Below are 72,089 nucleotides of genomic sequence, written 5' to 3'. Positions count from 1 at the left end.
TGTAAATCAATTTTTCCAATACCTTTCTTCGGTGATTCTTGAAATGGACTCATAATACATCCAGAACTAGCTCTTCCTGTTCCCAAATCAGCTTACTAAGTTCCAGATGTCAGAGCCATCACTTATCAGGGTAAGGCAGTTACAAATTGAGGTGTCTGAACAAGAATGTTAGTGGAAAGCAGATTGGCAGAAAAGGACCTGGGGGTCCTGGTGGACAGGGGGCCATACCTGGAGTGCTGTGTCCTGTTCTGGGCTCCCCAGTACAAAAGAGACATGGACATACTGGGTAGAGTCCAGCAAAGGACCACTAAGATGATTAAAAGACTGGAGCATCTCTCCTATGAGAAAAGGCTGAGAGAGCTGGGACTGCTTAGCCTGGAGAAGAGAACTCTCAGAGGGATCTCATCAAAGTCTATAAACACCTGAAGGCAGGGTGCAAAGAATAGGGAGTCAGGCTCTTTTCAGTGATGTCTGATGACAAGACCAGAGGCAATGGGCACAAACTGAAACACAGGAGGTTCGCTCTGAACATCAGGAAACATTTTTTGACTGTGAGGGTGACCAAGCACGGGCACAGGTTGCCCAGGGAAGTTTTGGAGTCTCCCTCCTTAGAGAGATCCAAAAACCATCTAGATGCAGTCCTGGGCAACTTGCTGTAGGTGGCTCTGCTTGGGCAGGGAGGTTGGACAAGACGACCTTCAGAGGTTCCTTCCAACCTCAACTATTCCATGGTTCTGTGATGTCTAGGAATGCCAAACTTTAAGCAAAGACTAATATACAGAGACTATCACTCCTTCTTTGCCTCTCAGGGGGCTCTTTCCATCCTGCTCCCAAGTGGGGTATTCACAAAAAACCTTGCCCTTACTCAGGACTGTGATTCCACAGGTAATAAATGGAGTTAAGTTCAGGAATGGGCATGCAATCCTTTTTTTAAGATGACAGTGCTTTGGCATACTGTAGACTTGTTATCTGATATCTGATAATTGTGCATTGTCTGCCATAGTCCCTTTTGCAATGTGTACTGTCATCCTTATTGCATATGGATATGTTGCATCCATATGTTGCATAAGCATATGTATGGGGTCTCTTCTGCAAGAAGGGTAGAACCTCTGGGATTTGTTTAAACCAACAGATTCAGAAACAGCTTGATGAGAAGCCTTAGTACTACCAAACTGCTATTACATCTCTCTGAAGGCCATATTGCTTTTGTCTTGCCTGACAAACACTTCAGAATAGGTTTGTGCTTAGCAGTGATGGTGTAACATGGCAGCAGTGAGGCTGTAACATGGCTACATCATATTTTATGACTTTAGGGGAGGTGTTTAATTGATAAATAAATTGTTCATAAATTTTCAGTTTTATTGTAGCTACTACCAACACCATTCAGGTGTGTAGATCATCCAGATTCCCTCAGCTGCTTATCTTTAATTTCCTTCAGGACATTGAGCATCCACTGCATTGTAAGTCTGCATCTCAGCTATGTTCAGCAAATCTTTCTTTACTGTGAGGGTGTTTAAATCAGTGGAGTCCAATAAATCTTCACAACTATTAAAATTATCTTCCATCCAAATGAGCACAGATAGTAATCAAGCTGTTGTTGCCTCTTGTTTAATGAAACCTTGTTTGGAAAATTGCCCCTTTAAAGGGTAGTAGTTCATTTTACAAGTCTGTGTACTGCTTTTCCTTTGGAACACTCTTTTTGATCTCTTAAGAACCAATGTTTCTAACAGTTTCCATCCAGTTGTTGTTCGGAGAAGTGTTCTGTTTGTTTGGTCTTAAACCTAATGAGCCAAGTTTTTCATGCTGTAATATAATAACTCTAGAAACATTTGCTACAAACTGACTTTTGCTGAGCACACAGTGATGTAAAAGGTGCTTAATGTCATGTTTTATATCTAGTGCCTTTATGGCCTATGCTTTTTTATGGTATGCAACGTTTACTGTTCCATTTTTCTACTTCAATATCCAGCAAAGAAATTAACTGAAAATATTACAGACATGCTGTAGCTGATGAAAACAATAAAACAGTGAACTGTGTAAGTAATGTCTCAGCTGTGAAGAGCTATTTTTAGTTGTAACTTTTGAAGAAGGTTTTGTTTGTTTATTCATTTTAAATTGAAGAACCACTAGTATATGCAGACGAAACATCTATGTTGATCATTAAAATGCATCAAGAAATATAAAAGCACGTTTATGCACTAATGCACTCCATGCAAAAGCTTCACCTTCATAGTACTGTATGTACCATGTAATCAGGCTTTTCTGAAATTTCTGCTCTTCTGTTTCCATTCTGTTCTGCCCTTCTGCCTCATTCACAGGAAGGAAAAACTGCTTTACAGCAGATAACAACACAGACCAGCTTAAAGTAAATTAATATAGAAACACCAGTGTTTAAAACCATCATTTCTTCACACAGGAAAAGAAACAAGATGTTATGCATTTATATCTAGAAAATTATCAGGTTTTAGTTGAAGTTACACTATAGGTATCAAATCTTAATGACTTCTTGTATTTACTGGCTTCCTTAAAATCCACTATGATAATTTCATTTTTAGAAAATTCCTTAACAAAATGAAGCTTACATGAGTTAACTATCTATCTATCTGTTTGTCATCTGTTTCCCAATATTTTTTTAAATGATTGACCAATTTCTGCCAAATTTAAGAAGAGTGGAACTCTCAAAGATAATTTATCTTCTGTTTCATCAATTTGGTAGCTGGAAAGGAAAGGCTGGCCCATACACTTACAGTCTGAGAAAGGCTTCAGCTCATTAATTTTCTATTCTGTTTGGCCTGATACCAGCCAAAAAATAAATGGATCAACATATACCACTTCTTATGTAACTGGTAATTAATGGGTGAATGAGGGAGTCTGAGGTATCTTGAGAACAGAGTGTGCAAGGTCAGAGGGAAAAAATGTAGGGAAGTGTGGGAAACACTGAAAAGGAAAATACAGATATAGGACATATGTCAGGGGAGCTGAATTTGTTCTGTCATTGGAGCATAGTGCAGAAAGCTATAAGAAATCAAGCTGCACTATTTTCACTGCTCAGAAAACAATTTCATCACTCTTGTTATAGATAAATGTTAAACTACTCATTCTGTTGCTTGTCTGATTTGCCAGTCTACAGCTGACCTCTGCCAATGTATCAATGTGTGCCTTGTTTCATCCTGTATTTATATTGATTTTCACTCACAGCAAGCCCTGCTCATTGCTAAGTTCCCTATAAAGCCTATGCCCTTTTCTTAACTCTCCACTCAAATGTAACTGAAGGCATGCACTACCATGGAATGAAGAATAATTGACATTACGTTGCATCCTAGAAAATAAGAGGTATTTTGATTTTGCTTGTTTCAGTTTTGATTATAAGCTCTTATAGTAAGGACAATAATTTACTGTTTGTTTATATGGCACTAAGCTATTGGAGGCATTACCACTCTACATTGTTAAGTGATAGCAACAGTTATCTCTCATTAAAAGGGAATGAACATGAAAACACTGTCATAAGTTGTATTCAAACTACTATAAAATATAACAATATTTTTTAAAAGTTTTTTGGAGAATGCCTGCCCAATGGCACTGATCACTTGTAAGTTTTCATTACCCATTCATTACATTAGACTCTTTGCAAATAGTATTGTTTAACCAACAAAAGAATCAGTATTCAGGATTTTAAGCTTCATTATATACCCACTGTGACATGTGCATGTTAAAGAAAAGAGTAATTTATCTAATGACATGATAGAAACTTACCAACCTATAGTTAAATCATAAATGCCTGTTTCTGTATGAATATATAGGCTTGACTACTTCACTTGTTATATCATTACTAATTCCCAGATTTCAATGCATGCAAACTTTTTTGTGTGTTTTTGAGTCTTCTTAATGCAATGAGTCCATTACTATTTTTTTATTTCAGGCTGCTGACAACGCTGCTGCAGGACTATAGCAGTGACTGTATAGCTGCAGTAGATACGTCAGAGCAATTATCTCACAACTTTCCTTTAGATCTCCTATCACTTTAGGACATTAGGTGTAGACATGGTGATGAAAATATCTTTGTCCAGCTCAGCAACATGCTGTGAGAGGCAGCTTATGGAATAAGATACTGAAAAAGACAGCAGCATGAGAAGGTGTAAAAATATTACATGAGGGACAGAAAGAAAATCTCTCTGATATTAAAGCAGTATAAAAGGGTGAGGCCTGATTTTCTTTGCTGTCCTGCTGTAAATCAGGAATAATTCTTTCAAAGCAGTGAAGTTAACATTAGTTTATCTGAGAAGATATTCAAGGTTTTATTTTTCAAACATATCTACCCTTTTTTCTAGGAAAATAAAACATGGCACAGTTATGTGATGAGGCAGAAGGTAGTTCTGGAAGCCTAGACATCAAAATTAATTCTTCTTTAAATTTTGACCTTAATGGTAATGCATTTAATAAGTAATTTGCTTGTGAAACTTGCAGGTCAGTGTACAGTGTGTACACTGAATTCAGTTTATCTTTTACTCTTTTCTTTAAGAAAGCAAGAAACTGTGTATTTGACATGGAGAGGAACTTAATACATAATATGAATACCATGGTATTTCAGGAACTGAGACACATGAGCTGAAAAGATGACTACTAACTAAAGTAGGATTCTATTTGTCTTTTTCATAACTGTGTTGAGAACAAATATATTTGACTAAGTTGAACTGAAATATAGTGATTTTTCTGCATAGAAATACAATAAGGTGTGAGCAATTCAATCAAAAATTGAAACTGATCAAGCAACCCATTCACAGTGCTATCGATACATGAAACCTACTAGAAATTCTGAAACCTCAGACCTCACATGTATGAGACCTAAAACAGAAACCCATCAGAAACAGCTATATCTGCTTCACTGGTCATGGAACAATTTCTGCCATGCCATAAGTACAATTAAAGGTTTTATTCTTTTTTATTTTCTTGCTTCTTTTATAATAGTGGTGCAGGGATAAATATCTGTCACAAAACTGAGGGATTCTGTTGGGCAACTGTCTGTGATTTGCAGCTGACAATTTCACCTATTTTTAAAAATATTCAGAAAACCAAACTGGTTAAAATGCAAAACCCCCCCAAAAAAAACAAAAAGAAAGAATGAGGGTAAAAAATCAAGTATATTTGAAATTATTAAGTAAGAAACACAAACCACAGATTACCCTCTGTGATAGAGGAGCCAATGAGGAGAGGTGCCATGCTGGACCTTGTTCTCACCAACGAGGAGGGGCTGGTGGGGAATGTGAAGCTCAAGGGCAGCAGCCTTTGCTGCAGTGACCATGAAATGGTGGAGTTGAAGATCCTTAGGGCAGCAAGGAAGGCGCACAGCAAGCTCATTACCCTGGATTTCAGGAAAGCAGACTTCGGCCTCTTCAGGGATCTGCTTGGTAGAGTACAATGGGATAAAGCCCTGGAGGGAAGAGGGGCCCAAGAAAACGGGTTAATATTCAAGGATCACTGCCTCCAAGCTCAGGAACAATGCATCCCAACAAAGAGGAAGTCAGGCAAAAAAGCCAGGAGGCTTGCATGGATGAACAAGGAGCTCCTGGACAAACTCAAACACAAAAAGGAAGCTTACAGAGGGTGGAAGCAAGGACAGGTCGTCTGGGAGGAATACAGAGAAATTGAGCAGCCAGGGATCAGGTTAGGAAAGCTAAAGCCCTGATAGAATTAAATCTGACTAGGCACATCAAGGGCAAGAAGAAAAGCTTCTATAAGTATGTCAGTGATAAAAGGAAGACTAGGGAAAATGTGGGCCTTCCCTGGAGGGAAGTGGGAGACCTAGTTATCTGGGACATGGAGAAGGCTGAGGTACTCAATGACTTTTTTGCCTCAGTCTTCCCTGGCAAGTGCTCAAGCCACACCGCCCAAGTCACAGAAGGCAAAGGCAGGGACTAGGAAAATGAAGAACTGCCCACTGTAGGAGAAGATCATGTTCAAGACCATCTAAGGAACCTGAAGGTGCACAAGTCCATGGGACCTGATGAGGTGCATCCAAGGGTCCTGAGGGAACTGGTGGATGAAGTTGCTAAGCCACTTTCTATCATATATGAGAAGTCGTGTCAGTCCGGTGAAGTTCCCACTGACTGGAAAAGGGGAAACATAACCCCCATTTTTAAAAAGGGAAAAAAAGGAAGACCTGGGAAACTACAAGCCAGTTAGTCTCACCTCTGTGCCTGGCAAGGTCATGGAGCAGATCCTCCTGGAAACTATTCTAAGGCACATGGAAAATAAGGAGGTGATTGGTGACAGCCAACATGGATTCACTAAGGGCAAATTGTGCCTGACAAATCTGGTAGCCTTCTACGACGGGGTTACAGCATCGGTGGATAAGCGAAGAGCAACTATCGTCATCTACCTGGACTTGTGCAAAGCATTTGACACTGTCTCGCACGACATCCTTGTCTCTAAATTGGAGAGACATATATTTGATGGATGGACCACTTGGTGCATAAGGAATTGTCTGGGTGGTTGCACTCAAAGAGTCGCAGTCAACAGCTCGATGTCCAAGTGGAGACCAGTAATGAGTGGCGTTTCCTCAGGGGTTGGTGTTGGGACCAGCGCTGTTTAACATCTTTGTTGGCGACATGGACAGTGGGATTGAGTGCACTGTCCGCCAGTTTGCCAACAACACCAAGCTGTGTGGTGTGGTCAACACACTGGAGGGAATGGGTGCCATCTAGAGGGACCTTGACAGGCTTGAGAGGTGGGCCCGTGCGAACCTCATTAAGTTCAACAAGGTCAAGTGCAAGGTCCTGTACATGGGTTGGGGCAATCCCAAGCACAAGTACAGGCTGGGCAAAGAATGGATTGAGAGCAGCCCTGAGGAAAAGGACTTGGGGTGTTGGTTGATGAGAAGCTCAACGTGACCTGGCAATATGTGCCTGCAGCCCAGAAAGCCAACTGTATCCTGGGCTGCATCAAAAGAAGTGTGACCAGCAGGTTGAGGGAGGTGATTCTCCCCCTCTACTCTGCTCTCATGAGACCCCACCTGGAGTACTGTGTTCATCTCTGGGGCCCCCAACATAAAAAGGACATGGACCTGTTGGAGTGAGTCCAGACGAGAGCCATGAAGATGATCAGAGGGCTGGAGCACCTCTTCTGTGAAGACAGACTGAGAGAGTTGGGGTTGTTCAACCTAGAGAAGAGAAGGCTCCGGGGAGACCTTATAGAAGCCTTCCAGTATCTGAAGGGGGCCTATGAGAAAGCTGGAGAGGCACTTTTTACAAGGGCATGTAGTGATAGGACAAGGGGTAATGGCTTTAAACTGAAAGAGGGTAGATTTAGATTAGATCTAAGGAATAAATTCTTTGCTGTGAGGGTGGTGAGGCACTGGAACAGGTTGCCCAGAGATGTTGTGGATGCCCCATCCCTTGAATTGTTCAAGACAAAGTTGGATGGAGCTTTGAGCAGCCTGGTCTAGTGGAAGATGTCCCTGCCCATGGCAGGGGAGTTGGATCTAGCTGATTTTTAAGGTCCCTTCCAACCCAAACTATTCTATGATTCTATGATTCTATGATTTGTATCTGACATGCTTAGTGTTGAAAATTGTTCCAGGTTCCACCATTCAATTATCATCCTATTTGTAATACACTTTCTGAGAAAACCCTCCTGTCCTCATTGGAAAAATATAATAATAGATCTAAAACCTGCTTATCAGTATGAACTGCTTGATGTCTCAGTATCAAACAGCATAAATTCTAGAAATTTGGTGTTTTGCAATGTTCTGGCCTTTTTTTAACTATTTTTTACTATTTTTTACCAGGTTTGAATGTTAGCTAAAGCAGTCATTGACACATGTTCTTACTGAGCTGATGTTGCTGCAACAAATAAACTTGGCATGATTTTCCCATTAATGCAGTTGTAATTTGCAAATTTACTTTTAACAAGATCTATATATTCCTTCTGGGCTTTTTTTTTTTTTTAAATAATTCAGTAAAAAAAGTTTGTTCTCTCAAAGTTATGACAGCCACATAAAAGAGTTGTTGCATGCTGTCTTTGGGAAGGCCTGGGGACTTTGGAGCTTGTAGTCTGAGTCTTCTTTCTGTTACTTGTATAAGGCACTTACTCATATGTTTACGTGAAAATTTGAGATTGACTCCTTTAAAAACAAAAGGAAAAGATGAATGAACAGGACAGGACTGACTCAGACTCAAACCCAGCTGTACAGGCAGTGTGAACAACTTAGACTCAAACTTAGACTAATAGTGTGGTAAGATGAATGAAGTCTAATACCACATCTAATAAAGACTGTTCAGATGTATGCCATGTTCTTAAGCACCTTCCTGGGAGTCAGTGTGCAAAGTGGAGTTTTTAGACAATAATGTCCTTCTGGAACATACAACCAAAGTAGATGTCTTTAACTCATTATTCGTTTTTCTTGTTTATGTGTTCCTCATAAGCTTAAACTGCATTACAGCTGTCTGGTTTTTAAAGGAAAATTCATGCTAGCAGTACAGAAGCAGAGCAGCAATGGGTAATAAATGCCTGCGGAGCACTATCTATTTACCTATGCATCAGTTATTCCTGTCTGATGTAAAGAAGGAAAACTTCTGAAAGGCTAAAAATATGAAAAACAGAATGTCAATCTCATAGCTTTAAACATTGCATTTGATGCTAACTAATAATCTATCAAGGAATAATTGATCTACAAACCGGGTTTTCAGGCATTTTGCCCCTGTGGGCTAACTAGCACCCAACCAAGATCAAAAGTGCCTTTGAAATCCTATGTTCAGAGACAAGGCAAAAATGTATCAGATGATCTAGGGCACAATACCTAGCACACAGAGAAAAAAGATTAGTACATTTGTCCCCAGATGGTGCACCAGATCAAGTGATACACTGCTGAAATGCTGATGTAACCTTGGACTGAAATGATAATAACTTCTGTAAGACTTTTAATAATGTAAGATCAACATGATCATAAACACTAGGTACGTAGCAGATGACCAATCATCTAGCCAAGAAAGGATAGAGTCCTGTCTTAGAAGTGTAAACATTTTTATACTATGCTATGTCATGTCACATCATGTCACGAACTGAACTAATAACCTTTAGTTTCCCAAGCATGATGAGGATGACTATTAGACTTTTTGGTATTTTTCTATGGAAAGAGGCTGTAGCTACCCAAGAAAGGATTTATGCATGCACTGTGCCATTTCAGCAGAATGCTGGCAAATGAGTTTTAAAACTCCTCACTTAACCCCCTGTTTGAGATATCTGGGATGTCTAACAGGTATGCTTCTAGGTGCTTAACAGTCTAACTCAAAATAGTGTCAATTTTTTTGCATAATAGCTTATCCGTCAGGAAGCAGAAGACTTGTATTCAAGGTCCATCTCAGGAACAAGGGGCTTGAACTCTCATCTGCCACACTCCAAGAAAATAACTCTAAGCACAACAAGTATTTGGATAGCAGGTTTTCCATTCTCCTTTAGAAACTAGGACATTCTTTGTTAAGTCTGTCAAGTTCCTCAGTTTAGAGGACCTATATCTCATTGGAATATTCTAAAAAAGAAAGATGACTTGTTTTGTACTGATAACTGTATTTTGAGGAAAATGGCTCTGGACACATTCTGCCTTCTGGAAAGGAAGAATCTAGCACCAATTATGAACATGTGAGAGAAAAGAGATGCAGGCTATTCCAAATAGCAATCTTCTCCACACTTCCTCTACTTTTGTTACTATGCATAATAGAATTCAACATTCACTCAACACGAGTATCATCTTGGCAAACTAGTACTTAGGGCACTCACCCAGAATAGCTGAGACCTGAGCATCTTGTGCTCTTAATGTATTTTATCTGATGCTTGTTTAATACAAAATTGTAAATGCACATGAAGTCTCATAAACACAGACACGTTCTTGCTCTGCCTTTCTGGCTAAATGAGTTTTTAAGCCATTTGCATTTGCAGTTGATTTTTTCAGCCTGACCTAACTTAACAGTACTGGTGGACTGGGGGACAAGGACACAATTATGCAGGTTATTTGACATCATATTAGATTTTTCAGGGGCCTGTTCTGGATAATAAATGAATCTTAAAAACAAAGAAAAAAACCACCCACACAAAATATTTTTCAAAGAATTGAAATAACTCAAAACTAAGAACCTAGTCAACTTTTCTGCCTAATTCCTAAGCACTTAAATATTTCTAACTTCATAAGAATGAAATTACCTATATAAACCTGCATTTCATCATGATGAAATTTCATATAGATATGTAATATATATTTTATTACTTATATATACTGCTTAGTACACATAAAAAATGAACTAGAGAAGTTTTCTGTCAAGAGGGACCTTTTGCTAGTTATTCTGTCTTGGCGTCTCTAGCTACATTATAAACTACATTTTTTCTAAGGAGAGTAACTTTTGAAATAAAATTATTATTGTCCAAAGCCTCTAAAATACTGATAATTTAACAGTTAGCATAGGATTTAATGATTGTCTGACAAAAACCTCAGACCATTCCAGAGTTTTTCATAAAACCTAAGACAAATTAAACAAATTTTAGGACTGGTGCTGTACTGCAGTTTCAGTTACATGTTCTCCAAAAGCAGACAACAGAGAAAATGAGCCATATAATAACTTGTTTGTGTGGTTTTTGGTGATTGGTAGCTAAGGGATATTATTCTGCTTCCATTTATCAGATATCATAGTACTGACAACCACTCTTCTCTAGCTTTGACCAGAAGCAGATTTCACTAACAGAGCCAAACTGCAAGATTCATCAGGCTTCACATTTTAAAAGCGTTAGGTCATGAAAGTCTATAAAATTATTTTAATAATCAAGTTCATAGAATGCCGTTGGAAAGATGTGATTTGATTAGTCAACACTTAGTGTGCGGGTTAAATTAATGATTAACATTACATAAAATTTGCTGAATATGTTAACTTTCCAGTTGTGATTGGTATTAATGAAAATTAAGAACCCTACTGACTATAAATCAAAATTACCATACAGGAAAACAACTACTCTGCTATTTTTTGAGGGATTTAACTACATTTTTATGGAAAACTGTTCCATATTAGAAACATGACTGCATAGTATGATAAGAAAGATTGTAAAATTGCATAGCAGTGGCTTATAACAGTTTTCAAAATTACTTGTCCTTATCCAAAGTCAAAAACATAATGTGATATATAGGATGCATAGGAAATACTATGATTTGCCTTATACCATTTTTTATACATTTAATTTTAAGTAATGTGGGTTATAGTGTTAATAAAATAGTAAACAATGTCTCTTAAATAGGATAAAACTTTTCTTTACCCTGTGTGTGTAAAAAGATTACACTGATTGAGTTCTGAAAAGCATAAGGCTTACAGAAGAATTGGAAAAAAAAAATTACAGAAGATATTTTAATTACAGAGACTATTAATGTCAGTAAATTCAGGTATTTGTCAGATTTCAATTTACAGTTGTTCAAAATTATTGACTTTGTCAATCCTAACATTTGTTCTAGTTGTTTGACATTTGTCAGAATAAGGCAATGCTGCAAATCTGGCCTCATCCTTATGGTGTGTCAAGCAAGGACATTACCTCATAGACGTGTCATAATGATGAATTAATTAAAGCTGGGGAAGTGCTCGTCTTATGCTAATGAACTCTACTGGCAAAGCTAAAAATAAGTAACTTCAAAAATAGCCATGGAAACCTTTAGAGTGGCAATTATTTAATTACAGAGCACTTTTAAAGAAATGAACGATAACTCAAGTGAATATAGTTCTTTTTTCCAGTTATGCAACTTCACAACAGCAGCTAAAAAAACAGCAAAGTGTAGAACTTCAGGTGACATAGATCAAGGCAGCTCCATGGAGTTCAGTTCAATGATAACTCTTTGTGATAATTATGAATTAAGCTTTAAATATTTAGTTACTATAACTGCATTTGACATCTGAGATGTCATTCAGCTCCCTCTTAAATTTATCATTAAAAATAGTATAAAGGTATCATGTACTAAGCTCTTAATATATTGTTACACATAGAAGTCCTGACTGTACCTACAGAAAAGTCCCAGTAGCGTTGAAAATGTGTGATATATTAATTAAAGTATAATGCTCAGATGTTATGATAATCCATTCTTAATGGGTTGTTGATGATTTTTTACACTGTTCATTTCTGTTTGCTACAGCAGGGATGTAGAGGGATCAAAATGGAACCCCACAGTGTCTTTACACTAAAAATATTTAGGCCAGACTGAAAGAAAAAACTTTGTTGTATTTAACCACTTCAGTTCAGCTTTTGTGATTGGAAAGACACCTGCTAAATGGCTACCTAAATTTAGTAGGTTCTTCCTTTTTTGATCTGAAATTTTCCTCCAGAGCTTTTGTAGTAATAGATATAACTTTCCTGATGTGAGCAGTCAGTTTATTTACTCTCCAAATAAGACCCACTGGAATTAGAAAATAGGCTAAGATCTTCATGTCCTGAGGGACACAGTTGACAAGTAATGCTCTAAAAACACTCTGCATATACAGACTTCACTGAGATGCCAAAAGCAAACCAAGAAAAAGCACAGGAATCTAAGCCTCTTTCATTTAAAAGCGCAAGAGGTAGGGATGTTTTCCTTTTATATAATATCCTACCAGACAGACAGCTTGAGTAGGTTTAGGCATACATCAGCCCACCATGATTCAAACATGCTTTCAATGCTCAAGCAAATGACCCAGCCACCAGGTTAGAAGCTAAATGAAGTGTTGCAGGTGTTCAGTTCCAGTGAAAATGGGCCACTGTGTAGCAGTAAATAAAAGACATGGACAAAATACAAAGAAAAAACTCTCATATACCATGCCTAGATATCCACAATTATCATGCTGGTTTTTGCATAAAATTTTACTATGAGCTTTTAATACAGTTGAAAGTGATGTTTTTGTATTGCAGCAGTATTTTCCTCTATCGCTGGACTATAAAAACCAGAGGTATCAAAAGGAACAAGGCAGATAATAAATTCAAAAGTTAAAGCTCAGACGACTGAGCCTTTTATGCAACTCCAGCCAAACCAACACACCTCTACACACTGGGAAAATAGTAATTGCACAGAATATAAATATAATCAAAACAAAGAGTATTGAAAACCTTCAAGATGCTAAACCAGTTGTTATAAATATCTAAATTCTTTGAACTATTAGTGAATTTTGGGATTCCATTCTGGAGACAAAAGAGGATTTATGTTTTGTACCTTTCAGTTGCTAAGCCCTAGGATAGTCCTACAGTAGATTCCCGGGCTACCAGTATCAAAATGACGGTGAGTTAAACTGTCTGTGATAGAAATCATGAGTCCCTGAGACTGATTAGGAAACATCACTTAAAATCAATGTACTGAACTCAGAGCTTTTACTACAGTTTTTAGAATACATGCCAGAGGAGAAAGAAGATAGGGTATTCTGGGCTGACTTTCACTAATTTTGCCTGTTGACATCCTGTCTTTTTGGGACAGCTGTGTTTTCTTGGTGTCAGCCAGCAAGCAGTGTAGAATTGATAACACACATAACTCTGAATAGGGGATATCTTATTTTCAATATTTTTTCAAAAATATCTTAACATGAAACAGAAATTATTTTAAGTTGGCAACCTAGCTAGTGGACTATTCTTCTCTCAACCACACTACCCATATAGTTAATATAGCATCATAAAAGAGGGATCCCAGGAGTTTCAATAGTATTACATGTTTCCATTACTGTAGGAGCAGGCTCAAGCCAATCTGCTGCTTTTTGGTGGGGATTTTTTGTATTTTTTTTGTTTTGTTTTCCCCATTGTCATCTCTTTTCAGCAGTCCAAAATTGTTAAAGAGTCTCCAGCATCTAGATTAATCTGTTTTATCTACCTTCACAAGACATAAGCGTAACTGTTCCTAGCTAAATGTTACTGTAAGATGTGCAAATATAACAAAGGTGAAATTCTCATAAGCAAGTGTAAAGACAAGGTTATTAGATTTGTGACCACATTCTTCACCAGTGAATTTAGCCCAGTATTTTGACAATAAGGAACCATGGATCAGTGCTGCTAAGTGCTGCTTAAAGATAAATCTCTTGGTTTCTTTGTTGGTATTATAGTTGTAGTAATGAAACATATTTGGAGTCATCATCTGTAGCTAAAACTATGTTTATATTTGTTGTTTAATGATTTTTTCTTTCTTTTATGCCTAACATTTAGGGTCTGATTATGGCTAGAGAAATATTGTATATCCTTATTTTCCACAAAGCAAAGAAATATTCCATGCAGTTGTAAGGATATGCGTGATGTTCATCTTCTTTGATGATATGACATTGTTTCAAATGAATTCTGCCAAATATTGTAACTGGGACCAGAGCTGTACAGTGTCCTGAAGTCAAAATTTTAGATTAAAGAAATATCTCAGCCTATTTAGCCTCCCCTGTTAGAGTGTAAAAGAAAGCTGAATAAAGTATTATCTCTTCCAAGGAAGAAAAACAAAAATTAAAGAAGAGTTTAGTACCTTTTCAACAAACCCAGGACCATGATGAGGCAGTCATACCTATGACTTCTTCCCTGGTCATACTTTAACAATTCTTAACACGAAGTAGTGATTCTAAATCCTCAGAGCCCTCATTCCACTTCTAAGGGTATTTTTGTTTCTTTCAGTAATCACAGAAGCTGTCTTAGCTGTTTCTGCCCCTTGTTTCTCTTTTTCATTTTTTAAATTCAATGCTACAACTCTGGCATAACAGCAGAACAATAACAGAGTACGAATTTTACCAAAATGGACATGTTTGCTAGGAGAGTTTCTTAAAAGGGTGTAATTGCCTGGTATTCCCTAGAAACAAAGCAACATCAAGTCCAGCAGGAAACCATATTTAACTGGTCATTTTCAGAATTTGGCACCATCACAAAACCAAAATATGGGCTTAATCTGTGCAAGAAGATCTGATTGGATTTCATTGCTTTGTCTTCCTTTTTTTCCCCTCTCTAATTTCTTTCACACTATTTCTGCCATTTCTGGAGGTGGCTAGGCTAACTTTTGGCACTTTTACAAAGCTATATTAAGAAACCAGAACCACAGCTGAAGCAATCAATATTTGTTTCTAGCTCAATACCACGTGACCTGTTTCCACAGACATATTTGCAAAGCAGAAAAGTACTTCTGCATTTTACTCCCTGCCTCTGTGTTTTGTTTTGTTCTGTTCTGTTTTGGTTTGGTTTGGTTTGGTTCCCTTCAAGTTTCCCTGGCAGTATTTTCAATGACAATTTTAAGATAAATTTGCAAGATTAGAGGCGCTATGTGGCTGTCAGTCAATGGCAAAAGTAAACTTTTAAGGAGTTTTTTGTAATTTAGTTTATTCTTTCAAGCTATGGAGGACTTATCCACCAGAATCTGTTAGAGGTGCAAGTTGTTCATAGTTACAAGGCTGTTTATTTCAAATGTCAGTTGTACTTGGTTTCAAGTGAGAAAGGCTGCAAGGAAACAGAAGAGGATGACAGAATTTGACCTGAAGTCATTGATATTGTTAAATATTATAACAAATTAAGGCAAAATTTGATTCATAACAGTATTTGCTATTGACCAAGAGTAGCTCTTACACTGCTGACTTTGGGATCCTACCCCACTTGAGTTTTACCGAGGCTCACTTCAATAACATCTGAATTCTTTTCCTCTTGAGCTAAACACAAATTAAAACAGCGGTACACGCACCAGCACCAATACTACAACCCCAATATATCAGAACAGGGAATATAGTACTATGTAGTGTGAGGGGACCCCCACCAACTAATAAGTGTTAGAGCTGTGACTGCTATCAAACCAAAAAGGAATTTTCATGAGTAGAAGTCCTTATGTGTCAACAGTGCCATATTATACTATAGTCATCTTCTACCACATCTCATCCAAATCTCATGCATATTTGTAAAACATACACTTTAAACTTCCTGAATGCCAAATTACTAAAAACTGATAAAGCAAATTTATTTCCCTATGCTTTGGGAATTCTAACGACTAAGAAGAAATTTAGTGCCTCTACAGAGTGACTAATTTTTTCTTCTGACATTGTTTTGACATAGAGACTATAAATTTTCACTTGACTGTAAAACTTTAGGTTTAAAACCACTTGTGATACAATGACTAGCTTTATGTAAAATACATAGAAGTGCATCGCAGCTGAATCCAAATTTTTGTGCTTATCACTAGTAGAATTATAAGAAAACTCCTATTGGTGTACCTTTTAATTGAAAAATCTAAAACTTGAGACAGGTCTCACTGAAAAAATATTGTTGTGGACAAAGCTCTTAAGGTTGGGTGTATAGTAACTTTAAATTCCTCTCAGACAGTAATTTCAGGATAGAGATTAATGGCTTCCCTATAATAGCAGGCAAAACATGCTAGTTTTAACTGAATTTTCTTGGAGTTTTCTATGTGTATAAACCTTGAACTAAAAATGACACTTGGTTTGTGAACCTAGAATCTTGAGCATTAACTTAAGAGATAAAAATTAATTCTGATAAAGTCTGTGATAAAAAGAAGAACCAGTTTCATACAGGTCTGCTAATACTTTCTCTACGAACTGATCACTTGAGCAGTAATTGTGTCTGCAAAAGGAGAAAGCAAGCCAAGAAAATGAAAGTGATTTGACTTACCTGCTAGATAAATGCTGAGTTTGGCCCTGTCAACACTCGTAACTGTCTGGGATTCCCCAGATGTGGAACTTTTATGTTGCAAGCTGACTCAACTTTAAATGGAAACTGAACAGAGTTTTCAGGATCATAATAATGACATTCAAGTCTGAGGCTGTCTTAACTTAATGCACAATAATCCATTCTGTATAGCAAAAAAAGATACAAAGGAATATGTTAGCTGCTCTACAGTAACTATGCCTGTACTCTTCTCTCTCTATGTAATGACAGTAAAATCTAATTATTTTACTTATTTTATAATAATAATAATAATATAAATCAAAAGAGAGTAAAAGTAATATGTCCTTATCATAATTAAATATATATCATAATCAGCTTCTTTAGATGCCCTAAGAAAAAGTATGATTGTGCTTAGAATATATTAAACCCCTATTTATTCTTCTCACTCTGAAACAAATAAAATCTTCAAATAAACTGCAAAATCTCAAAATTATCCTCACTGTTCCAAATGGCAATTACAACTGACTCTTCTGTTGGTTATGTGTCAACCATGGAAATGCCTAATACATGTGTCATAAATACGTATTTTTATTCTGAATCTCAGATTAGGTGAAATCTTTGATCCTGGAAATTTTCTAGATCAAGAAACTATCCTTTTTTCGGTCTCATTGATTATGAGGAAAATTGAAAGCAATTATTTTTCACTTGTATTGGAAAAGAAATCCTGTGAAAAAAGCGTTACTGTTGTTTTTTAAACTTAGGAAAAAAAATCTGCATTTTTTACAATAACTAATTCAATACACAAACGAAAATTCGATGCTTCACCTTTTCTTCAGCCTCACTGGGACAACAATCCCAATAATCCTGCTCTTTAGAAATATTTAATGTATTCTCCCTCCTACTCAAATGTTAGTAATATTCAAATTAAACAACTGAGGATGAAAAGTGTTGTAAAGAAAAGACAAGATAGGGAACAAGACAGACAACAGCTTCAGAAGAGATGAAAAGCTACACGACAGAGTAGACTTGGAGGGAAGAAAACTCGTGTAAGCATAAGTGAAAGGTCATCCCCCCAGTCATATTCCCCAAAATGCTTTTAGTATTTCAGTCTTTCTCCTTCTCCTTCCCCGACAAACTAAAAAGTATTTTGATGATAAATTTTAGTTTGCTGTTCCAAACACAATAACATAATGGAATGGCAATATTTTATTTTGTCTATGTTCCTGAGAAGTCTTGAGTTTATTCCTCTTTCTATATTCACATACATGCTACTTTCATATTGAACAGGGGCTCAGATGTGGCTCATAAAACCTCTCTTTTGCACATCAAATTTCAGTGAAGAGGTGAATTGACTTAAAGAAATAGAATAATTCATTTGGACAGAAAGCACTCAGTATTTTCACTTGGTATATTAATTCCTTTTACTTTTTCTTCATAAGTGTTAGATACATAGCTCAAACATTTGTGGGGAATTGTTGTAAACTTCCTGATTTTATACTAACTGAAATCCCTTGTGATTAAATGACTAAATCTGGGTCCAAACCTGCAGAATCCTACACTGCATTCTGGCTCTCACTATACTGTATTTACATTTTACTGGCAAACATACCATAAAGTTTCATACTTACTTCTAGTTCCATGTAGAACATTCTTCAGTGTGTTAGTTTGTGCATTCTTATGTTTTCCCCTAAGAACTTGAACACTATGACTAGCCATGAAAGTACACAAGGATTAAGTCTCATCTCCTTTAGAACTGTAACATTGAAACAAACAAACTCAAAACCCCAAGATGACAAGAAAACTTTCCCAGCCTGAAGGAACTAAAAGACCCTTTGAAAATCTTCTCATTTACCTTTTTGTCCCACAATATGTCTGATATCTGTAAGAATATAGGGGAAAGAATAGCAAAATGCATAGACATTACTAGTGGAAAGTGTCATTCAGGAAGAAGTTCTGGAATTTTGGTTTCAAATTGGAATTCAGTGTGAGTAAGATCTTCAGGACAAAGCCCTAAAGGAACCTTTCCTGTTTATTTCATTATATTCTTTATTAAAACCTGTAATGGACTTGTGATAACCTCAATAGAGACATTGCATAATTTAGGAATAAGCATATCTGCTTACATAAAGTTGAGCCCAGGAAGTTCTTACTCCCTTTTGCACCTGATAGTGCTGTGGGATTATTGCTTAATTAGTAGTTTAGCCTCAGCAGTGAAGATGCATATGAAATTATATTGAAATTCAAAAACTGCCATTTATCCTGGCTATATGCCAGTCATTGCAGTTATCATTGGAAGTCTATTTATCCTGGGTTTTGTAGCAGCCCTATTGGAATAAACACTGGTGAAAATAAATAATAATAATAATAACTGAAGCGTGAAATAACTGAAAGAATATTGGTAACTAATGTTTCAAGGCCACTCAAATTAAGGGAAGCTAAGCCATATGCAGCACTGGAGACGGGCTTCTGAAGTGGGAGCAAGCTCATGTCCTTGTATGCCTGAATGCTAGTCCTCAGGTATCACCTGCTGGAAAATCATCTTACCTGTAAGGACCTTTGCAAATGAACTCACTTTATCTTTGAAAGTATACTCCTGCAGAAAGAAAACACTCAGTATTAGTGGAGTCAGAAGAATATAGAACAGATTCTGTAGACTAGGATAAGGGTTAACTGGTTTTCAGTGCTCAAGGTTGCTTTTCTTTCCAGTTTGAAATTTAAACATACTGATGGCATGTCACAATCTAAGAGGATGAGAAGGAACATCTGTGCAAGGCAATCATATGCTGGAAGTATAAGGCATTGAGTGAATCGACATGTGAGAGCTGTGACTTCTCAAACAGCCCAAGGTAACAGTGATGATAATTCTATACTACATGCTGATATGACTTTACCAGACCATGAATGATAAGCAAATTAGTTAATTCAGTAGCTTGATTAAAAATTGTCTTATAACATAGTAGAAGACTCCACAAAGGTGTTCTTTCAATAAAAGGGAAGCACTTTGTAAAAACACAAACCCTGCAATGACAGAATTCCTCTAACAATCTAGTATTTTAAATTCCTCCAACAGGCACATCATTCGTCTCAAACAAATCAGAGAACTGCAGGTGCTGAAGCCATGTCAGGATTAGGTTGAGATTTGTCAGTTAATATCCATATGCCACAAACAGTGTTTCTGACTGTGTTTTCATACTTCTTCAGGTTAGGAGAAAGGAAGAAGATTCCTATCAGCCTATCTTTCTGATATTTTCCATGAAAGCTTTTTTTCAGCCTTACTTAGCATGAACATCTTTAAGCTTTTACTTCATAAGAATATGTTCAGACATAACAAAATTGTTTACACGTTCAAGTATACTATTTGCAGCTTATGTTGTTTTTCAGATTTATAAATGTTAGATATTCTTTACTCAGAGCATTAGAGGTAATGGAAAATATTGGAATCAAGGTAAATTTGTTGTTAAAGATGGTCCAACTTAAACCTAAAAGCACTCGCTTATGACTTTAAAGTTCTATATTACGACCTTATATTTCAAGTTGAAAGAAATTTGTAACAGGCTGAACAGTCAGCAAGTTATTTAATTTAGTAACTTAAGTCCACTTGTTATATATTACCTCAAAAAGTTTTGTACAAGTGTTCCTCTGATAAAAGAGAAATGTTTAATGCAATGAGAGTATATTTCCAGCTTGATTAACGTAGTTTATAATCCTTCTTAAAACAAATTAGGCTAGAGTACCTAAAGTTCTACCTCTGGATATTCCCCAAAAACCTTCAATTGCTATACAGCTGGGGCAAAGTTGTTAACAAGCTTTTATGTTTGAAGTGCAAATTAAGCAGAATTTAAGAGTCGATGTCCAAAGTAGTGTCAATGTTCTGCCTCCTGCAAATGCTAAAGTACTTGACAAACCTCAGTTTTACTCAGAGACATTAAATCATGCACCTAAAGCTTGATTTTGTACAAGGCTACATATACTGGCATGTTGGGTAAGGTTTGAAAGTGGTCTGCTACCTTACTTTTGAGGTTATTTGGGTATAAAAAAACCTGCTGCAAATTTAAGCTTCTTGCTCCTGAGGTTCTTTATACATTTAATCATAGGATCATAAAAACAGGGCAGGATAGGATTACAGGAGGTCAGCAATTTTATGTCAGGATCAACTCTAATAAAACCATTCTTGACAGGTATTTACTGAAGATGTATTTAAAACTCTCCAGTTATGTAAATTCAGCAGCTATGTAGGCAACATGTCATTTGGAAATAGTCCCAGTTTTGCTCCAGTGTACTGGTCCTCAATTCACCTTCTCTGCAATCTCAGAGCATTTCTGAGATCCCTTCTGGAATGCAGTTCCTTTAGGAGGAGAGACAGCTAGAGATCTCTCCAGCAAAGCCTGTATGACTATGGTTCACAAGTTAGTTCCCTACAGAAACCTCTCCAACATCCAGTGTATACTGGATCACCCTAAGTCTTCCTTGTCAGGCCATGCTGGCCCTCCAACAGCACAAATACTCTCAGGATATGCCTTTTTTTTTTGCTTGTATGTTGGCACTTTAGTATCTTGCCTTAGAAACATGAACATTGTTGCATGTGAGACAACCAAAATAATAAGATTATCTTGGCCATACTAGGAAGAATGTTACTTAAAAAAAAAACACTTTAAGTATTGCAAAATGTTTCAGCTCAAAGAAGGCTCCAGAGGGCTAAGAGAGCAAAGCATCTGTTGTAATGTTCTTTGAGCTGCTCCAAACTGAGCCTAGGGAGAAGCGATGAAGTAAAAACTACATGATTCTTCCTATCCACCTACAAGGACATTGTAGGACAGCTTCCTACTGAGGGATTTCAATGCCTGCTTAATTGCTATGTAAAATTAGCCCCTCCCTCCCACAAAACATTAAGGCCCTTGGTGAAATCTTCCATAGTCATGCAATGAGCAGGAACAAACAAGTATGATATGTGCAGTGCACCTGATGGATGAACCACAGTGGACCTGTGGATGAACAGGTACAAACACCTTAGTGGTATGGAGACAGATTGTACTCTAAGCAGTGTGTCATATGGACAAATCTAGACTGCTAACGAATGTTAGATAAGAGAAAGAAATACTTGGGCCTCTGTGGGTCTACTAGAAGGGAACCAGGGAGTACTCCCTCAATCCTGTTATTAGAACAACCAATCTAATTCAATACTTTATTATTCCATCAAATACTTTACTTTTTTTTTTTTTTTAATCTAAACCCAGTATTTATTCCAGCGAGTTTATTATTATTTTATTTGGTAGAAAACATATGTATATGAAAACTGTTAACATCTTTTTTTATTTGGTGGCTTTTCCCTAAAGTCTATCACCCCAGGTCTATCCAACTGTTAACCCCATTAAGAGCTGCGGTACAAACCTTTCAGCTTTACGAGAGACAACACTGCAGTATAGACTGTGAAGAAAATTAGGTCCCCTGGGTCTTTGTCTCTTGATTATCCACACTGCTTAATTTTTAATTTACTCACAATCTCTCTTCTTAGGGAAACTTCTAGTTCTCTCTAAGGCAAACATGGATGCAATTCTGCTGGATAGTTCACACCAGAGGCTACTCCCAAAAGAGAAACTGGAAGACTACATCATATTGACTTCTGCCTTCTGTAGATAATCCTACACTCTTATCTCAGCAAACTGTGCACCCTGCAATGTCCCCATGATGCTGTCACGTCATACCACAGGACACACTACACATACCTTTAATTTAATGATGTAAAAACACTATTCCACTTAATTAAAGCACATTCCTCACATTGTTTGAGAAGCGTTTTACTGGGAAAAAGTCCCATTATGCTCACATAAGCAAAATAGTAATTAGGTCCTAGGGCTATGAAGACGCCACACAGAGGCAAGAGAGGACCTAAAGCCAAGTTCCATGCAGTGCAGATGCAGCCACTCTGCCTTTGGGTGTCTCCCTTGAAAAATACAGGCACGAGTCATTCTGCAGCACCAAGCTTGGGAGCAAGAGGCTGCTCCCTGGTTATCCGTTGAGCAGCATAGATGAAGCAAGTAGAACTGGGATGTCTGTATATTGCATGTATTTCAACTATTCCACAGAATGATTTTTTTTTCAGTCATAGATCACAATAATGATAATAATTTACATAAAATAATAATAATAATAATTTACATACAATAAAACTATGTAGTAATAGTGGTGGTTTTGACTGTGGATTTTGGTTTTTCCTGATAGGTAGATTCTAAGTTCCTGATAAAACAATTAACAAAAGACTATCATAACTTTTGTTTCTAAGCTTGATGTAGGGCTCTTCAAAATTAATGTTGTATTCACTGGGCTTTGTAGAGGCCTGTCTTACCCTGTGTTTCTTGAGAAAGTGAAGAAGAAACTGTTACCCGGTGACAAAATACTTAGCCTGACACTACTGTAGCTTCACATTAGAAAAGTGAAACAATTACAAATTTAACTAAGTGACAGGGCAAAACTAAGTTAATAGCAGTAGTCCATGAAACCAGCAGGTCTTCCCACTTTAACAGAACTTCACCGATTTTAGAGAGGAGAAGCAAAATTGCTATTCAACCAAGAGTGCTATGTGTAATGAAATTCATAACATTTAATACGTTTGTTCCACAAAGCAATTTCAAAGATCTCCTAGAAAGGGAAACACATAAAAAGAAACCATGCACAAACACCAAAACAATATTTCACATTAGACAAAGCTGTCCATACCACAAAGTCTTTCCTTCAGGTTTAAATAATGGTTAATTGTTAATGTAAGAACAAAAAATTAAGCAATTAGTTTTATTAGTAGCCTAGCATACAGAAGACTGGAGGAAGATGAGAGTATCTCTTTTGAGACATCATTATGATGTCATTGATGGTTGTTGCCACTATATAAAAAGATGTGTCACAATCAACCTACTTCTGTAAAAGAAGTATAGAAAGAGCTGTTTCCAGTAGTTTCAATGTCTCTTTGTACTGCATGACGTAGTTTCATCTGTTGCTTATGTTTGTCTTGTCCCACTCAGTGGGTTGAGAGAGGGGTGAATCTTTTTGATTCCCTGATGGTTTGCGTACCGACAAAAGCCGATCTCTGCTTGGCAGAGCCGTGTGGCCGGTAGAGTCACGACAATGACTCAGAGGAACAGGCTGGCCAGCAACTTTATTAACTGGCGAATTCCACAAATGGACAAACTTAACGAACTGGCAAGCTCAACAAATGAACAGATGTGATTTGGCAATGGAACTATTTTCCGGACAACCCATCACAATTTATCCCAAACTTGCATATATTGGAAGAGTAGAGGAAGAGAGAAGTGAGAAAAGGAAAGGAGAAGAGAGGAGGAAAGAAAAGGTATCACCACCCTTGGATCCCGCGATGACGATGACAGACGTGGCAATCCTCCAATGGTGGGCGTGCACATGGTTCCCTGGGGGGTGTGTCTTTTATAGGCTAATCCCCGCCTCCAGGTACGCCCCTTCAGGACTTACATGGTTCTTGTTCTAGAAAGTTCTCAATCTTCTGCGCAGGCGCTGGGGGAGGTGGGTGTTCACGAGGGGTCTCTCAGGTGGTTGCAAGCTCCTTCCTCAGATCAACTCTGTGTGATCTCTGGCCATACATGGTCAGGTCCATTGGAACCCGGAACCGCGCATCCTCCAACGCGCTTTACACGTCCCGCACATCCCGCTCCCGCTCTCCCCCACCCAGTGCTCGCCAACCTGCCGTCACCATGCAAATAGCGCCTCAAGTCGCCACAATGTTTGAGACATTAACTCTTTCAGTGTCTCACAATGTTTAACATCATAAATCTGAAGGCAGTCTATTCCAACCAAGTATTTCTCTACCTTTTTCAGAAATATAGTATATAAGCATTCTGAGCATTACAATAGGAAAACTTGTTTTATTTTTGTCCTTACACTATCTTGTGTGTCGTCATCCTGCTTTTATCACAGTTTCCAGTGTTGTGACCTCTTTTGGTTTACATTAGAAAATGTCAGAACAAAGTAAAGATCAGAGTCTACTGAAGTCCAGGAAGAAAGATCAATGGACTTCGTGAAGGCAAACTAAGATATATAAAGGGGAGTATTCAGGATCACGAGGAATTCATTTATTTCTGCCACAGCTCAGATTCAGCGAAATTTGCAAATAAAGCCTGATGCGGAAACTCTTATGCATGCCAATAATCTTTTTGTGTCTTATACATCAGCTTCAATCACAATGGATAGCTTAAGGATTATTCACCTATATAAAGATTAAAAAATCAGCTTTACCAACATAAAGGTAAATCACAGAAAATATCACTGCTTCTGGACCAGTGATGCTGGGCCAGCTGTACATTAAGATTTTTGCATGTCTAATTCAGAAATGAGAGTTAGCTCCAAACACATACTTAGATGTCTGCAGTCTAGGTGTCTTGCTGAGCCAGTTGTTTGAATCTTCATTGGAAATAATAAGGAGCTAGTCACTGGATGGATGTAGTCATTGACAGTGACAGAACTACTCAGTAGACCAAATCCAAGTATTTACTTCAGAATTAACTGAATAGTTCCCTAGCCTCCATTTAACAGCAGTCACAAACCAAACAAAATATAATAAAAAGCAGAATTTTATTTTTAAGAAAAGATGTGAGGTACCTAATATAGTCTCCTCAGTGACCACTGAATAAAATAATATGTCCCATATCTACGTAAATTTGACATTCTTCTTTTGCTGCCAATATTCAGATTAAATGTCTTCAGCACAACTAAATGTTTTAGCAAACAAATACATCTTTCTTATTGTGCTTACCATTTGGGAAAGAAACCAGACAGAAGTAAAACAGGTTCATCCTCTGATCTGTGCTAGACATCCAGTATTAATCTTATTTATCTTTGAAATAAATAATAAGGCAAAATGTCTATGGGTCTCTCCTCCAAGGGAGGATAGCCTGCAATCACCATTTATCTTTGCTTAATTGTCTAGTCTGTGGTTGTTTTGTATAACATCTTAACATTTAATGTGGTTTTACCTTAACTTTCAAATAGTGCCAGCAAGGTCAATGCAAATGGTTCTTTAGTACTCCATGTCACAGACCAGGCAAGAGATCTAGGGAGTTTCCTGTTCATGCTGTATCAAGTCCTTTATCGCTACTAGTGTACATATGTTTCAGGTAGCCATCAGAGATCATGTGAGTGAAGAGCTGGAAAACATCAAAAGATGGTTTGGAACATCTAAAATAAAATTCCACCTCTTTATATAAAATGGAAACTTTAGACTAGAATAAATCTTTAAGGATTGAACGATAAGAAAGGTAATGGACTTCTTGGTAACTGAGTATTTCTGACCTTAATCTTTATTTTAATGGGTACAGTACAAAATAAGAAGAATAAAGGTAGTAGAATCACAATGTGGCACTTAAAGAGTGGAAAAGGAAAAAATATCTGAGGCAGTTATGGCAAAGGTGGGTGCTCTTAAATAAATACATGTAAGATGTATTTATTGAAGATAAATAAATAAATAAAAACATGCAAGATGTATTTATTTAAGATGTATTTCCTGAAAAACTGCATTATTATTTATAAATAATTGCAATTTCTGGAAGTGACAAATACTTGTATGGCTTGCTACTGACTGTGTTCTTGAATATTTTTTGGCCTTTCATTTTGTTTCTACTGCACAGACAGCAATGTTTGGTACTTATTCATATAATTTCAAGAAAATAATTGTTTTGTGGGTTGTTGTTGGTTTGTTCCCCCCCCCCCCCCCCCCCGGCATTTTGGTAATCGTAGAGGAATGTAATTATGCATGAAATAGTACTGAATGAACTCCTGTATAAAGGGAGGTACATCATTTCTCGTCCTTAGCAAGGAGCTACAGCTGCAGTGCTGATATAGGTAATTAGCTGCTTCTTACAGCTGATACAAGCCATGTTTGCTGCCTGACTGCTCTGTGCTACGCAAACAGGCAGCTCCTATTTGCACAAGTCAGAAATAATAATAAAATCCCTTTTGCATATGCAGTCTAGAATTCTACCCACATTTAACAGTGCAAATAGCTTTCTTAAAGATCTGAGAAACTGGAAGTCTTTTTCAGGGCGATTTGTGTTGAATTTGTCATCTAACTAGGCACAACTGTTGTCCTTGAAATGTTTGAATAAAAATGGTTCAACTATTGCATGGCAAGGTTTTGGTAGCAGAGGTGCTGCAGGGCTGAATTCTGTGAGAAGCTGCTAGAATTCCAACCAGCTCCAAGATGGACCCACCGCTGGCCAAGGTTGAGCCCATCAACGATGGTGGTTGTGCCTCTGGGATAACATATTTAAGAAGGGGGAAAAAAAAACTGCTGCGCAACAGCAGCCAGAAGAGAGGAGTGAGAATATGTGAGAGAAACAACTCTGCAGACACCAAGGTCAGTGAAGAAGGAGGTGCTCCATGTGCTGGAGCAGACGTTCCCTTGCAGCCCATGGTGAAGACCATGGTGAGGTAGGTTGTCCCCCTGCAGCCCATGGAGGTTAACAGTGGAGCAGATATCCACCTGCAGCCCATGGAGGACCCCATGGACGAGTCTGTGACCCTGTGGGAAGCCTGCACTCGAGAGGGATCCTGGCAGGACCTGTGACCCCATGGAGAGAGGAGCCCACGCTGGTGCAGGTTTTCTGGCAGGACTTGTGACCCTATGGAGGACCTACACTGGAGTAGCCTTTTCCTGAAGGACTGCACCCAGTTGAAAGGACCCGTGTTGGAGCAGTTCATGAAGAACTGCAGCCCACGGGAAAGAGTGATGGTGAAGAAGTTTGTGGAGGACGGTCTCCCATGGGAGGGACCCCATGCTGGAGCAGGGGAAGGAGTGAGGAATCCTCCCCCTGAGGAGGAAGGAGCGGCAGAAACAACATGTGATGCACCAACAGCAACCCCCGTTCCCCATCCCCGTGCACTGCTTAGAGGAAGATAAGGTAGAGAAAATCAGGAGCAAAGTTGAGCCCAGGAAGAAGGGAGGAGTGGGAGGGAAGATGTTTTAAGATTTAGTTTTTATTTTTCAATATCCTACTCTGATTTGATTGGTAATAAATTAAATTAATTTCCAAAGTCGAGTCTGTTTTGCCCGTGATAGTAATTGCTGAGTAATCTCCCTGTCCTTATCTCGACCCATGAGCCTTTCGTTATATTTTCTTTCCCCAGTCCAGCTGAGGAAGGGGAGTGATAGAGCAGCTTTGGTGGGCACCTGGCATCCAGCCAGGGTCAACTCACCACAACTATTTATAAAACTGTAGAATGTAAATAAAATACATTACTGGCAGTTTAACATAATATTTGCATCCTACTTTTTAAGTGTTGTAGCATCTGAGTTGTGTGGTACGTGCTAGAAATCTGAAATTTGGTAGTGACATTTGGTTACCTGTGAAAATCAGTTTGCATTTGGCCAAGAGAGTTTAAAGCAGTCCTCTGCATATGAAGGCTGTATTTGCATGGGCAACTGAGAGATGATAAAATGAATGATCCATCAACGTTTTATCTATCTCCCTCACACCTCTGTATGCATACATGTTTAGTGGAAGTTTTCAGTTAGTGCATGTCCTGCTGCTATCAAGTTGGAGCAGAAAAAGAAAATAATATTTAGATAGAAGAATGTAGAGATTATTTTCCAGATGGGAGAAAGAGAGACATGACAAGAGGTTCAAAAACAGCACTGTCATCCCAGAATTGTCAGGGTATTTATTATGTAGCAAATGCATCAGTATGGCAATCATTACCTTCTCATGCTGTTGAAGTGGTATGGAAAGTGTTCAGGCTTTCTCCAGTGGAAGAAGCAGACTTGTGTCAGGCAGTACTGGAAATCCATCTGTCCATAGTCCTGATCAAAGCAGAAGCATCCAGGTGTATATATTTTTAAATGTCTCTACAAGAGGAAAATCATTTGTGCAGTTACAGTGATGCCTATTGCAAAAAATAATGCATGATGATATAGTATCATTGAAGAAAAGTCACAGCATGTCACTGTCTTCTGTAGATAACCTAGTACCTTTTATGAAAGAATTTCAATATGGTTTGGTTTTTTTTGTTTTAATTTAATGACATTCTATTAAATAAACAAACAAGTACTATCAATCTATAAACTAAAATGCTGTGTGCAAAGGAGAAAAGTAACTATACTGTGAGCATTGTTCTACAATTATATTAAGTTTTTTAGTGAGTATATATGCTATTCTGGGTGCATGTGCAAATGAACATGCACGTGTGCTGTTCCATTCCACTCCATTCACTTCATAAAATATTGCCTGCAGCTTCTTCGAGTCACAATACAGTAGCAACATGTATTCAAGAGCAACACAGAATTAGAATTGCTGTTAATGCAATGCTGTCTAATGCCAAATGTTTTCTTATTAAAAAAAAAAAAAGAAAAAAGAATAGTTCCTTTGGTTTTCTTACTACAGGACTAGAATATCTAATTTTGAACTCTAGGTAGAGTTTGTTCTGACTCCATTTTATGCCTATCAAATTGCACTGTTGGTTATGGATGAAATTTCAGCTGCCTGCCAGCACAAAGTTCCTATTAAAATCCATGTCAATTAGAACTGCCTTGTGTTTCATTCTACTCCATACTTCATATTTAAATGATTATGAGAACACTTGGACAGAGTCCGCACAGGTGATTTTTAATCTCTAACCAACATTACGTACTTCTTCACAGTCCAATTCACTAGACATCCAATCATATTTTTGTTCAGTGGAAAGGAGCTTTTTATAATCCAAAACATTTCAGCCTTATACCCTCTACATTATTATTCTGTCAAGTACAGGACAAAAAGGACAGAACATTCTGCTAACAAATGATATTCCTCGCTCTGAGTGGTGGTATACATCTATCCTAAAAAGTCACCTTTCCCAGTGCATGTGAGAACAATACATTTCTTATAGAAACACTAGCTTTTATTATGTCCTAATCCTTATGTGGATGTCATTTAAGTGTAGTTATTCTGTGTACAGTTTTCAGTTCTCGTTCTTCTGTCAGACAAGTGCTTTGTGAAAAATATTAGGAACAATTCAGAACTAAAGCCCAGTTCCAAACACCTTCAAAACACATGTATTTAATGGTTACATCTGGATTTCGGTCTAGTTCAAATTCTTTACTTTTATAAAGAACAAATCAAACCCCATGACTACAGGCTTTTGCTTTTTGAGTCATGATTTATTTAATATACATTTTTGGAACAACTCAGGGGGTGGGTAGGAATGTTCAGATCCAGTAAGGAAAGTTACATGCATAAAAAGAGGTATGAGATTAAGTACGTCTTTGATCTGAACATGAGCTTGGGATGAGAACTGCTGTAAGAATATTAGGATGTAGTGGAAGCTCCAGGAAAGAATGCTTTTGAAAGCATGTTCCTTTTTTCTTTCCCCTTCCATTTCTGTCTACATTTTTGAATACCCAGAATTACCTATGAGTGCTAAGCAAATACTGAGGAAACTGGAGGAGAGGCGAGTTACTTAAAAATCCTAAATACTGAGTTGAATCTTTCTAAATAAACAGCTTTATATATAAGGATACTTGAACTGCAATTGCTCCCACAAAATTATACTGCTTGCATTTTATTTACAAGAATATTCAAAACCAGTTCCCTAAAAATACAAATTTAAAGGATGATGTTCTTTGTACCAGAAGTACTTGCTTGGTGTTACTGAGGTAGGGCATGTCATGAGAGCACAGTCTCCTTGTTTTATCACTTGCCCAAAGTTAGATAAGACTGAAAAATAGGCATCTTGTTTATAGGCAAAACCAGAGAACATACGGAAAACATGGGACCATCCTTTTATAAGACAGTTTCCATTCACTCAGAGCTTTGAGGTCAGTCACTGTATGGAAATTTGCCTTAAGGGTTTCGCCTGAAACTGGAGATGGAAATGTGTACTGAGCGGTAGCAAATAATGTGCAAATTTTCTCATGTGGGCAATTGCCCAGTAGGCACCAAACCACAAGGCCGTTTCCAGAAGAAACTGCATATGCGTACTCCTTTTCAATTGTTAGCTGAGATGGATCTCATAAAGGAAGAGGCACCTGCAAGTTGGATTTTCTGTCATATGTCCAAACTTCACTTTGACTCAGTTAAAAATTTTTAAAATCTTGTAACATAATATCATTGCTGTATCATTGGATTACTGTACAGGCTGTCACATGTGGGTGGCTGTCAACAAGCTATACTTCATTACTTTATGCCTCAGACTCTCAGTGAGCCATTATGAGTCATTAAGTGATCAGAGTCATTTGTGCAGAACTGCAGCTTCTACATTTTTCATCTCACTGTCTATTTTTGCACATGGGATGTGTTTCCATATTTGTGTTATATATATATAAACACTAATCACAGTAATCCAGTGTGAATATATTAATATAGATTAATGGAGTTTGTAATTATGAGGAGCTTCAGTCCATGAAAACCAGGTGATACTAAAAATTCTCTCTTGCTTTGCATGTGTAACATGATAGAGGGTTGAGGGGTTTTTGACATGATTACCTGAATGCCTTGCTTTACAGCTGACACTAATGAATATAACATGACTCAGTCACTCATTTGGAGTTTACATAGTCCTCTAAATGTCCTCGAGCATAGGAGTGAATCCTAGCAGGTACTAGATGGTTCTCAGTGAAAGCTAGTGAAGGCAGTGAATGTTGTAGATGCTCAGCACTTCACACAGCTCTCTGCAGAACTGAGCCAAAAGCATATATGCCTTGGAGTATTCACACTAAAATTGTTCTGGTTCAAATGCAGTTAGTCACGGCACTCCAAGGAGAAGTAACAGATTCTTTTCCTCAAAACAAACACACACATATATGTATATGCATATATATGTATATATTTATAATCTCTCATAAAGCTGATGCTTAGAACAGTGCTAAAATACTGCTTTAGTAAAGTCACTGCATGGAAAATAAGTATGTGTTCATATAATTTCATCAAAAGGTACAGTTGAAAAAAAATCTAGAATTCAGACCTTGAAATGTATGAGTAACTCAAGTAACCTATTTTTCTAAATAAAAGGAACAAAAATTATTATGATGCTATTTGAATTATCCAATAACAAGCATTTCAGCAATAGGGTGCTGACCAGAACTTTATATATGAAGTAAAAGCAAGGGCTAGTTTGCCTTCAAATCAGCATTTAAAGTGGCTTCAACATTGCTTTGACTTAAGTATACATTTTTTTCTGGATAAAATCTGTTCTATTTCATTCAAACTCTGGAAACAAAGTGTTTGCTAAGCTCCACAGCCCCTTCTGAATCAACATTTACATCTTACATTTCAACAGAGACTGAAAAACAGTGCCTTAGACTCACTAACAAGTTTCCCTGTCCTGTCTTTCTGAGAAGGTCAGAATTAAAACTGAAGTAGGACAAAGACAATATAAAGAGGAGGAGGATCTCTTGTTCTTTATCTGAATAGGAGTAGATGCTTTATTTGAAAGATGGAAGCACTTAAGCACAGGATGCAGCGCTGAAATATTGCTTCAAGACACATTCCAACTAACTATCCTTGCAGTCTAAACAATTTCCTTTTTAAAAGTCAAAGTGAAGGTGACTGTTCTACCAACATGCCTTTCTGGTTGCATTATAAATGTAAGTGGAAAGAGGATCTGTGTTCAGGACCCAGGACCCATAGTGCCAAGAACATAAAGGCTTAGTAATGTAAGTGTGAGGCTGGGACACAAACAAATGAGATTTATTCTATCAGACTGGCCTCTCAGTATATCTTGCAGAAGGCTATTTTTGTCTCCCTCCATTAGCACTTACTGTTAGTAAAGCATTGGCAAAAAGCCTTCATCAGAACTGAGGGAAGGTGTTTTATGCATAAGGAAGTTAATCCCAAAACATCTATTCTTATACATTATTCTGCCATCCTTATTCACTGTTGGAAATAGAGATGCAATATACCATCAATAATAATTATTATGCTTAAGCTTTATAGGAACAGTTCCAGAATTTCCAGATGATCTTTACTTTTCAAACATCCCTACTGATTTCCCAGTGTACTGGAATAGCATTTTTGCATGATTTATGTGCCAGATCTTCCGCTGGTCTAAATCAGTGCAATTCTACTAAATCCAGTGGATGTATGTTGTTGTACAACAACAGGGAACCTGGACTGTGTGTTTTGTCCTTCAAAAAGAATACTGATTATTGAGTTTATTTGAAATCAATGGGACTATTCACAGAACAAATTACTTTTCAAGGTGGGCTGTGGGGTGGTATCACCTGATGCATGCTCCTGAAAAATGCTTTAATAATAAATAAAAATATACTTGTATTAGAAGCACTCTATGGATTCTCATCCCAAATATTCATATGACCGCTTTTCTGTAGTAAGTGGATTAATGTTATTTTAGATGAGAGGAAGCTTTGTAGTGTCACTTGAGGATGCAATTTAAAAAAATATAGCTGAGAGGAAAAATAAAAACATCTCTCATACTGGTGTTTATTCTCACAGAATTTCATAGCACCAATCAGTCACTGAACCTATCGCTTACCTTAACCTCAGGCAGAAATGCAAAAAAGATGAATAATATTTCCTACAAAACAAAACCTAAAACTCCTTACTAGACAGCCCTCTGTCATAAATAAATTAAAATACTGATATAGCATAGTATTAACACCTTGAATAGGACTTTAATCATAGAGTCATAGAATCATAGAATGATTTCAGCTGGAAGGGACCTTAAAGATCATTTAGTTCCACCCCCCCTGCTATGGACAGGGACATCTTCCACTAGATCAGGTTGCTCAAAGCCTCAACCAGCATGGCCTTGAACACTTCCAGGGATGGAGCATCCACAACTTCTCTGGGCAACCTGTTCCAGTGCCTCACCACCCTCACAGTAGAGAATTTCTTCCTGATATCTAATCTAAATCTACTCTCTTTTAGTTTAAAACTGTTACCCCCCGTCCTATCACTACACTCCCTGATAAAGAGTCCCTTTCCATCTTTCCTGTAGGCCCCCTTTAAGTGCTGGAAGGCTGCTACAAGATCTCCCTGGAGCCTTCTCTTCTACAGGCTAAACAAAACCAACTCTCTCAGCCTGTCCTCATAGGAAAGGTGCTCCAGCCCTCTGATCATCTTCATGGCCCTCCTCTGGACCCGCTCGAACAGGTCCATATCTTTCTTATGCTGGAGGCCCCAGAGTTGAACACAGTACTCCAGATGGGGTCTCACAAGGGCAGAGCAGAGGGGGAGAATCACCTCCCTCAACCTGCTGGCCATGCTTCTTTTGCACACTTTACAGACATAGGAGGGAGAAACTCATCTGAACATACATGCAATTAATTTGGGGTTATTATACATTTTAAAATTCCTAGTCTTTTAATTAATTGGCAGTTTTGATGTGGGTCATGATAGTCAATATGTGTTGACTTTCATAAGAACATGAAAATCACCAAGATAGAGTTATGCAGATCATTGTTCTGTCTCAAATCTAGAAATAACATATTTTGAAGCCAGTGTATGTTATTCGATTCTGTCTTTCATCTGTAGGATTTCATAGTTCACATGCAAGACAGTATGAACATTTCCAGTGCATTTCAATACAAACTAGGAAATGTATTAAATTGATTCACCTTCAGCAATAACTTTCTTAACTGCTACATCTGAATCTATGAGAATACATTTGTCCATCCCTTAAAGGCAAAAAAAATGGTGAACCAAGCCCATGTCATTGAGGATAGGAGGAAAGTCATACCTCCCTAAAGCCTCCAGTGTTTTGAAAATCTGTTGTATAATATATTAACTTCTAGTTTCAATTAGCGTGGCTTATTATCCCTCAAGGTCAATACTTTAATTTAAACTTCATTAATTATAATTTCACCTCAGGAAAAGTCATTATCTAATTATTATTTAATTGTGTGTTACTGTTACTTAGCTTAGTAAGGCAGTTGAGGGTAGACTTAATATAAGAGGCTTTAAGCAAAGTTGAATTTAATTGTTTCTTCTAATGCACATTTTTTTAAGAAATTATGATAACAATAACTAGCAAATGGTGAGGTAGGATAGGATGATGGGGAACTGAGTAAGGCTCTGTGGTAGATTTCTTTGACACAAGCCATGCCTCAAAAAGTGTATATTTTGTATCCCAGCACAGAGGTTCTAATTCAGGCATTCAAAACACAGCTTAAGCAGAGTAGTGAATGGATATGTAATGGTCAGCTGAGAACTTCTCAGCAGAAAGCTGAATGATGAATGAGTACAGCTGTTATCTCATCTGTGCCGCATCTTGGATAAAAGGTTAAGACAACTTCACTAGTTCTGGTAAATAGTAGTCTTTTAGGTTGTTTTGCAAGCTATTTCCTTCTCTGCACACAACTGAATTGGGCATGGTTTAAGTACAGGTTGCTAGAGAACAGTCCAGTGTGGTACATTGTGGCCAGAGCTAAAACTATCTCCCATTAGGTTGTGTTCCACCCACTGGTCTTGTTCATGTCCTTGTACTTCATTTTTATTGTATCATTGTCACTGCCTAGTCCATGATGAATATTCAGTTGTTTCTTCTCCCACTAGATGGAGAGCTAATGAACTTGTAGGGTATAATGTTATATTTATATCACAGTGATAAGTATAATAGAAAATGCACATTCAGATATATTACCAGCCTAAAATCCATGACCTATTATGTGAAGTTGTTTTTTTTTTTTTTCACACCTGACTGTATCTGCCAAGATTGAATTGGAGTGAAAAAGCCAAGGGGAAATAGACTCTTTCTTTTCAGAGGGCTGGGCTGTCAGAGTTCTAATTTGTAATTCTCCTACCGAGACTGTCAGAGGCCCTTATAGCAACTGAAAAGTTTAATTACTACGGTTGCAAGGGTCATCACTCACTCACTACAGGGAAGATGAATAGTGCAGAGCTATTAAATAAAGGATACTTGCTAGAGTTATTTTTAAAAGTAGCTATGACAAAAGTACTACTGTTCTTCAGGACATAACTTGATGTCTCATCTAAATTTCTGCTACCATTTGGAATAAAATGCCCTTCTATCTATTCCATGAACTTAGCTTTTAAAATCCTTCCATAGTTCACAGGTATTGCAAACTACAGCTTTGCTGGTATCCATAGCTTTATAATTCATAAATTAAATTGGGAATTTCTGTATTATTTTCACTATATGCAGATAATCAAAAGATAGAAATAAAATCTTCAAACACTCATTCATACAGAGATATGAATCAGACATGATCTGCTGGCCAGGTTCAAAATGTTTTTCTGCTTTCCCTCTATGAACATTTGGGTGTTCAAGTAGAACAAGCACATGTACTCATACAAAGGACTGTATTTCACCTCAAATATTTATCAGAAGTGTTCTTCTGGTGTCTTGCACAACTCATCTAGCCAAAGAAGAGCAACAGCAAAAAGTTATGTAGTTTTGTAAATAACCAAAACTCTGCCAATTCTAATAATAGCTATGAACTCAAAATTCTTATGTGTAAATTATTTACTGTCCTTGTTTTGGCTGAGATAGAGTTAATTTTCTTCCTAGTCACTGGTATAGTGCTGTGTTTTGGATTTAGCATGAGGATAATGTTGATAACACACTGATGTTTTAGTTGTTGCTAAGCAGTGCTTATAGTAGTCAAGGACTTTTCAGCTTCCCATGCTCTGCCAGTGAGGAGGTGCACAGGAAACTGGGAGGGAACATAGCCAGGACAGCTGACCCCAGCCGGCCAAAGGGCCAAATTGAATACCATATGAAGTCATGCTCAGTATATAAACTGCGGGGAGTTGGCTGGGGGGCAGCGATCGCTGCTTGGGAACTGGCTGGGCGTCGGTAGGCAGGTGGTGAGTGGTTGCATCACTTGGGTTTTTTTCCTGGGCTTTGTTCCTCTCTCTATCTCATTTTTTTCCTTTTCATTACAATTTATTATTATTATTGTTGTTGTTGTTCTTGTTGATATTATTATTTAGATTTTATTTTAAATATTAAACTTTCTTATCTCAACCCACGAGTTTTCTCACTTTTACCCTTCTGATTCTCTCCCCCATCCCGCTAGGGGGGAGTGAGCAAGCAGCTGCATGGTGCTTAGTTGCTGGCTAGGGTTAAACCACGACAGTCCTTTTTGGTGCCCAGTGTGGGGTTCGAAGGGTTTGAGATGATAACAGATTAACTAGAGCATATTAAGGAATTTAGATCTGTTAACATTTGCCGGTCACAATATTGATTCATCTGTTCTCAGTATTAGCTTATTTGATCTGCACTATGCTCTTTTTTTTTTGCTGTACATGTTAAAGATTGGTGTTGGTTTTTGCAGTTTGCTGTGCTCTGCAATGACTAGCGATGTTTTGCCTGGGAGATTTGTTATTAAAACACTTGCCTTGAGCTTAATCTGGTATCTGAGTTTTGTACTGAAGCCATTACTGTACAGCGAGTACCACCTCGTGGAGACATTTAACAATTATACTTCTTCCTCTGAGAGGTTTTTTATGGAGGAAATACAGAATGGCACCTTCGCTACCTTCTTCTATGATGTTTCCTCCTTCGTTACAGTAACTTTTCAGTATTTTATACATCCTTGGGTAGTTAAGATACTTTTATTGGTAATTCTTGGGAATATTGTTTTGGTTTTGTCTAAGGTTAATAAGCAATTTAAGAATATCATCCAGAGATCTGCCCCAAGGCTGGATAGTCATGAGTGGCAGGGTGTATGGGATAGTATGGGCAAGTACCTAGGACAGTGGACACCTCCAGTGTTTTGGAACTTCACCCCTGAACAAGTGCAGAATCCTGAAAAACTAGTAAAATATTTGGAAAAAGTATGCTGTCACCCTGGCAATTCTAGGGAGACACAAATCACTGCAATGCGCTGGGGCCTGGCCCATGCTTACCGAGCCCTGTTCAACACTATTCAGAACCCTCAAGGAGAAGAGAAGGTCTCTGGATCTGGCGACAAAATGACAGGCACTGTGGCTACTCCAACCCCCACAACAGGCACTGCAGCTACTCCAAACCCCCCAACAGGTACTGCAGCTGAACCAGAGAACCAACACGTGCCAATATCAGTTGCCTCCATACGCAAGAAGAAATACACAAGAAAATCAGCTGGTTGAGTAAGGGATGAAGATGAGCCAGGGCCATCACCTGATCAGGAGGAGGAAGAGGCAGAACCCATAAATGAGATGGTAACCACCTGACCCCTATCCCTGAGTGAGCTGCAAGATATGTAAAAAGATTTCAGTCATCATCCAGGTGAGCACACTGTCACCTGGCTGCTCTGATGCTGGGATAACAGGGCCAGTAGCCTGGAAATAGAGGGTAGGGAAGCCAAGCAGGTGGGATTCCTTTCTAGGGAAGAGGGAATTGTCAAAGCAATTGGAAAAGGGACACAAGCCCTCAGTGTCTGGAAGTGACTCCTGTCAGGCATGAAGGAAAGGTATCCTTTCAAGGAAGGTGCATGAAATGCCAATCGCTACCACAACAGTGCACTGGCGACAATATCGCACCAATTATGATTCCCTGATTCACATCCATAAGCTGATTCGTTGTCTGGAGAGCCAAGGAGGGATGAGCAAGACTCACTGACCCTTTAACAGTCCCATGTGGCCACTGTGAAACTCTAATGGAGAATGCAGACTAATAGTAGACTATCATGGCCTGAATGAAGTCATGCCGCCGCTGAGTGCTTCTGGACATGCTAGAACTTCAATACAAATTGGAGTTTGGCAGCAGAGTGCAGGACACAGTTTGCTTTCACTTGGAGAGGCATTCAGTACACCTGGAACTGACTGCCCTAGGGGTGGAAACACAGTTCTACCATTTGCCATGAACTGATCCAGATGGTACTGGAACAGGGTGAAGCTCCAGAACATCTGCAATACATTGATGACATGATCATATGGGGCAACACAGCAGAAGATGTTATTGAGAAAGGGAAGAAAATAGTCCAGATCCTCCTGAAAGCTGGTTTTGCCATCAAACAAAGTAAGGTCAAGGAACCTGCACAGGAGATCCAGTTTTTAGCATTAAAATGGCAAGATGGACATCGTCAGATCCCAATGGATGTGATCAACAAAATAACAGCCATGTCTTCACCAACTAGCAAAAAGGAAATACAAGCTTTGTTAGGTATTGTGGGTTTTTGGGGAATGCATACTCCAAATTACAGTCTAATTCTAAGCCCTCTCTATCAAGTGACCCAGAAGAAGAACCATTTCAAATGGGGCCCTGAGCAACAACAAGCCTTTGAACAAATTAAACAGGAGATGGTTGTTGCAGTAGCCCTTGGGCCAGTCCAGGCAGGGCAAGATGTAAAGAATGTGCTCTATACCACAGCTGGGGAGAATGGCCCTACCTGGAGGCTCTGGCAGAAAGCACCAGGGGAGACTCGAGGTAGATCCTTAGGGTTTTGGAGTTGGGAATACAGAGGATTCTATACAGAGGCCCGCTATAGTCCAACTGAGAAAGAGATATTGGCAGCATATGAAGGGGTTTGAGCTGCTTCGGAAGTGGTTGGTACTGAAGCACAGCTCCTCCTGGCATCCTGACAGCCGGTGCTGAGCTGGATGTTCAAAGGGAGGGTCCCCTCTACACACCATGCAACTGATGCTACATGGAGTAAGTGGGTTTCACTGATCACGCAACAGGCTTGAATAGGAACCCCCAGCCACCCAGGAATCTTGGAAGTAATCATGGACTAGCCAGAAGGCAAAGCTTTTGGAATATCACCAGAGGAGGTGATGCACGCTGAGGAGACCTCATTGTACAATAAACTACCAGAAAATGAGAAGCAATATGCCCTGTTCACTGATGGGTCCTGGCGTATTGTAGGAAAACATCGGAGGTGGGCTGCTGTATGGAGTCCTATACAACAAGTGGTAGAAACTGCTGAAGGAGAAGGGGAATTGAGTCAGTTTGCAGAGGTGAAGGCCATCCAGCTGGCTTCAGATATTGCTGAACGAGAAAAGTGGCCAGTGCTCTATCTCTGTACTGACTCATGGATGGTGGCAAATGCCCTGTGGGGCTGGTTGCAACAATGGAAGCAGAGCAACTGGCAGCGCAGAGGCAAACCCATGTGGGCTGCCACATTGTGGCAAGAGATTGCTGCCCAGGTAGAGAACCTGGTTGTAAAAGTACGTCACGTAGATGCTCATGTACCCAAGAGTTGGGCCACTGAAGAACATCAAAACAACCAGCAGGTGGATCAGGCTGCTAAGATTGAAGTGGCTCAGGTGGATCTGGACTGACAACATAAGGGTGAATTATTTATAGCTCGGTGGGCCCATGACACCTCAGGCCATTAAGGAAGAGATGCAACATATAGGTGGGCTCGTGATCGAGGGGTGGACTTGACCATGAACACTATTGCCCAGGTTATCCATGAATGTGAAACATGGGCTGCAATCAAACAAGTCAAGAGGTTAAAGCCTCTCCGGTATGGAGGACAATGGCTGACATATAAATATGGGGATGCCTGACAGATTGATTATATCACCCTCCCACAAACCCACCAAGGCAAGCGCTATATGCTCACCATGGTGGAAGCAACCACTGGATGGCTGGAAATATATCCTGTGCCCCATGCCACCGCCCGGAACACCATCCTGGGCCTTGAAAAGCAAGTCTTATGGTGACGTGGCACCCCAGAGAGAATTGAGTCAGACAATGGGACTCATTTCCGAAACAACGTCCTATACACCTGGGCCAAAGAGCATGGCATTGAGTGGGTATATCACATCCCCTATCATGCACCAGCCTCCGTGAAAATCTAAGGATACAATGAACTGTTAAAGACTACACTGAGAGCAATGAGTGGTGGGACATTTAAACATTGGGGTACACATTTAGCAAAGGCCACTGGGTAAGTCAACACTAGGGGATCTGCCAATCGAGCTAGTCCTGCCCAATCAAAACTTTTGTGTACTGTAGAAGGGGATAAAGTCCCTCTAATATACATAAAAGACATGCTGGGGAAGACAGTTTGGGTTACTCCTGCCTTGAGCAAATGCAAACCCGTTCATGGGATTGCTTTTGCACAAGGACCTGGGTGCACTTGGTGGGTAATGCAAAAGGATGGGAAAGTCTGCTGTGTACCTCAAGGGGATTTGATTTTGGGTGAAAATAACCAATGATTCAGACTGTATGATATTAATTCTTATGTAATACTGTATATTATTGCTACTGTAGTTGCTATATGCCATATCAGTGTTATTACAGTAAGAGTCATCCAGATTAATGAAGAATGAACTTTGATGAAACCAAGCAAAGTGCATCAGTGATGGAACCAGAACTGACTTCAGCATGCAACAATCCAACACCACACACCATCTCTCCTGCCCTGAAAGACTGTTATGACAGATGGAGCCCAAAGTCATGGACTAAATGAACTCAACAGGCATTTTAGAGGGATGGCCCATAGACCAAGGGAATGATATCTGTGTGTATATATCAAAAGACAGGAAAAGTGGTGGTGATCTATTGGAATGTATTGGAAAGTGTGGGACCTGGGTGTGACATAGATGGTATAGAATAAGGTGTGGATACTGTTCTGGTTTTGGCTGGGACAGAGTTAATTTTCTTTCTAGTTGCTTGTATAGTGCTGTGTTCTGCATTTAGGATGAGAATAATGTTGATAACACACTGATGTTTTAGTTGTTGCTAAGTAGTGCTTATACTACTCAAAGACTTTTCAGCTTCCCATGCTCTGCCAGGTGCAGAAGAAACTGGGAGGGGGTACAGCCAGGACAGCTGACCCCAACTGGCCAAAGGGCTATTCCATACCATATGATGTCATGCTCAGCATATAAACTGGGGGGAGTTGGCCAGGGGGCAGCAATCACTGCTCAGGGACTGGCTGGGCATCGGTCGGTGCATGGTGAGAAGTTGCACCTTTTTTTTTTTCTTGTGTTTTGTTCCTCTCTTTTTTTCTCTCTTTGTTTTCCTTTTCATTACAATTTATTATTATTACTATTATTATTATTATTATTGCCATCATCATCATCATCATCTTGAATTTCAATTATTAAACTGTTTTTCTCTCAACCCAAGAGTTGCCTTAGTCTTGCTCTTCCGATTCTCTCCCCCATCCCACTGAGGGGGCGGGTGAGTGATAAGCTGCGTGGTGCTTAGTTGCCAGCTGGGGTTAAATCATGACAGTTACAAAGTCAAGTGTTATTTCTATTTTGTTGTCACTTGACTCATATTAGTGGCACAGTAAATATTTATACTCTGATCTTTCTTTACAGTATTTCTTTTGATCCATATGTTTTAGTCAAATCAGCCACCTGGGAGATCTACCCATATGAAACAACTTTCTCTTTTTCTCAGTTTTTCCTGGAAAATTCAGTGCTTACATTAGATATTGATTATGTGTTTGGTGCAGGACCTCAATTCCATAAGTTTGCCCCAACACCTATATAAATCAGATATTTTATCCACTATTTTAACTCATTCCCCTCAGTGAACCAAAATTTTATGATTTTGTTAAATATAATAATTTCTTCAGACGGCATTTCAAGCAGTTTCCTAATTCTTGACCTTTTTAATCATAATGTTTCCACACTGTAAATGAATGTTTTGTAATTGATGATGGACTAACTAAGGACTAAGATGTGCATTATAAATTGCATAATATGATGGAAATTATACTAATATCACTTACTTATTGTCATTTCTATCAACAGTACCAAAATTCTTTTTCCTGGCAATTTACCGTCGAAGGAACTGATTGAATATGTATCAAATTTAAGTCACCTGAGGCTGGACATTTAAGAATATCTCCAAAATAATGTATGAGATTGACCATTTGATCAAATGGTTTACCTTTTTAGAAAACTTTTCCTCCCCTGCCTCTTTTCCCCTCCACCCCCTGGTGAATCACTATGATCGCTCTTCTCTAGGTACTCTGTGAGAAACACAATTTTTAATTTTCCTATGTGTCTCTCTGCTGCTTCTCAACACCATTATATTTCTCAGTCTTCTTAAAGACTGCTGTTTAATAATGGCATGATTTGCATTTAATGAACATCACTATGAGCTCTTCTCTTAGCGTAAGACTACTTCTCTAAATGTAATGTGGCACTAGCATGTTGGCGGAAGTATTTTCGGTTAAAAACACTTAATCATATCAGAAATCCATCTACTTATTTTAATTATGGAAAGAAAGTTAAGTTCTACCTAAAAGTAATCACATAGTTGCAGTATCTTGATGTCTCTTAATTAATGATTCATGGCTTTGAGTATACTCTAACATAGCTGATACCTAGAGTGACTGCTAACAGGTTTTTCTGTTTTGTTTTTTTTTTCCCACGAATGTCAGTGAAATTTTATGGTTAAGTTTAGCTCTATCCATAAGTTACTATAAACAAATGTCTAACTTAATTTCTAATATAATATCTCAAAGTATAAAACCTCATTTAAAGCTGAACACAGCATAAATAGATGGAAATTTGATCAGCTACTTCGCTGCTTACACTCTTGTATTCTGCCAAAACAGAGCTGCTGTATTTAACTGAATTTTGTTTAGGCTTGTTGCACAAGGAGACTACTTTGCTGGAAATACAATGAACAAAATATAAACAGTTTGTGTTCCAGTTTTAAAAAAAAACACACAAAAAACCCACAACAAAACAAACCAAAACCTAAACCCATAGGAATCCATAATCCCTTTGGTAATGACCAAAGGCATAGACTACAAGTGAAGGGAAAGACCAAGGTTTTATTAGGTATTTGATTCAATTCAGTGTTCCACAATGATTGGAGAGTGTATGTCAAGTAAATTAATAATACCTGTCCAGTAATGTAGCTAGTTTGACACCTGTGTAGAAACCTAATGAGATGGAGTTGTCTTAAATAGAGAGAATTTGAAAGGCTGAACGTTTTAGAGAGACTGCTAGCTTACTTATTTAGACTCAGATGGGTGACAGTTATATTACGCTTACTATACCTCACATTATCCTACTGCTAAACTTTATTCTTTCGCAGGTGGGAGCATGGGAAGCACTTAATGATCTGTCACCAGTAGCAAGCACAGAAGGAGCCACAAGAGGCTAAGCTGACTTCCAAAAGGATGGTATCTATTTTACAAAGAATGAAAATAAACCCAAATAACTGAAATAAAATTGCTGCACCTGCTTTGATTTACCTTTGAGAGATACCTGGAGAAGCTGTAGGGAACACTTAAGATTCCTACTGTAAGTTACCACATTTCCTTAGCAGTGTAGTGAGAGATGAAGAACTGAAATGATAAATTTTTAAAACCTGCTGCTATTTATTTTGTTAAAACTCTTAAGTAAATAGTTCAAAAAGGGAGAAGTTTGCAGAGGCAGAATTAGATACAGATTAGGGAATTCTCCAGAGTATTTTGTGTCTTCAGATACTCCTGTGGAGAGTACATTGGCCTTCAAGCTGTCATCCCTTGCAAGACATTTTCTCTCACAAAAATACATAGTTTAGTAAAGCACTAAGTCAGAGGTGCTTGGTGATCCATCTTTCTGATCAGAATGGAAAAGGAGCTTGTGCATTCAGTTTGCATAATGTCCTACAACATTTGTAGGGAAGGATGCAGATGATATGCATTCTGTTGAATTACAGGTCACACATATCCCCGAGAGCTAACATCTTCATATGCTCCTTCAGTTAAAATTTGGAGATGATTAAACCAATTGAGTGAGACTGGGTAACAGAAGAGTGATACAGAATGTCCAAAACAGAAGAGCAAGTGTAATAGTAAGCCAGGTTTTCTCTGAGCATTGTCAAAATTCGTCTTACCTAAAGTGAAAACAGCTGAGTTAAAAGAATAGCTGCTATAGGCTCTCTTAGGAATCAGTGGAGAACTGGCTTTGAAGATGAGCTGAATCACTGTCTGAAGGTCTTAAAACATCTGGAGCCATCAGCAACAATATTTGTCATCTAGATACTTCAGTTAAATGTCAAAAATAGGTGTGATGAATCTTGGTCATTGTGCATTGGTCAGAAAAGTCATAAGTAGCATGGAAACACTAAAGGGGAAACAAGGTTTGAAACTAATAGACTTTATCTCAAGGAATCCACATGACTAAATAAGAGAGCCAGGGAAATTCCACTGGATTCTGATCATCTATATTACATTGTTGCAAGCTTACTCCCTGTCTCTGTTTCTATCTGTTCCAAATAGCTCTTAAAAGCCAGTATTTAGGCATGGTTTAGGAGCCAGTTGAGTCCAAAATCTTCTCCAAAAGGTAGTATAGACAAGACTGCATCAAATACACCCTCAGTGCCACCCTATACAGGCCTCCAAAAATATTTTTAAAGGCACCCTGAAGCAATCCACATGCCCCTACACCATTCTTAATGGCATGCAACAAAGATCTGCAATCTCACATTATAAAAATACCACTCTGTTGGATGGAGGCTAGCACCTCTCTGTTATTTCAGACACTGTGAACACACAAAAACAGAGTTCACAGGAGAGTACAGGGTTTGGAGGAGATCCAAGTGCTATGCAACATAGATGTGTTAGTATGCCTTAAAGTCAGTTCCACTTGTCCTGGGACCAATGATAATTCACCAGTTTTGTTTAAGTTACTAGCACAAATACAATAAAAAAAAACAAAATTCCCCCAATAATATCATAGGTTAGACATTTAATGATTTTTCACTGGAAACATGGTTTAATCTGCCTCCCTTCTGTTCACATATCTGTCCTGTAAATAAAGTAGGCCCCTGACCAAAAAAGGCCACTTTAAAGGCTAGTTTAGCAGTAGAACACCCTTACAGACTGGTTATTGTTCATTCAGAGTGTTAGAATAGGTAGGATTGGCATTGCTTAGCGTCTGCCCTCACTAAGGTAGATCTTAATTAAGACGTCTGTAATGTGGATGCCTACTTCTCAGTTAATCATTCTGGATTGTTTCTTTTGTAAAGATTAAGAAACAGATACTTCCAAGGAACAATGTACCTGCCCTGTTTTGAACATGTTCTTTAGAATAAGGTGAAATGCTTACTAGTGTCTGTTCATTGAAAGGGAAGCCTAAGGTGACTAATTCAGACATTGTAAAGTCCAAGGTTGATCAGCTGAATCACAGTATGGATATTGGTTGGCAAAATGACAAAAAATACTCAGTTCAGTTTTCCAATTTTAGGCACTCATGAGTTGGCACACAACATTTTTCCAGATAAAACTCTCCATTTAAGAACCCCTAAGAGTTTTTGTCCTTTCCAGACAAACTATAGCAGGGCCCTGCAGGCAAACATTTCCACTTACAAATTAATTCAGCATCAAGGAAGTCAGGAATACACCAGAAACAAGGATTTCTGTCTCTGAAAGGGACCCTAAAGGTACTCAATACTTTTTCTTCAGCATGAAGGCTCCTCCACAGCAGAACCATACCAGGCAAGTTGCATGGTGCCAGTCATCCTCCCTAGGAATTGTGTAGGTAAAGCAGAGACCTGAAACATTTAGAAATCATAAATTTATTAATTGGGATATAATTCATATTAATTTGCATTACAGTCCAATATAATTATACTAAAATGGTGTAACCAGCAACAGTATGTAAGTATTTTGTTAACTTTGTAATGGAATAGCCAGGTGCAATGCTTAAGAATGTTGCATATGTGAGCAATAAGACCACAAAAGAGGCAAACAGCGATATCTATAGTTGCACAGAGGAAACATCTAAGTAACAAAGGTTGCAAGCTGAAGAACAATACAAGCAAAAGGGACTGCAAATATACAGTCTTCTTGCTGAATGCAGGAGGACTGGCAAAAATGAAAGTAAGATCTGGAGTATCAAGAGCACTTAAGGATACTGTGAGGGACAGTGTCAAAAACCTTACTAAAATCCAGAAAAACTACATCCACTGCCTTCCCATCATCCACTAGGTGGGTGACCTTGTCATAGAAAGATATCAGATTAGTTAAACAGGACTTTCCTTTTGTGAACCCATGTTGACTGTGCCTGATGATTGCATTGTTTTTAAATGCCCTTCAATAGTACTCAGTATAATCTTCTCCATAATTTTTCCAGGAACTGAGGTTAGACTAACAAGTCTGTAGTTTCCTGGGTCTTTCCTCATGCCCTTCGTGTAAATTGGAATAACATTGGCTAGCTTCCAGTCAGTGGAAACCTCTCCAGGCTCCCAAGACCTTTGGTAGATGATCAAGAGGGGTCCTGCCATAACATGTGCTAGCTCCTTCAGTACTGTGGGATGAATCCCATCAGGCCCCATGGAGTTCTGAACATGCAGCTGATACAGCTGGTGCCTCACAATTTCAGTGTCCACAAATGGAAAGTCATTGTTCCCGCACTTGTGGACCTCTGACTCAATGGACTGGGCAATCCAAGGTCTATCAGTATTATTAAAGACTGAGGCAAAAAAAAGCATTGAATGCCTCTGCTTTTTCTTCATCCCTTTTAGTCAGATGACCATCTTTAACAAGTATCAGTCCAATGTTTTCCTTGGACCCCCTCTTGCTATTGACATACTTAAACAAACTTGATATCTGACACAACGCTGGCCAGTTTCAACTTTAGTTGAGCTTTGGCCTTTTGTTTCTTCTCCCTGCACATGCAAACCATGGCTCTGCAATCTTCCTGCGAAGCCTGACCTCGCTTCCATAGATCATACAATTTCTTTTTCCTTCTGAGTTCCAAGAGTTCCCTCTTCAGCCACGCTGGTCTTCTACCCCGCTTGCTTGTTTTAAATAACAGCATCCATATTTTAATAGACTATATACTGTAGCAATCACATTCCACAAATTAAGAATGGCTGACATGGAAGTGGAGAATTTTTACTGCAAAATAACCTATGACAAAGCTGAGCAATGTGTAAACCATCATAAATTTGAAATCATTCAAACTAAGCTGCACAGCCTAGGGAAGGTCAACAAAATACAGTCAATTCCTCTGAAGCATTTTTAATAAAGCTTTGACATATATTTACATATTACAGGAAAAAAAAATGCAATAATCAGATAAGCCTATTTTCCCGTCATTTTTTCAGCACCATGGCAATATTTTCTCTCTTATCAAGCTAAACAATACTGAAAAATAAATGGTTACATTTATTAGAATCCTAGCAAATCCAAGAAATCTTGTCTGTCAGCATCTACTGCATGAATACAAATGTAACCTATTTACCAGTACATCAGAAGGACAATTTTTAATTAAGAAAAAAAAAAAATGTCAGGAAATTCTGAATATATGGTACAAAATACCCTCAATCTTCCATTCAGTTAGTGAAACTTTCCAGTGCAATACGAGAATATTATCAACATTATTCACCTAATCTGATCTGCCATTCCTACACCACTTTTGGTAGAAATATAAAAATAAATTAAGATTGTAGAGTTTGTTTAGATAAGTATTTTGAAGGTTTCCCTACTTATTTTCATTTTATTTTGTTATTGAGAATAATGAAAGTCCAAAATGTCTCAGAGAAATACTGTACCTTGGATGAAACAAACACAATAACTCATCAGGAAGGTACAGCCTGAAAAACTGTCTGTTCTTCTATCTGCCTATATATCACACAAGTAAAAAGGTAAATAAGAACAACTTTCACTTATTTCATGTATTGAAAAGCTTGAGAGAAAAAGTCCAATATATAATTGCTCTAGTCAATGCAGACATGAAAAGGTTATTATGCAAGTGGTACAGGTAGTACTTTACATATGGCTTAATTTGGGTTTTTTTGAAGATTTTCTTTACAGAATTATTTTTAAACTTTTCTTAACTTTCAGTGTTCACTGAACCATTCAGGAGACTGTCTTTGACAAAAGAAGATGTCATTTCAAAGTAACTTACAAATAAAATCTTTTTCATTGTTTGTTTCAATACTAAGCTACAGTCTCGTTGAATTTAATGAGAGCACTTTCTGGGAAAGTACTACGTAGTACATGTATAGCCTGCAAAGCTGGCTATACAATTCATAGTTCTTTATCTTATGTATATTTGGATCATAATCACAATTCACAAAAGGTGAATAACTGTGGAACTTTCCAGAGGATTAGTGCTGACCAATTTTCATTAAGTGATTCATTTCAGGTATCTTGTCCACCTTGCACTACATCAAGTACATCTGGTATCATTCAGCATCTCTGTTGGATTACATAAAATGAATTGCCTTGCTTTTCAGATCTGCAAGCTATAACGTGGTAAGTATTTGGGTAACCAACACTGTCTTCACTTTTATCACACTTGTTTCATGACAGAGCAGAATGTGGGTGCCAAAGTATGATGAAGAAAAAGTGCTTATGTGATTCATAAAGTTACTTCTCCTCAGACTAATACATCGTTGAAACCAAATAAACTCTGAAGTGTATCAGCATGCACTTTAGCTGTAACTATCATGCTACATGTTCCAGAGAAAAAAAAGCAATGTTTTTACTGGGTATTTCACACACATAACAGAAGTAATATAAACAAAATAATAATTTTAAAAATCTGTCAATCTTAAGCTGTTCTAAAACTTAAGAAAGAGGAAAAAACTTAGTCATTGTGAAATGTATGAATTCTTTTGAATAACCAACTGTTTCACTTTAACAAGCTTCTGAGATATATGCTAATTAAAAAAAATTAAGGAAAACCACTCTTTTATTCATTAAGTGACCATCATATAACTCCGACTGTTAGCTATAAAGGCTTATAACAGATTGCTTGCCATATTACTGTCCTTCTACTTCAAGAGCAGTTGCATAAAAGTCTGCTACTTCAGATTGTATCGCATGGTTTGCCCCAAGCTGGGTAGCGTTAGAATTCAGGTGCAGTCATACTAGATCACAGCACCTGGTCCACTGTCCTAACCCAGACAGTAGCAAGTTCATATACTTCATATCCATAAAGCTTCTGAAGACAACTGCTGAACTGCCATCCAGAGAAATATTTCCTTAATTTTCCCTGGTTAGTGGTTGGCCTAGGACCTGAAAATTGGAGGTTTCATTTCCCTTTGTGCATGTGCATGCACATGCAAGTGTGTGTCATGTGTGCATGTATGTATGTGTGTAGGTGTTATACGATGGGACAGTTAGTACCTTCTTACCCCCATAAATAGATAGATAAAGATTTTTTGATTTTTTAGCAAGATGGTAGGGCAGTATCTGCATAGTTAAAAAAGGAGGAAAGGGGAGAACTGTGATTTTTCTTGCACTGTAGTCCTTCTACAAAGAGAACATGAGAAAATTAAGTTGGTCTTTCAGCTTCTTAGAGGAGGCTACTTAAGAAGGTCATCTATGGAGATCGTTGATACATATACAAGACAGCAGTCAGAACATGTTTATCTCTTTCAGATAAATGTTTCCTAGGTATAACCTAAACAACTGAATAATTTGACTTCATGCTGACAGTCTCAGGCTGTAGAAAAAGATGTTATCCTCTTTGCAAGTATGTATTCTTTGTTGTCTTGGAATATAATATATACTAGACATCAGTGCCAGCACTGTAACACATTACCTGCATGCCTACTTCTCCATATAATTAATAATATCTGTTGTGTATATATCAGCATCAGAAGTTTGTGTGATAATTAGAAGTTGAATTATTTGGGTTTTGGTTTCCATTTTGTTTGTTGGGGGGGGGGGTGGGGGGGTGTAAGGTTTTTCTCACACATTTGATAAAATGTTGTTTTGTTCTCCTTAAGCCAAGCCTTGTGGATCCAAGATCTGATACCTTTGAAAGGCAATAAAAAATATCTTGGTGGAGGTGAGGAATGGGAAGAAAAGAATACTAGAAGTAAAAACTCAAAGCAAAAATAGAATCTATGCTTTTACATTGCGGTTATACCTTTCATTGGATATATTCTACTCAAAACTAAACAAAAGAAGTTCTGGTGGAGTCAAGTTTAACTAAACTCTATCATCAGCTCAAGATACTAGTTAAGTGGGACTGCACCCAGGACACAGTTCCTATCCCTGGGAGTACATAAATTTTTAGGTGACTCCCTACTCTGTCCAAAACCACTTTAACGGTTGGACTTGATGATCTTAAAGGTCTTTTCCAACCTATACGATTCTGTGATTCTGTGATTCTGTGATTCTGTAACTTTCATATCTCCAGAAATGTCTCTTCTGGGGAAATAAGTCACTATTGCAAATCAAGTTTCAATGAACAGGCACCTAAAATTTCTTTATGTTGCTGGAGAAGTCTAAAGTTAGCTGTTATCAAACCTGTAGCTGACAAGAGAGTAACTAAATTTGTTGGTTATGGGGTAATCTTGGAGAGGGGGAAGAGAGGCTATGCTTGAAGCTAATATACAGCTGGGAATATCATTGAATTGTAGCTTAGTGATAAGAATACATAGCTGCAAATGAAAAAAAACAAGCAAACAAACAAAAAAACCCCACCAGCCAACCTGTAGATCCTAGGGTTGTTTTTGTTGATTATTTCTGTCTCTGTAGGTTCACAGAATGGGCCACTGACTTAAAAGCCTTTAACACATTCTCTCTTTATGTGGAATCTCCACCAAACCCTTGTAATTTAGAAGTCTACTGAGAGAGGTCTTCATGATCTTATTTCTCCTTTCTCCACAAGATGTTTGATATGCAAAACACTCTCGTTTTCTCCAGAAAATTCTGGAAAGCATGTTGCAGTCAGACCAGGTAGAGAAAGAGATGAAAGAAGAGATTCCTGTACTTTGCTGCCTGATTCCTCACTGGAGGATTGTCCTGTGCCCATTTAGTTTAGGATTTCAGTTACCATTGTACTCTAAGAAACCAAAGACCATCGAGTGAAACAATGGAATTCGGTATATGTAAATAAAGCACGTTTAGTTTCAATGCCCGTGAAGGTCACATAAAATAGCATACGTGTTAGAAAATGTATGCATATGAGCATGCAAATATCTCTGTAAAGATGTGGTTTTACAAGCTGACTCTGTAGCAAAAGAGAACATGAACTATAAAATAAATTAATGATGTTAGGAATATCAGAGAGATATTTATATAAGACTTCATGCTGTCAGCTATTACAACAAAGAATATAGTTTGGAAAAAAACTCTTCCCAAAAGAGTGTAAACTGTTCATTTTCGTTTCTGTCCAAAGTCTCCAAAAAATAAAAAAGATCTATTTCTTATGAAAAACCCATAAAGATGACAATGAATATTTTTATATTACGTGAAGTCATTAATCAATTTAAAAAATCTATCGTCTTGAGCCTTTTGCATACATGTACTGCATAACAGTCTTTGTGAGAACGCTTAGACTATAAAACTACCTAGAAAAGGAGGGGAAGTACGTCAAACAAAAATTAAAGAGTCTATACAAACAAAAAATGGAAATGCTGTCCAGAACCTTTGAAAACGCTTTCTTCTAGCAGATAGCTACTTTGTACATTTTTTGTGCCATGCTTATTTTAGAAATTTTCACTTTCTTTTATAATATTATATCCTCCTAATCTATTAATTGCTGTTATCCATATCCTCCTCCAGCTTTAGGATAAAGAAAATCAAGTTTCTTTAGTTTCCTTTAATTTAAATAGACCTGTATTCTTCTCACTTTCCATCTTTGTATCTGTTTAATTTCAGATAACTTTTCCTGCACCTGCATGATCAGACTAGTTTATGGAAATGAAGTCTCACTATGCTTCAGAAATCACTTTCACTTTCTCTATTGGATATACTTCAGCCGAATCTTTCTACAGTCACATTTATTTCCAAATCTGATTTCTATTGGTGACACATTGTGCTATTAATAATGTGGCCTACTTATTCTCTTCACTATTTTCCTCCAGAGATAAGTTGCCCTCTTATAGCTGAAATTCACTTTTTATTTGATCTTGACATTGTATCCCTGCATGTTGCCCTGCTTCAGTACCATCAGAGCCAGTTGTCTCTTCCCATGTAATATTCCAGTCCTTCTCTGTGTTAACATTACCTCACAACTTTGTGACAGTGTTTCTTCATATGGACTTTTTTATTTACGACAGTGTGAGGTATTTGAGGCCTCCTCCTGTTGAATTCCCTTGCACACTTTAAAAAATCAAAACTGTCTGTATTGTAGGTATAAAACCTTATCACATTATAAACTAGAATGTTTATTTCTGAAATGTACAGCATCTGACACGTAATTAAAAATACTAAACATTTCAAAGCAATCCTGATATATGACTAGTCAAAGAGCTCAGAAATCTCATAAATTAATGTTTCACTCTGATCATCTACATTTATTTGAAGATTTTTCATTTTTAATCCCAGCAAGAAGTCTTAAAAGTAATATACTTGAGATTCTCTTTGCAACTGTCTTTTCAAATGCAATAGCATCTGGACATGTCTTAACAAACATTTTTCAAGTCCTTGATTAAGCCTTTTCTTGATAAGTTCAAAGGCTTGAAGCATACAAAAAGAGAACTCCATGTAAATATTATTCAGTCAGCCAGCCATATTTTTTTTACTCCCTGGTGACAACTATGAAATGAAATTCTTATTACATTTCTCAGCTTAGATCGGGGTTGTATATTGAGGAATCCCAAAAGACTGAAGCAAACACATATTTTACAGTGTATGCGTGATAAGCATTTTGCCTCCGGGATAGCTGTCATTTGACTACAAAATGTATTAGATTTACATTCTGAATATATAATTGTTATTGTAATGTTTCATATCAATAAATTAAAAGATAACGACTGTGATAGGAAAGCAGCAAAATAACATTTCAAAGTCAGTTTACTTCCATATTTCCCTTACCAAGAAACACTCAATCACAAAGCTTGAGAAAAAACCCTAAAGGCAAATAAATTTGTAGACAGGGTCGTGTGTCTGGGGGGTGGGGGTGGTCATAAAATGTTTACTTGGTGCTATGCTTCCCCACCATGTGATAGTTTCCTGTATTAGTTGTGGATAAAATGTAAAATTGATGTTTGGATTATTGTATGTTGTATTGATATTGCCAGTTTCCACAGGAGAATGCATGTCTTCGCTAAATTCCTGTCTGGACAGCTAAATTTCTGGATTCTCCAGGCAGTTTTGTTTCAAGTATTCAATTCCTTTACTTTTGACTGGAGTTCAACTTCCTTTTCTAAACAGTAAGTAATCTTTGCTACAAAACAGTTCAGTTGCATTCAGATGTTGCTGACATTCAGTAATATGCTAGAGATATTTTGACATACCATCCCATTGGAGACAAACAAAAAGAAAACATAACTCATAGCTCCTGGCTGTTACCCAGTGGTAAATGCCCCTCAATTGTTTCTGTTAATTTAAAATGTCCTGCTCTCAGAAATGCATTCTGGAAAATTTTCCTATTAAAAGTTCAGTTACAGAAAACATTTCAGTATTAAACAACCAGTTCTAAAGAGAAACATTTTAAAATAAAAGATTTAATTGCTCCTTTCTTTTTAATAAATAAATCCATTAAAGTGCACTTGCTGATTTACAGCCAAGTTGGAACGAAATATTTTAAAAACATTTGGTTTAGTAATATTTTTCAATATAAACATGCAAATTTTAAGTACGTATCACATTTGTTTTCTGTGCAGCACTGTATATTTAGAAGTAAAAGACTTCATAAAATATAGCAAATCTGTCTGTCATGGAAAGTGAAACATTCAGTGAGATAGGTTCTGACTGCACACCTCCAGAAAGGAAATTCCATCTTTATCATGTTTATGACAGTGTAAGGGAACTTAAAGAGGTGAAGTACAATAATGACAAAAGTTGGAGACAAAAACTATGACATTAATGCTTTCCTTATTCTGTGTCACTGTAGTGCTTCCCACACAATTCTGTTACGTTGCCTAGCTACTTCTTACAATCTGCATTTTAAGCTGCTACAACCTGCCAGTTCAAACAGCACATTCTCTCCTAGAAGACTGTGGCCTTGACTCAGACAGTCCTCCAGAGGGTAGATGCCATCACCCAGATCTTAAACTACAGGCCTCCCTGTGGCTGGGGCAATGGTGGCGTCATCTGTGGGAGCTGGCCTGTGGTCTAGGCTCTGAGTCACCAGGTGAAGGAGCTATGGGAGGAGGTGGGCAGGCTGTGTAGCAACAGGAGGTTGACAGTGTCTTCACACAGACCCTACAAAGACAGCCTGAATAGCACAGTGCAAGGCAGTAAGGTTAGCAAGAGACTATACTTGAACAAGTTGAGGTTTGAGACTCCAAAGATGGAAGTGCTTGGAGGTTTGTGACTTCTGGCATCAGGAGAAGCCTCCATTTTCAGATCTGAATTTACAGAATTAGTGCAATGCCCTAACCACCAAAGAGGGGGATCAAGCTCCGTTAAGGAAAGCTTTGGATCTAACTGAGCTGAAAACAGATGGTCTTCTCCTCCTTCCCACAAGTGGAGGGGAAAGGGCTGGGTAGGACTGGATGCATCCTGTAAATTAACAACTGTAAGTTCAGCTGGTGGTGCAGGTAGTACATCAGCTTTTATGACCATGGACCTCTCTTTGAAGAATAAGGACTGTTAGTGAGAGACAGGATCTATTAGTCAAATTGAGGTAAAGGCAACTTTACTAACAAGGTGAGGAAAGTTTTAGCTAAGTATGTCAGGGGATATTGATCAGAGGGAGAACAGTGAGGATGACACAGTTGGGGGAGCTTGTTACAGAAAGCCAATAACGCCAAGGAACTATAGACAGACTCGTCTTAAAATAACTTGATGAAGTCTCTGTATGGCAGACTCTGGTTCTTATGGAGACTTGAACCTCCCTGCTGGTCACTGAAAGGGCAGTATGGCAGGATGCACGCAGCATGAGAAGTTTCTGGAGGAACTTAAGTAATGCAATCAGCAAAACCAGAGAACGCTGAATCTTTTAAGACTAACAAAGGAGCACAGTTAGGCCATCGTCCCCACTGCAAAACCCACCAAGATGATTCAGCAGAAGGAACTAAACTTCCAGAATGCTTTGCAAACTAAGACAGTTTATTACCTAAATGGCTATAGCATTTATTGTGGGAGGCAAGGGGAAGAGAGTTCTGAAATGGAAAAGAGAATTTGGGGACTGTGTAAAGCTTACTATGGGATATTTTAAAGGGACTATTTGAAACCTGTTGTGCAATATATAGCATAAGGACCAAAAGAGGGGAAAGGAAAGGATGCAGATGGATAGGGGAGGAAGGAGTATGGGAAAATACAGGGAAAGAGTTCTGCTGCTTTAAGAAATTGTTGTTTTCAGGATACATACATGCACTGATTCTGTTTTACATATGGAATGTTAAAGCATTAAACATAAGAAGTTGTTTGAGTGGTCCTGAAATTAAAATGTAACTAATAAAATTAGTAGCACAACTGATATTTTCTGTTTTTCTCTTTAAGAAAGGACGACATTTAAATAGCTTTCTTAGCTACTTCTGAGATGACAGGAAAAAAACCATGACTTAATAAAGTCATGATTTACCTTATACAGTAGATTAAATATTTTCTAAGTATCAAAATAGTTCTTAAGATACACTTTAAAAAAATCTGTAAACCAGAATGTGCCTTAAATGTTTTTTGGTCATTGCATGGTAGATCTGTGAAATACTAGAAAGACATAGATAGAAATAACCTTTAGGTATTACTTTGAAGCCTGCCACACTTTATTAAAAGTGTTGATGTATTCTACATACACTTCTCAGTCATCAGAGATCTTCCTTCACAATCTGAATGGGCCCTGCTCTAAAAATGAGCACAGTATGTTTTAATTTAGAAGGATCATTCTGATCATACAGGAAAACGGTTGAACTTTCTTGGGTTTAGGACTAAAAATCTCTTGGAAGAGACTAAGCTAGGAAAGCTTTACCCATATAAGTAAAAAATTAGAAGTTGCAGTTGACAGATAATACAAAGGCATGTAGGAAAAACAATTGGTGTGTTAAAATTGTGATCTTTACTAGAATTCCAGCTGTAGAAATACTACTGGAATATTATTTCCTTCTTCATTATTATTATATTGAATTTTAGTAGCACCATTGAATCTTAACTACAAATACCATAAAAAACAAGAGAGACTTGTTATGAATCCATGTCTTCTTATATTTTCATGCTTCGCATCTCGTTTGGCTCTCAGTGTTTCATAGTCACTTTAGCCACATTAGATGAGCAGTCAAAAACATCCCTACTAGTAGACTCATCCCTATGTAGACATGTTTTTACTTTCAGTGTCTTTCTGGGAAACATCTCCTTTATCATTAAGGATTACCACATCTCATTTTCCTTAATTGATTATTTATTTATTGCTATGATGTATTTCATTTTACATAGATTTGGGGAACCCAGCTTCATCTCCATGTAGCAGACTGCTCCTTTTCTTAAAGCTGTATTCCCTGTTGAGTCAAACAGTCCTTCAGTTTGTTGACCTATATTTTTTGAAGTTCTTATTGAGTTAGCATGAGACTTTTATTATTGCCATCATTAATACCAAGATGCAGAGAATATAAATTTTACACAAAAAAAATATTTGGAATGTAGTTAGCAAACCCACAGAGGAGAAATGACTCTTGACTTAGTCCTGCAACGAGTGGGACTCTGTACTCAATACACACTATCAGGGTAATGCACTAAAATTCAATACCCTTAAACAGAAAAAGAAAAAACCTTACTAACTTTCATTTTAAAACTACTATGTACATAAAATTGAGAAAGATAGTTAGAAGTAATATCTGAAAGATTAGCATTAGCTTAAAGACAAAATGAAGGTAGTGTAAAGATCAAATATTAGAAATTCAGAGTAGATATATGCTACCTGTCAAAAGCCATTCAAAAGCCAATATGCTTCAACAGGAGAGAAAAGACAGTTATTTTAAGTAAGAAGTGGAAGTGTTATCCAAGTGAGAAAAATAGACAGGGACATAAACTCTAGTGTGGGAAAATAACAGAAGATTGGAGAGGAGGATTGTAAACACGCTCAAGTGACCTGCAGCTGAGGTGTTGTAAAACACATATATCATACTAATTGTTGTTTCACCTTGTGTGTTTGACAAGTAGAACATCTGTGTTTAGGTAACATAGGCCTGTGATAGACTTAGAGACACCCTATCGAACATGCTTGGAATTCCTGCCCTACTGTGGGAAAGATCAAAACACAGTGGTAAAATATGTCGGCGCGAATCCCTGACATACAGGCAAAAACAGCAGGTTCGGTGATCCTCTAGCATGGACCGAGTTCTGCAGTGCCTGCATCCCCTCTCGTGTGCCTCTGCCTGGGTGCTGCTTTGGGCATCCCCTGGTTGGAGAGGTAACGAAAATAAATCTACTCTTTGCATTTCATCCACAGTTTTGTGGTTGTTCCTGCATCCTGACTGTGCCGGAAATCAAGTAGCACATCGATCTATGTTATCTAGTTATAATGCCTTCAAATTTCCAAAATCTGACAATGGCTTTTGTTCCTAAAGGCTTTTAAAGAAAAAATACGATAAAGAGAAGGTCCTGTAAAAGGTTAATAACTTAGTACATGATAGGAAATAGAGTGTATGAACAAAAGTGTAGTTTTCACTCTGGAGGGAATTTACTATTGTAGCTATCTGGAAACTGTGCTGCTCAATATATTTGTAAATGTTCTAGAAAACAATTAATGATAAGACTACTAAGTTAGCTGGTAATGTTTAATTACTCAAGATATATGATCACAGAGATCTTTAAACAAAAATCCCACTATATTGACACAGTGGACAATGAAAATGAAATTTCATGTCAATAAATGCAAAGAAGCTAATGGAGGAAAATGTCTTAACTACACATATAAAATGTTGGCTGCCAAATGAATTAGTATCACTTTAGGAAACAGGTACATTAATTTATTGGGTGTCTAAATTAAAATAAATAATGAAGGACGTGAAGGCCTTTCTTCACACTTGACATAAATAAATTGTGAAATTTGCCATGGTATGTATACAGGCCAAAAATATAACGGAATTAAAACAGGACCAGTAATAAGTCACAGAGGACAGATTTATTAGTGGCCATCAAGAACAATAAGTCTAAGTGTAATCCATATCTTAGTCCTTAGGACACTTATATCCAAACGTAATAACAGTAGAAAGGCTATTCTTCTCTTACTGTTATACTGTTTTTCCTAAGTATATACTAATAACCTTTGGATTTTATCTGTTTTGCACTACAGGAGTAATAATACATTTTAAATTTTCACTGTCTGTATGAGCTAGCTTTCACAAAACAAGCTTGACTGATATTTTTGTATTTTTTATTAGTATGCATAAAAGCATTTTACCGTTTCTGAGCTTGTCTAAGAATTATTCAATATCTAAGAATGACTTGAAGAAGATTAGCATTTAAACTAGCTTAAAAAGAAATTCCAGAATTATAATTCAGCATATTTTAAGTCATTCTTTAAGTTTAAAATTATTTTGTTGTTATTTTTCATTATCTTTTCATTTTATAATAACAGAAAGCTAATTTTTAATCTTGGTCTCAGACTACCCACTATCCCAGTGTATACGTGTTTTTTACTCCAAATTTGCACAAATTATCTTCATGTATGTATGATGGGAAATAATTTATTTCAATAAATATTTATTATATTCTGCTTTAAATGGTAAATATATCCTAAAAAGTCCACACATTGAAACACTAAAAGTTGCTTCTGTTCATGCTGTTCAGAATCCTCAATTAATAAATAATTTACCTCTTTAAATCAACAAGAAGCAAAACTTGTAGCCTGTACCTAGAAACAAAGCAAAACTGATTTGCATAATGCCCACTTTTAATGCAAACTGAATTTTGAGGTGAAGATTTCCAAGATTGCTATTCAGAACCACTCAATCACCTGGAAACATCCAAAGGTATTGAGCTCAACTCATCATTCCATGTGAAATTCCAACTCTAAATTCCATTTTATATATCTCATTCTTTTTAGATAAAAAAGAAATTATACCTCCTATAATGTTCATCATTAACTGGTTGAATCCTATACTGGAACTTCAGAATTTATTTCTGTAAATTTTTAATTTATTTTGCCAGTATGAGCAAAAGCATCCAGAAAGGTCCAAATTAATGCATTTAAAAATCTCACAATGATTCCAGTTTATGGCATTTCATCCTGTTCTGCACATAATCATATAAACTCTTATTGCCTCAGCACATCTGTAGCAATTTATTTATCCTGTAAAGTATTTAGGGATTATTCTGTAAGAAAATCACACATAGATATCATTTACCATCAAAAATATATGAATTGCCATTCCAGATCATGTAACTGAGTATCCAGTCTTTTTCAGCAGATAGGTTTAGATATTTTTAAAGGACTTGCATGAAAAGGTTCATATGTGAAATCTGGTTTATATAAAGGCAGCAATATTTTTTTTTTTTTCAGGTACAGGTTAACATTCTTTCAAGACATGGTGTCTTATCAACTTTTTTTAGGCTTAGTACATTTTTAGTCATGGCTACGTTAAAACTTTAGGAATTATGACTCCTCTGGAAATTCAAGTAACATAGCAATGGCTATATAAATATATTGCATCATTCCACTATAACCTCTCCTACTAGGCTCAGGGAGACCCGAAGATGAACTTTGCCAGTGAACACTGAGTCAAGGAAAGCACTGTTATTCCTTAATCTTTTCCATGTCCTTGGTCAGTAGGTCCCTTGCCCCATTGAACAGAAGTTCCACACTTTTCTTAGCCGTTCTTTAGCTGCTGTTGTACTTATAGTAGCTCTTCTTGCACTTCACAACCCTTTCTGGTTTTAGCTTCAGCTTTTGGGCTATGTCTCTCTATTCCACCTAGGTAGCCCATATTTGTTTCCACTTTCTGTTTATTTCTGGTTGTTTGTTTTGGGTTTTTTTTGTGGCTGAGCTCAGTGGGGAGTTCCCTGTTCATCCATGCTGGCAGTCTGCTGAATTTGCTCAACTTTCTGCACCTTGGAATGGAACAGTCTTGTGCTCTGAGGAGGTTGTATTTTATAAACAAATGGCTCCTGGGCCCCTTTGCTTTTCAATGCAGTTTCCCAATGGATCTTGCCACAACAGCTGAAATTCCCAGAGCAAGCTGAAATCTACTGTCCTGAAGTCCAGGGCTGTGGTTCTACTATTGATCTTTCTCACTTCCAGGATTTTAAACTCCCTAATATCATGGTTACTCCTGCCAAGGCTGCCCTCAGCCTTCATATCTGCAGTGGGATCTTTCTTCTTTCTGAGTAACAGATCTAACAGAGTATCATACCTATCTGACCCGTCAATCAACTGCTTAAAGATATCAAAATATTATAGTAACATAAACGTGCTTGGTGACATGAACTTAGCAGAACCTTGACTATACATCTGATGAGGATCTCACCCAATATACTCTCATAGAACTTATTTTCTTAATATGATTTGTTCACAAGGTTGTATCGATCACAATTCTGCTTTTAAATCTTCTGTAGAAAGATCTATGTATACATAAAATAGCTTTTTAAGTTTATTACCTTTTAAATCAGATGCAAGTGCATTTTTGGAGAGGAAGTGTGGGTTGACTGACAGTGAATCTAAGCAAGCTAAATGATTCAGTTCACTTTAATGTTATATTTCCTTCAAAAGCCACTTTTGAGGTGAAATGGTAAATATTTTTAGTTATCATTCATCAATGGTCTACAGGAAAAAACGTTATGGTAAACTAGTCCAGATCCAATAAATCTCCTTTACAGTACTAGCTTTTTAATTTTGCCTTCCTGTTTTACTCCTTTCAATTATTTAAAAGGCTACTCTATTTACTAGCTTCTCCAAGGAAATTTCAAATCCTTCATGAAATTCTTCCTCAATATTATACTTCTTATCAACTTGAACTAGCCTCCCACTAGTTTGCCATGCAGTCTCATAATGGTTATCTAATTTAATCTTCTTTCAGAATTTTAGAATTATTTATATTGATATAGCCATTACTTTGCAGAAACAGTTACTAAAATTATTCTTAACAGTAAATATATGTTCATCTTTCATATAATTTAGTGGATAGAGAGTATCAATGTGAAAGGTCTGGTTTTCAGGACTTGTCTTGGAAGTATATCCAAATAAGCTACTATTGTGCTCTGCAATTTATTCATTTATTTATTTATTTTGAGACTTTTTTGCGGGTTTTAGTACTTAATTTACTCACATTGTACTTTGTCTTATTCTTCTGTGGAAGATACAGTCTTCTCATGATTGATAAATCCCAGAAAAAATTATGCACCCTCATCTAGATTGTTCATTGCTACTTAAATCAAAAGGAAGAACTCTGGGAAAAACAGGCCTTGCTTACTTGAAAACTTTAAAATATTAAAGCTAATACAAAGCCAATTCCTACTGATGAAAATCCACATTTTCTTTTAACAGTTACTTTATTTTTCACATTTTTCAAGGGAAGAAACAGTTGAAGATACTACTTCTGCAACTTTGTTTCATGCTTAGCCTAGACTGAAATTATGCTGTCTGTACAAAAGAGGTATCTTTAACACTGTAATTTTGTAAATGTGTTAATAAATACATGTGTTTCCAAAACAAAGGAATACAAATTCTAATTACTTTCAAATATTTCTAAAAGAGCATCAGTGATGTATAAAATTAAAAGATTTGCAATCTGACTGCTGTTTACTTTTATATGTGTAGTGGAGAACATATGAGACCTTACAGCAAAAGTTGAATTCAAAGTCTCTTCTGTAAAAAATAGATGACTGGATTTTTCCTCTTACAAAAAATTTCTTATGTTCCTAGAATATTCATGTCAGATTGTATATAAACACATATCCTGCAAGTGCAAAACTGAGGCTTGATAAACTTGCACCCTCTATTTTGAAAGAGAAACTCAAATACACATGTAATTACTAAATCATTTTTAATGAAAGGTTGATTGTCATGAATAATGCAAACTACTGAAGATGATCAATGCCCTTGACAGACATGAAATTGTGGTGTATTCAAGTGGGTGTATGATGTTTAATAAAGTAATTCTGAATCTTTTCACTGATATAGTGTTGTAGAAGTGAATTTTTTAAAATGGAAAAACAAAAGCGCAGATATATATACAGAAAAACTAATCATGTGTGTAATTACTTTGTAGGAACATGATGAGAAGCAAATGCAAACTTTGATTAAAAGGTTAATTTATTTACTTTCCAGGGGCTATCATCTCTCTTTTAAAGCAAAAAGAGAACCCTTGTATTTTAAAATCTAGGATTCATCAATGTGACCGGACATTACATGCTTCTGAAATGCTCTGGCTAGCCTCTGCTTGATAAGCACAGAAGGAGCAGAAACAATAGACATTGTGTAAGACAGCCAGTCATGAATTTTGAATATTAGGAGTTTAACAGAAGAAAGGCTAAGAGTGATCAGTTGGGGAGTAGAGTTCGACCAAATGTATCCATTGCTCTTGACTTGAATATCCTGCAAAAGCTGCTGATGAAAACAAGTTCTGTTTCAGGATTCTTTTGTTTGCACAGAACAAGTATCATGTAATTGCAACTCAGATTCATATAATTGTCAACACTTGATGGTTATTAACAGAGAAAATTAAATATACACTGTTATTTCCACTGTAAAAAATGGATTATTTTCATCCCATCTCATAATCTCTCTCCCCCTTTTTTTCACCCTCATAGAATTTAGGAAATGGTAACAAAAAGTTTTATAGAAATGGAGACAGCAGCTTTTGCAGTGATTTTTCTTTGTTTTAATTTGCTTCCAATAGCTTTTAAACCATAACTTTATCAATTTTTGTTAAAGTTGTCTTTAGTATTTTCTAATTTTGGGGTAAATAACTCTCCTTTTCTGTTTTTAGGAAGTTGAAGAAGGAATTGTTGGCTAGAGTAGATTGGTTAGAAGCTGGTGTCTTTGTTTTATTAAACTGTCTCATTTAGCATCACCTCTGGTTCTAATCCCAAATGTCTGCTGATCTACACCATTCCTTTTTCAGAATACTTTCTTAAAGGGAAAACCATGAAATGTGCCATGTTGAAAAAAAATTCAGAAAAACTAATAGTGTGAAATTATCTGGGGAAGCTTTACATCAAGATGACAGTGAATATACTTGCATAAAGCACAGATGGTCAGAACTTACTGTGATGCCTTCATTGCCCACTCATTCACTTTGTTTGCTTAATTGCAAATCAGAAGGTAGAGCCCTAAGTTACATTCTGAAGAAAAGAATAGTGATTGCAGTAATGGTGTGGCAGTTTTTACCTTTATGCTAACCATCTGCATTTTCTGTACCATATATTCCACTATGCTTTTTAACAGAAAAAAATCTCAAAATATGCACCAAATTCCTGGCTATAAGATGTATATATATACATATATAATATATATACACACACATATAGAATATGTATATATTTCTCTATATATTCATATTATATGTGTGTGTGTGTGTATACACATACCCACTCACACACATATGTAGGAGGGCTTTTTAAGAAGCTGTCATTTAAATTGTCACAAAATTTAACCCATTTAGGTTTCAGCCACAATGAATATGGTCCTTAAAAAATGAAACTCCTACCTCCCACTCCTTCTGGAGTCTGTCAATGCTAATGGGAGCTGGTGAATTACTGCCAATTAACTCAAAAACATAGAAAATGAAGAGAAGCTATGTGGGTCGTCTTAGAAACTTCTTTAATTCATAGAAGAATCTGACTTCTGTATTATACTGAAGTTTTCATAAACACACAAAAAAATCAGATTCTTTTAAGGCATGCTCTTGAAGAGGATTTAGCAAAGGGGCAACAAATATTTTAGGTCATCATACATGCTGGTTTAGAAAGATTCTTTCCCCAGGACTATGTCATGTATTAGATCACTCTCCTTTTAGAGAAGATATTTTCATATCCACTTTGTTAAATTAAAAGAAGAGAGTAGAAACTTTTTCACTCCAAACTGCCACTAGTCACAAAGGATCTGAATTTTGAATGCTAGAGAAATCCAATTACTTTGTATTTCTCATAAGCAGTGATCAAGTTACTTCCTGGCTTTTCTTTTAATATCTGCTTTTCTTCCCAAGATATAGGTGGATGCATAAAAAATATAAACCTTTTTGTCAAGTATGTTGTGCGTTTTCTGGAAGGTCCTCTCTATGTTATTCATTCTTTATTTCAAGTCACCAAACTCACACACAGAACACACAAACACATATAGAGGTGCATATATACCTATGTGTGTGTTTATACATCCTTAATCAATATACATAACATTTTTTTAAGAAAATCTTATAAAATGGCTAATATGGACAGGCTTCTTTCAGATTCTGGGATAGTATGAGGATCAGAACATCAAAGAATTTTCTAAATTTATAGTTGATATTCATCTCCTCTATATTGGGGTATCTTCAGTGTAAACCTCTATTTAAGCTACACCTTTGTTGTCAACAAAGAGATAGAAATACTTTCAAAACAGGAGCAATCTAGAGGATCTACAAAAACAATCTACAAGAAAGACATTGAGGTGCTGGAGCGTGTCCAGAGAAGGGCAACAAAACTGGTGAAGGGTCTGGAGCAGAAGTCTTATGAGGAGCAGCTGAGGGAACTGGGGTTGTTTAGCCTGGAAAAGCAGAGGCTGAGGGGAGACCTTATTGCTCTCTACAACTACCTGAAAGGAGGTTGTAGCAAGGTGGGTGTCGGTCTCTTCTCCCAAGTAATAAGCCATAGGACGAGAGGAAATGCCCTGAAGTTGTGCCAGAGGAGGTTTAGATTGGATATTAGGAAAAATTTCTTCACTGAAAGGGTTGTCAAGCACTGGAACAGGCTGCCCAGGGAAGTGGTTGAGTTATCATCCCTGGAGATATTTAAAAGACATGTAGATGTGTTGCTTAGGGACACGGCTTAGTGGTGGACTTGGCAGTGCTAGGTTAACAGTTGGACTTGATGATCTTAAAGGGCTTTTCCAACCTCAACGATTCTATGATTCTATAGTTAAGCTGAGAATACTCAGTCTCTGAAAGTATCTTACAAAAGAACTAGGGGTGACTGGGTGAATAGTTTGGATGAACATGCCTGCCCTGTAGATACCTATATTGTGCGACATGAATTCAATCCCCTTTCTCCTGAGTACATGAATAGCATTTACAAGTGCCACAACTAATTAGATTTCCAACCTTATTCATAATAATTGTAAGCAGAAAAGCTTCTTTGATTGGTGTATCTTAACATAAGATTACATTGTCATAAGTCATTGAAGTATTACAGGGAATTGCAAATAATGAATTATTTTTCAGATGGCCTAGAGATTCAACAGAAAAGTACTGACAATGAATTGTTATTCATTCAGCTGACGCACATTAAGAAAAAGAATAGCATGGATAACTGCACCTTTACAGTGTAAAGGTTTTCTCTTTTTCTGTTGTTGCTTTAATGTCTTCCTTTTTTTTTTTTTTTTTTTTTTTTTTGCTGGTTGCTTAGCCATTTAAGTAAGATTCCCTCATCAGATCAGAGACTAGGAGGTGGCTGGCAGACAGTTGCTCAAGTTTGATGTATGAGGTGACAGCAGTATTCAGGGAAGAGTGATTTCTTGAGTCACTCAATTATAAACCCATAATGAAGGAAAATTATTCATAGTGAAAGACCCTTGTTGAGGAAATATAGTCAGTATGATCTCAAGAAGACAGTTAGATCTACTGCCCAACTAGATGATTAACAATGTAATGTGTACACATAGTCTTAATTTTCCACAGTGGTCTGGATTCATTCCACCCTCATTTTAGCACCTTAATTGAGGGTGGAAAGTGAATTTCTCAGTTGTCCTCACTTTCTGAGTTTAACAGTCTTTGAATGCCAAAACTAGATTCTTCCCAGATGAAACCATAAAGGAACACGCAGTTCAGGGGAGCACTTAATGTATTACAACTCCTATGCAGAATTTAGCCCATGAGAGCAGTCTAGAACTAGTATACATTACAATGCCTAAAATTAATATAGCATGGTCCTCATACCAACTATTTCATTCTATAGATCCACTCACTGCTTGCACTACTTGTTAATGTAGACACAGCCTTTGACATCTGAGTTTGGAAGATAGTCTTATTAACTTCCCCCTGGAGTCAACTGAGAAGGGTGGTTACCCTTCTTTCTTATTCCATCTCCATAAGATCTGTTACCCTTCAGAAATACTGCACTCTCTGCACTCATTATGGGCAGCTAGGCTAAAGTTATGAGTCATTTATAAGTGCTTGAAGTGAAATGTCTTGAAGTTGTGTCTGTGTCCCCGCTTACACCTGCCCCTTCCTGCAAAACCCCTATCTTAAAATGAAATCATCTACTCGCATCCTTTGAGCTTAAAGTTCCTGCAAAGTTGCTGCAAACCATCCAGGCTAAAGGATATTAAGAAACTTGTAATTAGATGCAGGGAAATGTATTATTCTAGCAAGTGGGAAACCTATATAAGTTAACCATCACAATTATAATCTACCAAGTAATCTAATTTTTATATTTCTTGGAGAATAACTAGTTCCATATAGCAAGACTAACAGTATTTTTCTTTGACAAATTTATTGAAAGCTGAAGGAAAATCCTTGGCAAGAAATTGATTTAATCTGCAATTAAGATGCTGCATGAAGATCAGAGGAAAATATGTCAAAATATCAGTGATGTTAAAAAAAAATAGAATGAAAATTCAGAGAATCTTTCTGTGAGATTAACCTTTAACTTAAATTAATAGAAATGAACAGAACTGAACAATAAATGATCCTGCTCTGTTTATTCAGCCTTTCATTTTCTATGTTAATACTTTCTGTAATGCTTAAGGAACAAGTCACAAGAAGTGTAATATAAGCCACAAGAAGTTTACAGTTACAGTTTTCTTTATCTGAAATAAGCTATTTTATAAAACCTGGGGTAGGTAACCATCAAGATCTTATAGAGATAGTATATAGTCCATATAGTAAAATAATAAATTCATAGCCAAAAGCTCATATATTTTCTGTTATGATTTATGATTGTATGCATGAATATCACCTGAACATCAATTTTTGTCAATCATAATAGTTTCTTATTGCAAGTGGACTTCAGAACACGAATATCTTCAACTGGGAATGCCTCTGAAAGTACAACTTTCATAGTCTCTCCAGCTGATACAATCTTTACTACTTTTGTCTCATTACATTTTTATCTATAATTCATTAATTCATGAAGGTCAAAAGTCCTTCAACTAGTATAAAGAAACTCAATAGTTTAAAATCCCACAGCAGAAAAAAATAAAAAAATATTTAAAGATCTTTAACTTTCCACTCCTTCTGCCTTTTGGAAAGTTGATCAGTCCCTCTGTGACAGTAATATTAATGTTGATTTCTTGAAAAGTAGACATCCTCGATTATTCAGTATAAATTGAAGGTAAAAACAAAACTCTATTAGTATGCATCCTTATACTTCCTTGCCCCTCCAGTTTCCTCATAACAATACCCTTTCTCTTCTACTTATTGCAAAGAACTATTCCCTTAACTCCTCCAGAGACTTTGTAATAGTAATACATTAAGCTCAAAACCACCTGGATTTTGGTATTTGAATAGCTGAAGGGAATTTTTATTTCCCTTTAGTTTTTTTGTCTTAAACAAAAGAGGAATATTAAATTAAATATGTGAATGTCACAAGTATTGAAAAATTGAAAAACATCACCTGTAGAAAAGCAAAAATTACCATCTGCTATTTGAAAAACTTATTTCTTTGTCATAATGTATTTGGTTTTATTTTAATTTAGATAATTGTAATTAATGAACATTATTCATTGTAATTAATGAATATTGCTAAGTTTCTGGACACATTCATACAGTGATTTCATTCCTTTCAGTGATGGTCCTATATAAAATGTGAAACCAATCTGACATGGGGGAATTTGGGTGCTGAATCAATAAGAACAGAACCACAGCACTCAGTGTCAGGTAGTCTCAAATTTATTTCCTAAGCGGCATGAGTATAGCAACTGGTTAGTGATTTCTATGCTATAATGCACACATACTTCACACTTGTGAAAATCAAAGCTCCAGCTCCTCTGGTCCATTTTAGACCTCTACCATGGATCCAGGGTATCCCCATATGTAAGGACAATTAGCATTTGTTATGTAGGTCATAAGGACAGCCCCCAAATGAGTGACACAAATATAAAGTTGTTAACAGTTACGTGACAACTTGGGTCATCTGTGCTTCCTTCTTTCTTTCCCATATGTACCAGAGTAACCTAAACAGGCAGGGCTGGGTAGACATACTCTGGATCTCACTTACCTGAGCAGCGATCTCAGGGGTAGGTCTTATCTCATTGCAACCGCAAAGTTATGACTGATCTAGGTCAAAATTCGGTACGTAAGGCTTGCATGAGAAATTAGCAATGATGAAAATCTAGAAAAAGATACGGAATTACTGGGGTGAGTCCAATGAAAGGACACAAAGAGGATTAAGGGACTGGAGCATCTTTCATATAAGAGGTAGAGAGGACTTGGACTGTTCAGCCTGGAGAAGAGAGGCTCAGGAGAATGAAGAAGAGAGAAACAGACTCTTCTCAGTGGTGCCAAGAGGCAATCTGCATAAATTGAAACACATGCTATTCTGTCTGAACATAAGAAAACAGTTGTTTACTGTGAGGGTGGTTGAACACTGGAACAGGTTTCCCAGAGACGTTGTGGTGTCTCCATCTGTGGAGATATTCAAAACCTGACTGAACACAGTCCTGGGTAACCTGCTGTAGGTGACTGTACTCTGATTTGGGCAGGGGATGGCCAAAACAGTCTCTAGAGGTGTTTTATGACTTCAACCATTCTGTGATTCAGTGATTCAGCTTTTCAGCCTCCCCCTCCACCCACCCCAGTATTTTTATTGATGCTCTTTTCCCTCTTTCAAGAAGGTATCATAAGCCTAGCGGACACACTTGCTTGATACCACATGTGCCACCTTTAAAGAGCTCACACTTGTCAGTGAGGCCCTAATAAAAAATGCACTGGGGTCACTGGGTCACTGTTCGTATGGTCTGCATCATCCCCTTGAATTATTGCATTTGCAACTGTGGAGTGGCTCAGTTTCAAAAAGAGGGGTGGTGAATGCCCCTTTTGGAGTCCCAGAATTATCCCTACTCATGAATTATTTTTCTGACCACATATAACATAATTGCAGGTGCCTTAAGAACTTCCTGCTTAGCCATGCACACATCAAGGAAAAGATTCTTCTTGCCTTAAACATAGACTTATTAAGAGTTAGATAATCAAGTTTGTGCTGGTTTCCATAGGCTCACTTTAAGTAAATGAATACAAGCAGCTAGTTCTAGAGGGTTAGAATTTCAGAAACCCAGGATCATATATCAGAATAACCATTTTGATCTAACTTTACAAACAAGCTATAAATTAATATCCCGTACTGCATTTTTAACTGTGTTAATTAATGATTTTGATTCCATACCAGTGAGGCTGCATAATCACAAAAAGGGAATTCACACTAAATACTATATAAATAAAATTTACATTTCTTACCAGAATTAAAAATCAGAATTCATCTATCAGTGTTAGCCATTATTTGTTTTTAAATTCACAAATAACTTTCTTATTGGGATCACCTTGAGACTTTATTTATAATTCTGTTTGTTTGTTTGTTTGTTTTCCCAAGACATGCTGAAATACCACTACAGCTGGCTGAAAAATCCAGGGCTTGATTTATCAAGTTCTTGCTTATGCAGATAGTCTCACTGGTTTTAAATTATAGTTAAAAAGAGTTACATGGATAATGAGCTCAAGATATGTCATGGAACAGGAATGATGTGAAGTGAATGCTGAAAATAATTAACAATATTCATTGTTATGTTTGGTATGTAGTACTAGTAAAACAATTAAGACCTGGAATCAAATTGCCATACTTAGGCCTTACTGTCATCTTATTTGATTTTTAATCATAGATTAAATATGAAGCATTGCTTTTTGAAGGGCAAGCAAAAAAAACCCACAACTGTTTAGGTGGTTCAAGTGTAATATTTTTTCTGTCAGGAAATCTTAGAAAAGAAACAAGTATCTGAAGAATAGTGTGTCACTATTAAAAAATTTAAATAGCAAAAAAAACTTAACACTGTTAGAATTATTGAATCTGCCTATAAATAATGTAAATCTGTTATGTTATTTACCAATTTTTGCTAAATATGAAGCTAAAGAAAGTTCCAAGTAAAACACTGGTAAGTTGAATTACATTGACAAGGTTTGGTTCAACCACCCATCCCCCCCCCCCCAACCCCAAATACTTAGTACTTCCCAATTAATCAGATATAATTCTTCCATAGCATGAAGCCGAAAACTCAGAGTTAGGCAGTGCTTAGCTGCTTCAAAATATGAAACATAAGATCCCCTTTATTAAACAAAGAACTACCTACAATTAGTCATTTGTAAATGTCATTTTTATATTTACATACAGATAGGTAGATATAGATATGTAGATACAGATCATTGCCAGAAGTTGACATGCTCATTCAGGAAGTGGAATACTTGGGGTTTTTTGCCTTCTTCAGACTGAAGATACAAGAATATTACTAGTATCCAAAACAGGTGTGTGAACTTCCACCAACTACAATACTTTGTAAAAATTCTACTTTGTCCAGTGGTTTTGGACTACAATATGTATAAAAAAAACAGGCAAAAGGGCAATAAGAGTTCCATTTCTCATATGAGCTTCCTTACTGCAAAGCCATTATTCTTTTCTTTTTTTTTTCACATTTATGAGTCTTTCATCCTCTTCTACATGTGACCTCACTTCAATAGGAATTCAAAAGGATGATACAATGGCTTCTAGCTTTTAAACACCCACCTATATCTACCACAATGAACCAAACATTTATAGGAGACTGGAAACAACAAAATGATTGCAAAAAAAGCCATTGCTAGATTAAGTAATGTCTAAAGGTAGGTAATGATCAGACTCAACAGTATATACAATGGCAAATGTGAGAGGTATACAGTGCACTGCTTCTTTGCTTCCTCACTTTCTCACCCCTCCATTTCTTTTCCTGTATCAGCTTCATTAACAGAGGTGCACTGCCAGGGAAATCAAAGATGTAAAAGGACTACAAGGTCATCTCATCTGCAGAGACTGTATTCACCTTAAACAATGCACAATTAGGGCCTGCTTCATTCCAGCACCTGTATTTTCTGTTTCCTTTATTGCATTTTACAAAAATTAGCAAGTAGTAGAGATATGCTTTATTAAAGGAGAAAAAAAGTTATTCTGGTGTTAATTTTATCTTCTGTTTATTTGTGTTCTATCACAATAGAAAACTTTTTTTTTAAAAGATTTCAGCTCTTCTCAGAGCAACTGTGAAAGGGCTTCCTTTTCCTTTTTAAGTGTACCATGGTTTGTCTAAGACTTTTGCATGTTTCAACCCCCGTCCCTATTTTTATCACTTTCATTAAGAATTAGAATAACCAGTTTAATTTCAGAAGTGCTAAATGTTCCCATTTGAAATCTAATTGCGGTCCATCTGGCCTTAGTTAAAGCAACAGCTAAATAGAAGATATTAAGTAGAACATAATTACATATTACATTTCAAAATTTGGAAATTAGAAAGTAACTTGATTGAACAAACTGTGGTGCAACAATATATATCACATAGAATATGCATTCATTCCAAAACTAACTGCTAACTAGGATAATTTATATAATCATTATCATGTGCTTCCTCTTTCTGAATTTTTCTCTTTGACATTTTTGCATTAAGAAATCATTAAGTTTTGTATTTTAATGT

Source organism: Ciconia boyciana, chromosome 1 (genome assembly GCF_034638445.1).
Source record: "Ciconia boyciana chromosome 1, ASM3463844v1, whole genome shotgun sequence".
In the NCBI taxonomy this organism is placed as follows: Eukaryota; Metazoa; Chordata; class Aves; order Ciconiiformes; family Ciconiidae; genus Ciconia; species Ciconia boyciana.
This window is presented reverse-complemented; position numbering follows the sequence as displayed.